At 56.9% G+C, this 69,600-nt stretch overlaps 2 protein-coding genes across 2 annotated transcripts; both read right to left on the bottom strand.

Moving 5' to 3' along the window:
• Positions 1–39,836: 39,836 nt before the first annotated feature.
• MCM5 (minichromosome maintenance complex component 5) lies at positions 39,837–59,977 on the bottom strand. Its single transcript, XM_036100201.2, has 17 exons — positions 59,841–59,977; positions 59,500–59,674; positions 57,724–57,850; positions 57,513–57,641; positions 54,515–54,687; positions 52,243–52,398; positions 50,347–50,513; positions 49,837–50,008; positions 48,746–48,857; positions 47,295–47,438; positions 46,863–46,928; positions 46,446–46,622; positions 45,672–45,784; positions 44,342–44,470; positions 43,192–43,334; positions 41,178–41,305; positions 39,837–40,227 (listed from the first exon to the last, which is right to left on the bottom strand). Exons 2-17 carry the CDS (start codon positions 59,664–59,666, stop codon positions 40,126–40,128), a joined length of 2,205 nt encoding a protein of 734 aa, XP_035956094.2. The 5' UTR covers positions 59,667–59,674; positions 59,841–59,977; the 3' UTR covers positions 39,837–40,125.
• Positions 59,978–62,249: 2,272 nt separating this feature from the next.
• On the bottom strand, positions 62,250–68,910 carry HMOX1 (heme oxygenase 1). Its single transcript, XM_036100205.2, has 5 exons — positions 68,755–68,910; positions 67,427–67,547; positions 64,962–65,453; positions 64,158–64,257; positions 62,250–62,982 (listed from the first exon to the last, which is right to left on the bottom strand). The coding sequence occupies exons 1-5, from the start codon at positions 68,877–68,879 to the stop codon at positions 62,852–62,854; spliced, it is 969 nt and encodes a 322-aa protein (XP_035956098.1). The 5' UTR covers positions 68,880–68,910; the 3' UTR covers positions 62,250–62,851.
• Between the last annotated feature and the right edge of the window lie 690 nt (positions 68,911–69,600).

The raw sequence follows: 69,600 nt of genomic DNA, 5'->3' as shown, positions 1-69,600 counted from the left end.
ACCCCAGGTGACCCCGGGTACTGGTAGCACTGTGTATTCAGCAGGAGCTCCTTAAACACTGCATAGACACCAAGCAGGAAACAGCCCCTGACTCAATGCATGGCTTCGAGCAAGATGGGTCCCCTGGGGGCCTCGGTTCCCTCCTCTGTCCCGCGAGGGGCCACTGGGTGGTGGCTAAGGGGCCCTCCAGCTCTGACAGCCCACAGCTTTGTGATCCCAGAGGCCACCCAGCTAAATGCCATCTCAGCACAAAAACCTCCACCTTCCTGCCCACTCCCCATTCTACCTTTGGTTATGGTTGGTAATTTCCATAATAAAACATCAAATCATAACAAAAAATTAAAAATGCATCTTGCCCAGATACCCATGGAATGCCCAGAAAGTAGCCAGAGAAACCATTCCTGCTGCAGGGACAAATAACGTGACACCTCCTAGCGACTTTGAACCCGAGGGGGCTTAGGAGGGGTGTGCGTGCTGCCCTGGGGTTTCACAGCAGTGCGCAGAGTCTCGGCGGCCAGGCAACAGAAAAGCTAAGGGCACAGTTCCCTTCCACCTTTTGGCAAAATCATGCTCCATTGTCAAGTTCAGTCACTTGGGTATTTGTGAGAGTTTACAACCACCCTACATGATATGTCCTTAACCACTCTACACTAATGAATATGTCTTGAGTAGTTTGTTTCTTTTTTTTTTTTTTAAGATTTTATTCATTTATTTGACAGAGAGAGACAGCGAGAGAGGGAACACAAGCAGGGGGAGTGGGAGAGGGAGAAGCAGGCTTCCCGCCGAGCAGGGAGCCCAATGCGGGGCTCGATCCCGGGACCCTGGGACCATGACCTGAGCCGAAGGCAGACGCTTAATGACTGAGCCACCCAGGCGCCCCTTGATTAGTTTCTTTATCTTTGTGTTGTATGTATGGGTTTTCTCTTACTTTCGACTAAGTATGTCCACAGAATTACGCACTTACTATTTTTGAAGGGAAAAAAAGTAATTTGGGTCAAATAAATATTTTCATGAAGTTAAAAAAAAAATGCTCCCACCCCCTGGCTCTGGTCTCCTGCCACTGTCCCTCTCCTATCCTCTCTCTCTGCCCCTCCCTCTGGTGCTAACAGCAGAGCTGTCTTCCCAGAGCGCCCCGTTCCCTCAGGCCCCTCTGCCCCACTACACCCCAGACCTGCCCCCCATGCCCTCCACAAGGACTCAGCAGACACTGCTCCCTCTGCAAGAAGAATCATGCAGAGGACGGATGCAGGACTGGGAAGGCCAGAGTGTGGCTGGGAATGAAGGTGACAGGTCCATGTGAGGTCCAAACCGGCTCGGCACTTGCACTGGGACTGATGTGGGGACCAGGACCTTCCCATGCCCATGAGATCCCTCTAAGGCGACTGACAGTTCTGCCAACCCCATGCCCAGGCTCCGCATCCTAACCTAACATGGGAATTCAATGGAACCCAAGAACCTACAAGGCCAGCTGCCTCGGTTTTTTGGGGCTTGGGTTTTTTTTCCAATTTTTTTATTTATTTCATTAGGGGCGCCTTTGTGGCTCAGTCGTTTAAGCATCTGCCTTCAGCTCAAGTCATGATCCCAGAGTCCTGGGATCGAGCCCCATGTCGGGCTCCCTGCTCAGGGGGGAGTCTGCCTCTCCCTCTCCGTCTGCCCTGCTTGTGCTTTCTCTCTCTCTCAGTCTCTCTCTCAAATAAATAAATAAAATCTTAAAAATAAATAAATACAATTTAATTAACACATAGTGTATGATTAGTTTCAGAGGTAGAGTTTAGTGATTCATTATTTGCATATAACACCCAGTGCTCATCATATCACGTGCCCTCCTTAATGCCCTTCCCCCAGCCACCCCATCCCCCCACCCCCTCCCCTCCAGCGACGCCCAGTTTGTTCCCTGGAGTGAAGAGTCTTTTATGGTTTGTCTCCCTCTCTGTTTTCCTCTTATTTTATTTTTGCCTTGTTTGACAGAGGAAAGGAGGGGCCCTTGTTGGAAGCCACATGGCAGAGTCTGGGGATTCGATGTAATCGGACCAACCTCTCCCCTGCATAGAACCTTGCAGAGGCTCCCCCCGCCACCCCCACCAACGCCCCCGGCCCACAGGACAAGGTCAGATACCCCGGCCTTGGCACATAGGCTTTCAAGACCTCCTGCTGCCCCCACCCAGCCCCACTTCCCACTGGACTCCCAGCCTGGCTCCCTTCCCTCCATCCTTCCCCAGATGGATCTAACGCCCCCTCCCGATCACCCAGACCTCCTCTCTACCAGGTCCACTAGCCCAGGTGGTGGAGCCGGGATTGAAAGCGGGGCAGTCGGACTCCAGAGCCCACACTCCTCACCACTGCGGGCTCCTGGCCCAGCCCGGGAGGGAACAGCCAGCAGAGACCCCGTCCCTGATTGCAGACTGTGCGCTCCCTTCCACTTCCCCCACACCGCTGGGCAGAGGTGGTCTGCAGGTGGGGGTGGCGGTTGGCAGGGGAGCCAACTGCCCTTTGCCTTGCACTCTGCCACACTGGGTTCTTGAAAACATCGAAGAGAAGGAAAGCCCAGATCTGAGCTTGTGCTGGGTGGAAAGGAAGATTCTTCTGCTTCCCTCCTACCCCGTACCTTTCTTTTCTCGAGCCCGGGCAGGACCAAATGAGGAGCAAATATTGCCCTGTGCTCTCAGGTGGGGCGTGGGCTCTGTCCCGCCCCAGGGCTCGCACCCTGTCCAGTCCTTGCTCGCCCTTCCACCTGCCGGCCCACCGTCAGCCTCAGCATCACCAAGGGATGCTCGCAGCATGACAGGGACAGAGCAGCCCCACACAGAACATGCTTCATCCCCTGCCTCTGTCCCTTCTCGTCTACACGACCTTAGGCAAGAACTGGACATTCCCTCTGCCTCAGTGTCCCATCAGGGAGATGGGGACGATAGCAGTCCCTACCATGCGGTGCTGGGGTGGTTGTGCCAAGAGAAGAAGTCAGGACGTATGACGTGCTTGGAAGGGTGTCCGGCACATGCTGAGAACCCTGCAAGCACCGGTCCTTATCCGTGGGCTCCAGGCGCTGGGCCAGGCTCCATTCTCAGCTCAGCTAGCTGGGTGGTGGTGGGCAGCTGACCTGGCTGGCGACTTTATTCTAACTCTGCTGTTAAATGGGTACACTCCTCACTTTGCTTCACGGCACCGAACATGGCGGCCGGCACGGTGGGGGCCCTTCTCAGGATGATATTAGTGACAACGACGTGTTTGCCCTCAAGGAGCTTGCAGTAACGGGCCTCTCACGCAGTAGCCCAGCAGCCGCATTCCTGGGGCCGTGTGCAGGAGCCGCCAACCCGCCTAGCAGCTCAGAGGGATTGCGTGTGCAGGGGTATGCAGGGAGAGGGCACGGCACAGAGGAAGGACATCCCCCTTCTGGAGAGTCTGTCCCCCACGGGCCTCCTCACCCTCTCCCAGATTCCATCAGTGCAGCTTAGGGAATTGGCCAGAGGGAGCAGCTCTGCTTCACTAGGGAAATAAAGAAGCGACTGGTGACCTGATCATCTCCAAGGAGAGACCATTAGGGAGACATTCCTAGGCAAGGGGGAGGGAAAAAAGAAAAAAAGAAAAAAGAAAAAAAAACTGGGCCATGAATCTGGAGATCTAGGACTAGCTGCTGTGTGGCCTTGGACAAGTCACCTGACCTCTCTGGACGTCAGTTTCATCTTGTGTTGTGTGTAGTTTGAGGGGAGAGGGAGATGCTGATCGATCAGCACTTACCCAGCTGGCCTGGGAAACCAAGCCTTGTGGTCTGGGATGGTTGTCCTGGGTCCCCACACAGGTCACTTCCCAGAGTTCTCCCTGTCCCCTGGGACTTGCTGCATGGGAATGCCAAGCCCAGCTTTCTTCAAAGCCACTTCCAAGCTGCCTAACACCCCCCCACCCCATCCCCCACCCTGTCCAACAACCCCAAGGCAAAGGCAAGGGCTGACGGAGTCCCATTCGGTGGGAAGCAAGGATCGAAGTTCGTGGCGCACCTGTTATGCGCTGTGTGCGCGCCAGGTTCTTGACAAGTATTAAGTCCTTCACCCTCACAATAACCCGATGGGGAAAGTTAATATTTTCATTTTACAAATAAGGAAACTGAGGCTCAGAGAGGTTAAGTCACTTGCCCAAATCAGTAAGTGGGTAAGTGGCTGATCCAAGATTCCAAGTCAGTCTGACATCAGCTCTTCTCAACTCTGAAATGGGGAGCAAGAAGGACACGTGGCGTTGGAGAGCGTGGAGGCCATCGTAAGCAGGGGCTAATGCCATGAGCGCCGTCCTCACCCCCAGAATTGGCAAAGAGGTCCCCTTCCTCCTGGTTCTGAGAACCACCTTTGTAACTGCTCAGTCATGGAGGAACCAACCATGCATCCAGCACCTACCATGTGCCGGCTCTAAGACGGGCATAAACACCATGCCCACACACAGTCCCTGCCCTTTCAGGGCTCATGGTCCAGAGCGGGAGACAGAGGCAGGTCAGAAGTACGCTGAGTGTCATGACAGAGGGGCCTGGGGGGCTATGGGAGCCTAAAGGAGGGACCCTAGCCTAACCAGAAATCAGGGAAATCCTCCTGGAGGAGGGTACATGTAAAGTGGCTCTTCAGTGGGCTCAGACAGAGGAAGGTCTCTCTTGTTCACTGCCATCTCCCTGGGATCGAGGACAATGCCCGGCAAAAGTGAACTCTCAAGAAAGAACGGCTGAAATGATTTGTTGAACTGCAAGCTCCACGACAAAAGACTGACACCTCCAAGAATAATGTCAGGAAGGATCTGGAAAAGAAATTGATAGGGTTGGGGGTGCTGAAGGTGCACGGGGATGGGCGGGCAGTGGGAGAGGACGAGCTCGGTCTTCAAAACCTGGGAGGCGGGGCGCCTGGGTGGCTCAGTTGGTAAAGCGACTGCCTTCGGCTCAGGTCATGATCCTGGAGTCCCGGGATCGAGTCCTGTATCGGGCTCCCTGCTCGGCAGGGAGTCTGCTTCTCCCTCTGACCCTCCCCTCTCTCATGCTTTCTCTCTGTCAAATAAATAAATAAAATCTTTAAAAAAAAAAAAAAAAAACCTGGGAGGCACTCACCGGGAAGAGAAAACCAACGGGACCTGGACACCCCGAGGGGCAAAGCCAGGAATCATTGGAGGAGGCCCATTTGGCTCAGTTTAAGCAAGAGCATTTCAGCAGTTCAGCAGCTGGGAAGGCTGGGAGCCAGCTCGTGAAGTGGGGTCCCCTGTTAGAGGACTCGAGTTGAGGCTGGATGACCATCTATTAAGGATGCTGGAAAAATAAATCAGTCAGAGGGCTGGGTGGGAAGTGGTGTTAGCTGAGTTTTAAGGTCCCATCTGTGGCCGAGTCTGGGATTTGCCTGCCCAACAAATGACTTACTTTGGCCTTGCTAACAGAACTCCCATGCAGGATGGAACATCACAATGCCCAAAACAGGGGCCAAAAAGGATTGTTCTAGGCCACTTATGACTCTCCCATTCCCCTTTGCCAAACCCTTTCCCAACTTGCTTTGCAGTAGCAGTAACCTTATGACCCGCTTCTAGCTGACAGTATGCAAGAGCAGGTCTGCTGAGCATCTTCTAGAAAAGATCTTGTGTCCTCCCCACACCCCACCCAGCCACTTCTGGCTAGCCCCTTTCACCCTTCCTTATGGGGATGTTGGTGTGAGGACATGATCCCTGGCAGCTCTTCTGAGACCATGGGGCGACAAAGCACAGGCTAAAAAGCAAGCACTCAGGATAGCAAAGTTTAGCAATTCTAAGATACATCATATTTTCACATTGTGACATCTTTGAAATCAAGATGTATCTTATAATAATCATTGGATGTCAAAGTATAATTGGCTTTTTTTTTTAATCCACAGAGGTGCAGCATAGCCTGGGGACTTGCCCAATACCACATAAATAATAACAGATGTGGAACCAAGATTCCAATCCAGATATTTTCCATCTTAGCATCTAAAACATGGTCTGGGAGGAGGGAGGGGAGGGAACATAAAAAGACTAAGCCCCCACTTACAGATGAGAGAAATGAAGCCCAGAGAGGTTAAACAGTTTTCCCAATGCCACAGAGCCTGTCAGTGGTAAAGTGAGTTCCAGCCCCAGTGTCCAGCGCATTCCCCAAATGCCTTGACCTGAAGTATCCGATGCAAAGACACGACTCCAGCAGCGTTTATTCAGGGCCCACGACCAACCAAGTCAGGCCGGCCTGGTTAGGGCTCTTCAAAGCACAAAGTGACTCCAGCTGCCTCCTCACCACCTGACTCCTTCATTAACAAATGGCGTCCATGGGCACCCCCGTCCCTGCCGGGGCCTTCTGCTAAGAGCCGAGCTGATGGGAGGGGCGGTCCTCGGCGCGGTCCCGGGGCAGGTGCCACATAGCCACCTCTGGACAACGCTGTCCCATGGCTCCTCTGGCGCGGGCCCCGCTGGACGCACCACACTTGGTCTGCCTCGGTGCCGTGACTATAGGAAGTCACCTCACCCCTCCGCGCCTGGGGTCTCCGGAGTTTAGGGGACGATGGTAGCGCCACCCCCACAGGCTGCCGTGAGCCTCTGATGCGTGAACACGCACACAGCTCCAGAGGGTTACCCCGTGTGCCCTGACTGCACAAAGGAGGGAAGGTACAGGCCAAAACAACGTGATCCAACTGCAGCAGAATCCCAGGGAATGGATGGGTGGATGGATGGGTGGATAGGTAGATGGATAGGTGGATAGATGGATGGAAAGTGGATGAGTGGATGGGTAAATGGATGGATGGATGGATGGATGGATGGATGGATCAATAGGTGGATGGATGGATGGATGGATGGATGGATGGATGGATCAATAGGTGGATGGATGGATGGATGGATGGATCAATAGGTGGATGGATGGATGGATGGATGGATGGATGGATGGATCAATAGGTGGATGGATGGATGGATGGATGGATGGATGGATGGATGGATCAATAGGTGGATGGATGGATGGATGGATGGATGGATGGACAAGTGGATGAGTGGATAGGTGTATGGATGGGTGGGTGGATGGACTGGTGGATGGGTGGATGAATGGGTATGTGGGTGGGTGGATGGGTGGATGGATGAATGGACAGATGGGTGAATGGATGAGTGGACGGGTAGATGGGACAAAAGCCTAGTAGAGGCTGGCGCTGGGGCTCAGGGAAACTACTTGTCTCCTCTCCTGCTGCTCAGGGTTGAGAGACTGCGGTCCCTTCAGGGATCAGTGAGTCAGTCCCCGAGCTCCCCAGGCAAGGAGAGAGCAGACTAAAGAACAAGATCTGACAGAGGATTAAGGTGACAGGAGCCAGCGGGCAGGGGGTGAAGGGTCAGGGCAGAGCAGCCAGAATGAAGGTCTGTGAAAGCAGAGAAAGCTGTTTCTCAGGTGGAGGAGAAACAGGGGAGGGAGGGGGCAGCAAAACCAAAGTTGGTGGTGGAGGGAAGAACTTGATCAAAGGAAAAGCAATTAGGCCAGTGCGCTCCCTGAGTCCCTGTCAGCATGTGACTCCCAGAGCCCTTCCTCTCCATCAGCCAGCTTAGTCTCACTGCATCCCGCATCCTGGCAGCCGCTTTGTTCCTAGCCTTCTATTAGCTGTGCCCGGGGAAGGAAGACGGTGCAGGGGCACCCCTCCCCAGCCAGGATCCTGCTCCCCATCCCCAGCAGGAGGACCTTCAAGGGCCGGGTGGCCCCTCTGAGTGTCACCTCCCTCACCTGTAAAACAGGGACAGCAAGGATGCCACCTGGCGGGGAGGTCATGAAAAGGAAGCTAGAGCAGGTGTGAGAGGGTCTGGTACCCAGGCAGGGCCGCCACCTTCCCTTCCGCCCTCTTCCCGCCCCAGATGGACTACGAGGTGCCCAGTGAGTCGAGGGGCAGGCGGAGCTGTGTTTCTCCATCGTGCCTGCTCAGGAGTGAGCCGGTTGGCATCTTGGACCAGTGCTGGGCCTGCCCCCAGAGACGGGTCTCCTGGAGGTGGGGTCCCCGGGACATGTTGGCGTGCAGCCGGAGCGGAGCAGCTCGGATCTAAGTGGATGCATGGCAGTTAGGCGGGGACTCGGACAGAGCCCCCAGAACCGGTCACAGTGGGCAGTGCTGTTGGGGAGGGCAACCCCGTGGCCAGGGGCCCGAGGGGGCCCGAGGGGGTGGTGTGGGAAGGCAGAGGACGTTCCTCTCATACCCCTGGGCGCTATGGGTTCTGTTCCATGGGCCCACATTATCTATTGAAAGAGAGAATACTAAGAAGCAAATGGAATTAAACCGAGCGCCACCCTCCCCCGAGACCGGCAGGAAGTCCTTAGTGACACAGCATCTTCTGCTTCTCCTGCCCGTGGATTCCACAAGGACAAGGTCACCGGGTCCCCGGGACACGGAGGTGGCTCCGGCCACTAGACAACTTCCGTGGGCTGAATTGTGTCCCCCCCAGAATTCATCTGTTGAAGTCCTAACCCCAGCACCTTGGAAATGTGATTGTATTTGGAGATGGGGCCTTGAGAGAAGAAAGTCGGGTGAAAATGAGGTCTTTGGCGGCGGGGAGAGGGCCTGGTCCAATAGGACGGGTGTCCCTCTAGGAAGAGGGGATGTGGCCACAGACAGGCACAGGCTCCCGCACAGAGAGAAGGCCACGTGAGGACACAGGGAGAAAACAGCCCTCTACCAGCCGGGAGATGGGCCTCTGAATAAGCGCACCCCGCCCACATCTTGATTTCAGACCTCCAGCCTCCAGAGCTGAGAGCCGAGGCATCTCTGACCAGGGAGCCGTCCAGCCTGTGATGCTTCATTAGGGCGCCCGGCGGATGACCACGGCGGTCCCCTCCACCAGCACCTTCCATCCCCGCCACCAAATGTGGCCACACAAGCACCAGCTCTGGCCCAGACAGCCCCCAGCCCCGGCCTCCGCCTTCCCAGCCCCTCACCCTGGGTGGTGCCCCAGGCCTGAAGGGAACCACAGCCCCTCTGACCCTCTGCCTGTCCTGGAGGGGGGCCTCCCCTTAACCCTGAAAGCATCAGGCCCCCCACAGCCCCCACAGCCCCCACACCCCCACTGGCCTAGGCCTTTGGGGCTGCCTTCTGTGACAACCTCGCTTTGTCAGCCCCGGAGAGCAAAGAAGCTGCCACGCTGCCTTCCAAATACAAAGGCCAAGGGGCGCCTGGGGGGCTCAGGCGTTAAGCATCTCCCTTTGGGTTCAGGTCATGATCCCAGGGTCCTGGGTTTGAATCTCGCATCGGCTCCTTGCTCAGCGGGGAGCCTGCTTCTCCCTCTCCCTCTGCCCCTCCCCCTGCTCGTGCGCGCGCTCTCTCTCTCTCTGCACTCTCTCTCTCAAAATAAATAAATAAAATCTTTAAAAAAAAAAAAACAAAGGCCTGGCCAGTACCCTTCCTTCCGTCCTAAGGCATCCGCAAGGGTTACACACCCTGCAAGCAGCTTCCTCAGCCGTCTTGCCCTTCCTCCCCTCCCCCCCTTACCTCCTGTAGCCTCAGGACTCTTGCAAATGGCAGGACCTCACTCTAACCTCATTAAGAGAATTGGTTGACCCCTGGGACTAAAAAGCCCCTAAACTTCAGGTGTCAGCACTCTGGGGGCTGAGAGTCGGAAGGAGCCCCGCTGAGGGCGAGGGCTGCTGAGACCATGACCAAGGGAGCTTGGGAGTGGCGGTAAGGAGCAACACCCCCCCAGGGTCCCGGGACAGGCGCTGTCACCTGCATCTTCCGTGACCCGCCCTGTGCGCCCTCCGGCACCCTGCACCCCCACCCCAGCGCCCACACTCAGTGACTCTCTGGGCGCAGAGAGCACAATGCAGATGTCAAGGCACCTGAAGATGCCTGTGCCACGTGAGCAGGGGGACTGTCACTGAGCAGGGAAGGGGCAGAGTAGCTGCCGCAGTGCTTGCAGGACTGTGCCCACAAGCCCCTGCCCAGAAGGACTCTCATGCCCACGGTCTCTGTTTCCAGAAGGAAACGGAGGTTTGGACAAGTAAAGCTCAGCCTGCCCTATGCGCACAGCTAGGAAGGAGCAGAACGGTGCATCCAACCCGCAAAGCCCTTGCTCTCTCCCTTTACAGCACAAGGCCTCCGTGTCCTCCAGCGGTCCCCTCCTCTAACCCCTCTTGGCTTCTTGGTTTCCCGCCCCCTCACCTAGGTGGCCTCCTGTCCCCACCTCCCTCCACATTGCTCCAACCTTGACTCATCTGCAGAGGCACTTCTCCCACCAAAAGCTTGCATTGTGTTTCTGTTCTGACCTTGCTCTCAAGAACCTGCCATGGCTCCCATTACTTCTAAGAATCGACTCAGAAATCCCCATGGGGGCACCTGGGTGGCTCAGATGGTTAAGCGTCTGCCTTCGGCTCAGGTCATGATCCCAGGGTCCTGGAATCGAGCCCCACATCGGACTCCTGGCTCAGCGAGGAGCCTGCTTCTCCCTCTGCCTCTCTCCCTGCTCATGCTTTCTCTCTCTCTCTCTCTGTATCTCTGTGTCTCAAATGAAGAATTAAAAAAAAAAAATCTTAAAAAAAAAAAAAAAGAAATCCCCAGCCAGGCGCAAAATGCCTCTCAAGCATCCGGCTCTTCTCGCCTGTGGTATCTGATCTCTCCTTCCTCCCCTCACAGACCCGCAGCTCCAGATGGGCGGATCGGCCATCCCCTCCTCTGAGAAACCTTCTCAGTGGCTCTCTCCGTGCAACAGGCCAAATGACGGCTCCCCAGAGAAGTCCTAACCCCTGGAACCAGCAAATATACATTGCTCCATGACAAAGGGAAATTAAGGTTGCTCATCAGCTGACTTTAAAATAGGGAGACTATCCTGGATTATCTGGGGGGGCCCAGCGTACTCACAGGGAAGAAGGAGGCCAAAAAGGTCTTGACTGCTCTGCTGGTTCTTCAGACAGGAGGGGCCGGGAGCCAAGGAAGGCAGGAGGCTGCAAAGGGCAGGAAAACAGACTGTCCTCAGAGCCTCGGAGGGAACACGGGACCAGCCCTGCCCCACATCATCCGCAGGAGACTTGTGATCCGCAGAATCGTACGTCCATAAATGTGTATTGCTGAAGCCACTAAGTGAGTGGTGATATGTTATGGCAGTCATAGGAAAGTAACGCACCCAGACAGAGAAAACCACACCAGGGGCCAAAATCACCCGGTTCCTGGGCCCTTCCGTGAGCCTGAACGTCCTCCCCCCACAACAAAAGTAGCAGAAGCCACCCTCACAGGCTCATCATGCAGGCCGAGGGACGCTGGTGTGAGTCCCCTGCCTCTCGCCACCAGGGAGGGAGCATGATCATCAGTCTGAACACTGATAATAGTCCTCTTCCCACGTTTCATCTTCTCCAGATGAAATATTCCAACTGCCAACTGGATTCCGCGTGTTCCTAATCATTTCATAAGTAGGGTCCGGCTCCACACACAAGTAGTCAGCAGCATCCCGGGTATGGGGCTGTCTTCATCACGGCCCTTTAAAAAAAACCATTCTTTTCATTGGCCACAATAGCAACGGTTATCCCAGGAGCTGGGAGGCTGCCCGATTCATGAATCGCTTGGTAAAGCCAATTGGACCTTCAAATTAAGAAAAAAATGTCTCTGATTTTTCCAGTGGTTCTCCAGCAGGGTTGATTTTGTCCCCAAGGGACATTTGTAAAGATCTGGAGACATTTTTGGTTATCGTAACTGGAAGGAGCTACTGGCCCCTAGCGGGTAGAGGCCAGGGATGCTGCCGAACGCGCTACCATGCACGGGATGGTAGCCCCATGACAGAGAATTATCCCACCTCAAATGCCAGTAGGGCTGAGCCTGAGAAAGCCCATCACTCAGATGCTCCCCACGTCCTAGGCCAGTTCTAGATATTTAGTATCAGGAGCTCTCAACCTTGCAATGACTTTGCAAGGTAACATTAACATCCAGAAGACAAAATCCAGGCTCAGAACGGTTAGGGAACTTGTCCTAAATCACACAGCTTGAAAGGCCTTGCCAGGACTCCTCATGAGACTCCCCTGGGTGCTCTCAGAGCCAGGGAGGGCCCTTCTGACGTGTCTGCCTCCCGCAGATTATGGGGGGAGGCTATGTGGGGGCACGCGCCACTGGGCTCAGCACCTACAGGAACCTAAGGGAACCCCTTGCAGATGAAGGCCCTGGCACCAGGCTTTCCCCATCAGATCAGAGCTCACACCTTGCCAATGGGTGCCCTCCACTTTAAGGACAAAAATATTGCATAAAAAAGTTTGGCTTTTCAAAGATATCACCAAAAAAGCACTCCGTATTTTATAAAGCATGTCATTCAGCTAGGGGGTTCGTCAGTGAGTCAAGTTTTACTGAGCTCCATGTCCCAGTCTCTGAACATGCTTTCACAGCCCTTTGGACTGTGCAATGGGGGCCATCATGGTCTCCCCTTGGGGTCATTGTGAGTTAGATTTGTATGCTTGACACACATATGCCATAAATGTTAGCTCCAGCCTCATGACCTGTGACCAGGAGCAGGGACCAGTCAGCGCGGATGTGGGACCCTCCTCGCCTTCCCCCACCCACCCCGGGATCCCTGAGGGTCCAGTCAGCTTCCCTGCCCTCCCTGGTGTGAGAAGAATCATAAAGGAGAAACTCGTTTGGATCAACGTGTTAAAATCCAAGCAGAGAGATGCTGATGGGTGGTTTGGGCTCGAAGTCTGGGGGAGTTCGGATGGGAGTGGGGAGCGGGGATGGGGAGAAGCAGCTCCAGTTTGTATGGAGAATACTGGGGAATGGGGACTCCTAAATTTTGCTATGAATTAGGAATAAACTTCTCCTTGACCCCAATCCTCCTGCCCACCTTGGGGAAAGGCCAAAGTAAAGACTTAAATTTCCTTTTATTACACTCTGGTGGCTCGTCGGTGATTCTCTGCATGTGTCCCCAAGGCAAGACTGGACCATGTGGAGCACAGCGACCTGTGGGGCACATGATGTTCACCCCACTGTCTAGATGGGGAAACCGAGGTTGAGAGAAGGGATGTGCTCGCCGCCCCCAAGTCACAGAACGAGACAAGGGCACCATGGGAGCTCAATCTTTGGCCTCCTGATTCTAATTCTCCAGGCTCCCAAAGGAGTATCTGAACCCCCTTTTCATGTATGGATTGGTCAAAGGGGCCAGTTTCTCTGGTGCATCTACAATCGGATTTGGGTCACATGGAACCAGCAAGCTTGACACACTTAAGCTTGACACACTTTGCTTAGAACAAGAGCTCCAGGGCCTTGGTTTCCCTCAGCAGAGGGCTTGGAGCTGCCACTGGACACTCTCTCCTAGGAGACCAGAATCCTGGTACAAGGGGTATTACCGAGCCCCCTGCTCCCCGGATCTGCTGGCATGGCCTCGGCATGGTCCTCTCCCTCCCACATCCGAACCCCTGGAATGAGCCGCCGTCAGGAGAGGGTGGCTACCACCCCCCTCCGGAATATGAGAGGGGTGGGCAGATTGCCCACGCTGATAGAAGAACCCAGAGCCTCTGACGGGTGTCTCCTTCGGCACCCAACACCTGCTCATGAATTGTGCACGGTTCCTGGGGCTCACTGTCCTGCGGGCAGCCACTGTCTGTCCAGCCTCTCTCTGTTGCGTGCCCCAACCTGGTTTCAAAGAAAGAACATCCATTCAAGTGTGACCCACAGACCCGAGTTCAAGTTACATCTCTACCATGACTAAGCTCTGCTGCTCTGGCCAAGCTGTTCACCTTCTCTGAGCTCCAAAGGAGGCCCTTCAGGTCCTTGTGAGGACTGAGCGGGTGGGGAAGGGGCCTTGCACAGGCAGTGGAAGAGACCCCTCGGCTCCCGAGGCCCCCCACGCCCTGCTCTAGGCCGAGGCGGTAAAGGGGGTGGGGAGGGAGAGGCTCAGGGGACCCTCTTTTCTTCAGTGACATCTGCTTGTTTAAAGGAGGAGGGTAACGACATTCCCCAGGACACCCTCCAGGTGTAAATATTTACCCATCAAGAGTGGTAGGAAGGCCTGGAGGGAGGTGAGGTCACCCCGGCCACCCCCACCCCCCACCCCCCGCAACCCGGACGGTGCAAAGGGAGGCAGGAGAGGCAGTGAAGGAAAGCGAACAGGAGGGGAGAAATCACACATAAACATTTGCCGAGAGAGAACGAATCCCCGAGTGGCAGACCCATTTGAAAACGTCTTATTTGCACAAGAGCTGGCCATGCCGGCACCACGGGCCCAGCGGGCGGTGAGAGTTACTCTTTAACGCAAACACACAGGACTAAGCACAAACTGGGAGGCGAGTCGGAGGTGGGCTTCTCTCGCAGGCACTTCCTTCTCACCTTCTGCACGACTCAGGGAGGAGGGCGGTGGGGTCCGGGACGGGCGTGGTCAGGCCAGGGGCTCTGCGGGTGCAAAGGCCTGGAGGACTGAGCTGAGGGGCGTGGGAGGGCCAGGGAGAGGGGCCGCGGTGCTGGGCCACCTGTAGCCAAAGGGACTGTGGTGGGGCAGGGGCAGGGTGAGATGTGCCCCCCAAGGGCCCCCGTGAGTCAGACAGGTGCCGGGCTCACCGTGATGGGAGTCCCCGTGGTCCTTCTGCAAGGCTTGAAGCCTGGATTGGGGCCGGAGGGAGGGGCTGAGGGCAGACCCCGGCTCAGCCAGCCCCTCCCGATGGCCCTGCCCCTGAAAGGGGACCCCCGAGAGGGCTCAGACCCGGAGGAAGCCAACAGCCCGATTCCCTGCAAGCAGCCTCGCTCCTTCTCCCTAGAGAGAGATGCTCATTCTTCCATCCCGTTCCGAAACTACTGTTCACCAGTGCCCAGAGCCCTCCTGGCTTCTGCAGGGGGACAAAGGACAGACTGGTTAACAAAAGAGGGGGGTGCAGAGTGAGTCGGTGACAAAAAGCGCAGCCCAACATGGAGATGAACGAGGACACAAAAGCTCTGGGCCAGGAGGCTGCCCTGCGTGAAGTCACTTGGGGCTTAGCACGCGGTCCAGAAGCCTGGAGACAGTAGATGGGCCTGGAACAATGGGCCCTTCAGTCCCTAAAGCGCGCAGCTTGGCGTTGGCAAGGGAGCCGAGTCTGACTTGCTGAAAGTAATCTCCCCACACGGAGACCCACGAGGAAGTTTGACTTAAATATTCGGTTGCCGTGGCAACCTTCTCCACTGGTCCTCCCCATGTCATTCTCCATCGCAGCAAACCGTGGCTGGAACTTTTTGCTTCAACTGGAAACTTACGGTTGCCAAGGCAACCCCCTTAAAGCACCCCGAGGATGCAGGTGGGCTGTGGGGGGGGGGGGACCTGTCTCTGGGGGGCCCAAGACGGCTGCCCCCGGCTGCCCGGTGGGCAGAGGAGGGGTCCGGGGCAATGGGGCGGTGAGGTGAATAAGTTTGGGGTAGAATACGGTGGGGAAGGGGGTTCCAGAAAAAAGAGGACAAGGGGCCTCCACGAAGGCACTCATTCATTCCCTCCTTCACCTGTTTGTAAGTCATTCATTCATTCATTCGCTCACCTACACACTCTACCATGCGAGCCTCTGTTCTGTTGTCTGGCTTTTTTGTTTCCCGCAGGCTTGGGTGGATGGAGGGATGGGCAGGACCCTACACACACACACACACACACTCAGCCCACATGGAAAAGCAGGAACAGAAAGAGCACTGGCTTTGGAGTCAGACAGACATGGATGTTCATTCCGATTCCTGACTCTCCTCATTGATCCGTGAGAACGTCAGACTCGAACCAGCTTCGGAAGGTACGGGAGCAGCAAACAACCAGAGGCCCCGTAACAACGCGCTGACACAGGCCTCCTCCTCCCGAGCAGCGGGTGGACACCGGTCATGCCCCGGCTCGGACCCAGCTGCAGCTCGGTGCGGGGAAGCCGGGGGGCCAGTGCAGAAGCTGGGACTGGGCCAGGCTGGGAAGGTCCTCACCTGCTCCCTCCCCTGAGGTGCCTCCAAGAAGAAAGCAGGGGTGGGAAGGAAGGGGAGGGAAGCAGGTGACATTCCAGGAGGCCTCCCTGCCTGGGCTTCTAGGCACCGCATCCCGCATCCCGTATCCCAGCAACCCCATGAGGCCGTTTTCTTTCCCTCTGTTTGGCAGATTAGGAAACTGAGGCTCAGAGAGGTGGAGTGAGGTCACCCAGAGAGTAAGCAAGTTGATCCAGAATTCACCCGTGGGCCGCGTTCCTTCCAAAACCCCTCAGAAAATCCTCACCCTGTCCTAGGAGGCGGATTCCATTATCCTGCTGGCTGACGCAGAACTCGGAGCTAAGTGAGGTTAGGCAGCTCGCCTGACATCACAGAGCTCCTCCGTGCTGCTCCCCAACCCCCTCAGCCCAAACGCCCGGACCTGGGGCCACGGTCTGTGCCCTGCAGTCCACCACAAAGTCACCCCTGGGAAGGGGGATGGGAGGGGAACCAGCAGAAATCCATTATTTCTGCTCTACCCTCAACCTCCAACATCTGCTTCTCTAGGACCTGGGTGTGGCCACTGGTCAGGGTGCAGGATTGGGGGCGGGGGTGGGGGACCCACCGAGGTCCTGTGGCCACATGGAGGATGGACAACAGGCTGGGAGACGAGGCAGGCAGCTGGGACAGGACAGCTCCGTTTCCTGTTCCTTCCCTAGAGTCGTCAATACCAGACGCCCCTTAAAAGTGTGAGGACTGGGCGCCTGGGTGGCTCAGTTGGTTAAGCGACTGCCTTCGGCTCAGGTCATGATCCTGGAGTCCCGGGATCGAGTCCCACATCGGGCTCCCTGCTCGGCGGGGAGTCTGCTTCTCCCTCTGACCCTCTCATGCTCTCTCTATCTCATTCTGTCTCTCAAATAAATAAACAATAAAATCTTTAAAAAAAAAAAAAAGTGTGAGGACTGTAGATGGGGGGAGGGGGGCAGGAGGAGGTGACCCTGGGAGGTGGGGAGTTGTGTCTCCCCTACTTCCAGGGGAGGAGGAAACCGAAGTTCAGAAACCTTAAGTGATGCATCCAAGGCTCACAATGACCAAAGGACATGCAGATCTGAGCCCCAGGCCAGACCTGTGGACCCATGTCCGGGGCTCCTCTGGCTGCCGAGGGGCCACTTCTGTTTCTGAGCCTTCTCCTCCTCTCCCCACATGCGGCTGGGCAGCCCCTCGCTGCAGGCCTACAGCCGCACGTCCTGCCGCCAGCTCTTCCTTCTCCCTCCACCTCCCGGGGAACTTGGTCCCTGCTCTCCCTCCCACCCAGAACATTCTTCCCCCAGAGGCCCGCTCACACTCCGTGCCAGACTTTGCTTTAACGTTCCCTCCCCAGAGAGGCTTCCTCTGACCATCTTATCTGAAACAGGCACCCTCTGTACTTAAAATAATTAGCTTTGGAGCGGGGGTGGAGGGTGGGGGGGTGGGGGCCGGGCAAATGCGACAAGACAGCCATGCTGGGAGATGGGCACCTCGGGGTTCATTGCTCAGTTGTCTCTATCTTTTTATATGTTTGAAATTTCCCATAATAAAGTTTTTTAAATAATAAACTATATAAGTTGTATTTTTTTATCTTTAAGGAGGCTCCACACCAGTGTGGAGCCCAATGTGGGGCTTGAACTCACGACCCTGAGATCAAGACCTAAGCTGAGATCAAGAGTTAGATGCTGGGCGCCTGGGTGGCTCAGTTGGTTAAGTGACTGCCTTCGGCTCAGGTCATGATCCTGGAGTCCCTGGATCGAGTCCCGCATCGGGCTTCCTGCTCGGCAGGGAGCCTGCTTCTCCCTCTGACCCTCCCCCCTCTCATGTGCTCTCTCTCTCTCTCTCATTCTCTCTGTCTCAAATAAGTAAATAGAATCTTTAAAAAAAAAAGAGTTAGATGCTTAACCCACTAAGCCACCCAGGTGCCCCAAATAATGAATTATAGAATCAACATTCCTGGGGAGCCTGAGTGGCTCAGTAGGTTAAGCGTCCAACTCTTGATTTCGGGTCAGGTCATGATCTCAGGGGGGTGAGACTGAGTCCTGCATCAGGCTCTGCGCTCAGTCTGCTCATCCCTCTCCCTGTGCCCCTCCCCCCACTCGTGAACTCTCCCTCTCAAATAATTAAACTTTTAAAGAAAGAGAGAGAAATCAACATTCCTTCCGCCTGTCTCTATCCCGTCACCTGGTTTATCTTCCTTCCTAGTACTTAACTCCAGCTGGCATCACACGATGCACCATTGGGCCACCGTGGGCCCTACCTCGGGAGGAGCATGGGGACAGAGGACTGCTGTATTCCAGTGCGGCTCGGGCAGAGGGCCTGAGGGGGGCACTCAGCATGGACCAGAGTGCGGGGGGCTTGGTGGGCAAGCAGAGGAGCCTGGGCCTTGTGCGGAGGATGAAGATGGAGAGCACACACCACACCTGTGTCCCACCCGCCTCACCTGCCTCCTGACTCTTCCAACGACACAGTGATTCATCTCCACTTCTGAGGTTTTACACGTATTCCCTCTGCCAGAAAGCTCTTCCCTGGCTCTCCTCCTCCTTCGGGTTTAAGCATGAGTGTGGGCTGTGCAGAGAGACTGACCCCGAGCAGCCCTCGGGAGCAGACACTCGGGGATTATCCGCACCAGCACCCCGTTTCCTGCAGAGCGAGTGGTAGGAGGCTTTGCTGCTTCCAGTTGTCCAGCCAGCCCCGCACGCGCACCTTCCCTCTGTGGCTTTGCAGGGTGTCCCTCTAGAGGCAGGGTGTATTTTCCCAGCACGCTGACGGTGGACTTGACCACGAGACAAGCTTCGGCCGATGGGATGTGGGCAGAAGTGAGAGTGTCCCACTTCTGGGGCTGCGGAAGCACGACAGCTTTCTTTTTGCCCCCTGGTCCCCTGCCATCTCCATGGGACACACACGTCCCCAGAAGTCCAAGGATGAGTGGCCTATTGAGCAGCCCAGCCAGATCCACGGATCCCCAGCCGATCTGCAGACTTGTGAGGGAGAACGAATGATTGTTGTGGAAGCCCCTGAGTTTGGGCTTGTTAGGTGGCATAATGGTGACCACCGATGACTGGTCTGCAGAACTTAACATGCTCTCATTTATCTGCCTGTGTAGTCGCCATGGTCTGGGCGCATGCTAGCCCGCAGGCTCCCTGAGGCCAGGGCCCTCCCCGTCTACTGTAGTCAGTACCCAGTACGGGACAGGGTCTGACGGCTGGAGAACATCGAATATGCACATCGAGCCAGGGAATGAATGGATACAGTGTCTTAAAGGGTCGGAAGCAGGGGAGTGGTGGGAGCAGACCAGTGGGGTCTGTGGCGGGGGGGGCATTTGCAGGAGATCCAGCGAGGAAGGTGGCGCCATGGTCCAGAAGGAGACACAGGTGGCCAGGACTCTGGAAAGAACAGAGAAGCCGACAGATTTGGGATGAGTAACCCCAAAGCTGAGGCCGATTCAGCCCGTCCTACAGGCCAGGCTCTCCCTGCACACCCCTTCGTTAAATCCTCAAACCACCATACGGGGTGGGTACTGTGATCATCCCCGTTTTCAAGAAGAAGAAACCGAGGCACAGAGAGGGTCATAACCCTCCCAGGTCACACAACGAGTAAGCCGCGGCTGCCAAACGAGGCAGCCCAGCCCTGGGGTCCTCACGCTGACCCCCTCCCCACACCCTTGTGTTCCAGTCTCACATTTCAGAGCAACATCGGGGGGTCCGGAGACACGAGTGGCATGAGGGGGGCAGAGAAATTCACCCCCAGCACGTGTGGGAGGAGGGGATGCCTCACCACCAGGAGATACCAGGGAAAGCGTTTTGCTTTTTGCCATTTAATTCAAGTGGTCATGCCTTGGATTGTGTATTGGGACCCCTTTCCCCTGGGGACTGGGGGGAGGCGGGATCTGTGAACACGGAGAGGGGAGCTCCACCAGACCATACACTTTCCCTGTTCCCTCTCCCTTGCTCGCCCCACCCCGGGGAAGACTAGGTGGATGGTTCCTCCCAGAGTTAATGACCCCTGTGTGGACCACCCACACCGTTCGGCCAGGGTTAGAGACAAAGCAGTGAGAGAATTCCTAGTGACAGAACCTCAGGCATTGGTGAGAGGCCTGCAGAGCAAACCCAGGAGGAGGGAGTCTCTGTACAGGCCCCCAAAACTCCTCTGGGTTGGGAACCCCCAAGCTGGTGGGCGGAGGTGTGGATGGGAACCCTCCCATCTGCCTGCTCTTTGCAGTTTACAAAGCACTTTCCCACACGGCGGTCTCGCAGGACAGGACGGAGGCTTGCTGACTTCCCAGCGCACACACCTGGAAGGACCAGAGCTGGGTGGGACGCCGGGCTAACGGCCACCCCCTCCTTGCTCTGCACCCCCGGGTGATGCGGCCGTCTGTCCAGGCGTTGGAGGCGTGGACCGGGCTGACGTCACGAGGGTGTGGGATCGGCCCACGCAGGGGCCTGGGGACTCACCGGGTGGGAAGTCAGTGCCCCACGGAGTTGTCCCCGTGGAGGGAGCCAGAATCCTTAGAACAAACCTCATGCGTGGAAAGACTCTCGGAAAGAATGTGGCTGACAGTGATGCTCAGCGAACTGAGGTGAAGAAGGGGAGGGCTTAGGTCATGCCGTGCCCCAGAGCTGCTCAGACTGGGACCGGAGGAGAAGTCAGTCTGGAAAATTCCGTGGGCAGAGCCCAGAGAAGCCTCCAGCTCCTGACTTCTTCCTCCTCCCTCAGACCAGCAGCCACTCCCCCCTCGGACCCTCTTCTGCACACGCTGTCGGGCCCGGGGGTTCTGGGTGCTAGGGGTCCAGCAACAGGAGTGAGGGACAAGGTCTCCCGCACGGCTGGTGGGAGAGGCAGAACGGGGGTCAGGAGGGAGGGCTTTCCTCTGGCCCCACGCGGGATTCCTGGCTTTCTCGGCGGGGAATCCAGGGGCTAGAATGTTCCAGCCACGATCTTGTTTCCATGGTCCCCCTCCTCTCCCACAACAGCCTGGCTTTCCCCAGCCTAGACTCTCTTCCTTTTGCTCCAGATGTTGCTCCCTGTTAAACTCCGATCTGCCCACCGAAGGCGAACACACAGGCCTCGTCCATCAGGGACGCCTAGTTTATCCTTGGTTTTATTTGTTCCTGTGCAGAGCCTGCCACCAGCCCCACTCCCCCCCAAAAAAAAGTCACCGTGGAGGCGTTTGCTGAGTGGTCACGGATGAATTCAATCATTCGGCAGATATCCCGGGGAACGGCTGCTGCCGGGCCACCGGGACATGAACACGAGCCAGACACCCCGTTACAGATCCGACGGTGGCCATACAAGGCGATGAAGAACCACCTGTTGTGTGGTCACTCCAATTTTCCAAGTAGCAGGGATCCTTACAAGTATCTGCCAAACTGGGGGCGCCTGGGTGGCGCAGTGGTTTGAGCGGCTGACTCTTGGTTTCGGCTCAGGTCATGCTCTCAGGGGCATGAGACCGAGCCCCGCAACGGGCTCCGGCTCAGCATGAGTCTTCTTCACATTCTCTCTCTCCCTCTCCCTCTTCCACCCCGTCCCCACTCTCTCTTTCTCTCAAATAAATAAATAAATCTTAAAAAAAAAAAAAAAGTGGGGCGCCTGGGTGGCTCAGTCGGTAAGCGGCTGCCTTCAGCTCGGGTCATGGTCCCAGGGTCCTGGGATCGAGCCCCATATCAGGCTCCCTGCTGGCGGGAAGCCTGCTTCTCCTTCTCCCACTCCCCCTGCTTGTATTCCCTCTCTCACTGTGTCTTTCTCTGTCAAATAAATAAAATCTTTAAAAAAAAAAAAAAAAAGTATCTGCCAAACTGGACTGGACCAAATGCCAAAAACACGTCCAACACACAGTCAAATGCATCGACGTCAGTATTCCACTGTCCTCTGGTGGCCCAGAAGGTGCGCCAGGCCCGTGAGTCACAGCAGGGTCTCAGCACTGGTCACTCTCTCTTCTTCCCATTTCTCAGCTGAGACGACCTAGGCCGAGGAAGGTCACGCAGCTGGGCACGGCCGGGATGAAAACTCAGATCGTGTGGGGTGAATGTCGATGTTCTTCCAGCGGCCTGGGCGCTCCCCGGCCTGGGCTTCTCGGCCTGCTGGAGAAGAGCCATGTGCAGCCGGACGGAAGGAGGCTAGCACAGAGACGTGGGGAGCACCACAGCCTTCTTGGGGCCCTCCTTGCTGACTCGCCCTTACATCTCAGTGGCCAGGAGTGGGTGCCCTGGTCGGCCTAGCTGCAAGGGAGTCCGGGAGGTGGGTGTGTCCCCTGGCCTGCCCCCAACGTCCCCGGGTCCTTGCAAAAGAAAGAAGAGGGATGGACGTGGGTGGGCAACTTTGCTGGGCTGGCCTCATTTTTTATGACGGGGATGAGGACCACTATCGTGAGTATCATTATCAGTCTGGCCATTCCCTGCCTGTCGCCAGCCCAGCCTCCAGCACCGACCCCAGGGCACGGGACACACACGTGCACACAGACCCGCAGGGAGGGACCCCTGAGCCCCCGCCGCAGCCCCTCAAGGCACAGGTCACAGAGGCTTCTTGCCAGGCTGGAGACCACAGGAGCCACGGGCCCAGCACATGTCCCCACAGGGCTCCCGGTGTCCCCACAGGGCTCCTGGTGTCCCCACAGGGCTTCTGGTGTCCCCACAGGGCTCCTGGTGTCCCCACAGGGCTTCTGGTGTCCCCACAGGGCTCCTGGTGTCCCCACAGGGCTCCCGGTGTCCCCACAGGGCTCCTGGTGTCCCCACAGGGCTCCTGGTGCCCCACAGGGCTCACGGCCCCACCCTCCACTGGCGCGGCCCCAGCAGGGACAGCTATTTTGAGAGTAGCTGGCTAGCAGGTGTCACCTCATGATGGAACAGTTCTCACTTGAGCCAGACAGACCCTGGCTGGTGGCCTCTGCTCTCTGCCTCCCCGCCTCCACTTGGCAGCTTCCCCTCCCAAGCTCATGCCCCCCTTTCCCCTCTGCCACCCATAACCCCCTCCCCAACCTTCTCCTCCCCATCTCTTTCCCTCTCCCTCCCCTCCCTCCCTCCCTCTCCTTCTCTTCCCTCTCTCCCTCTCTTTCTGTCTCCCTTTCCCCCATCTCCCTGTCTCCCTCTCTCTCCCTCTTTCCCTCTTTTTCCCTCTCTCTCCCCCCTCCCCATCTCTCCCTCTCCTCCCCGCCATCTCCTGCTTCTATGACATCCAGCCAGCATTCCCTGAGTCCCCAGCAATGAGCACAGCACCGATACTGACTCACGTTGGTCCTTCACTGCTGGCCTGGTAACAGCAGAGCGGGGATTCACGGCCCGGTGTTCTGGCTCCCGCACCACATGTCTGTGGCCTGGCGCTCTCCCGGAGGGCCTGCGCGGGGCTCGAGGGACGAGGGACGTGGGCCCGAAGAGAGAGCAGTGGCCGCTCTTGAGCTCACTGTCCAGCGGGGGAGCAGCGAGGGCTCAGTTGCCTGGATGGACACGGGCACCCCATCTGGCCTCACTGTGCTGGTGGCTGGGGAGCTCACTAACCAGGCTGGAGGGACCTTGAAACGTCACCCAAGGGGTAGAGCTTGGACTTTGTGCTCAGGCAGTGGGGAGCCATGGGGGCTCCTGCACAGCTTGATCGGGTTTAGGTTGAATCGGATTGCTGAGGGACTGGACAGTAGTGGGGAGGCTGGAAGGACAGAGGGAGGACGCTTGCTGGTCAGGGTGCTGTTGTGATACGCTGGCCGGCCAACCAGAGGGGCCTCCAGACACGTGCAAGGGGCCCGGCGTGTGGCTTTGGGTCTGCTTTGGACAGTCCTGGCCATGCCCATGGGTCCCCCTCCCCGCCTTCACACCACGCCCCATTCCCACCCCCACGCCTTTGCACCCACCACTTCCCTGGCCTCGACACCCTTGCTACTCCTCTCCAGTGAGCGTTCCCAGACTTCCATTTCAGTTCAAGGGCACCTATTCCAGGGGGCCCTCCCTGATGAGCCTCTAAAGCCATAGTGGCCTCGGGAGCTATCTTACCCAGCCCCTGCCCTGCTCTCTTCCATCCCTCTACACCTCTGCTTACACGGTCCCACTGCTGGAGAGCCCACCGCCTGAGTTCAGATCTCACCCCCTCCGCTTCCTGGCACGTGACTTTCCCTCTCTGTGCCTCGATGTCCTCATCTGTGAACTGAGGACTGTGGCGCCACCTACTTGGCAGGGTTGTTATGGGAAATAAACAGATATGCCCGGAGCTCACTTGACACAGGGCCTGTGGGTTCGTGGTAAGCAGCCAGCGGGCAGCACCCAGGGCTGTCCTATCTCCCAAACCGAGGGCTCAGGGGTGCGGGGCATCCTCCCGGCTCCCCGCAGTGCCAGCCCTGCCCCCGGGGCCACCAGCACACATCCAGCCCATCCTCCACATGGCGCTGGGAATATCGGAAGGCAGGGATCAGTCCCCTGAGTTTTCCTGCCTCCTGACCAAACAGCCCAGTCCCTCCCCCCACCCCTCCCACAGTGAGGGTTCCAGGCCCTTCTGCACAGCCCTTTCCCCAGCACATTCCTAGGCAGGGCTTTCTCAGATCCAAGGTCCCCTCGTCGGTGCTCCCTGGGCCCCTGCTTTGCGCTGGGGCCATCCCTGCTTCCAGAGCTGCTCTTGCCTTCCTCGGAGCCTCTGGAAGCAGGAGTCCTGCTCCTGCCACCTGGGACAAGATCAAGTTCAAGTGCAGTTGTTTGCTGATTGAAATTATATACTTTCCTTTTGTATAATTCTTGAACGATGGTTCTTGAATTGGGTTTTGTGGCCTGGCTTTATGCCTCCAACTGGACCTTCAGGTTGCCAAGGGCAGGGTCCACCTTTCCTTCCATCAGATCCCCCATAGCACCTAGCATGCCAAAAATACTCCAGTCGGTTAATGGGTCACAGGCCCCCAGAAACTCAGAGCTTCAAGGGGTCTCAGGGATCAGCCAGCTCGATGCTCCCATTTCACAGATGGGGGAGCTGAGGTCCAGAGAGGTCACATGGCTGGTTCACAGCCATTTCCAGTGTGACTCCCCAAGGGCCCTCATGCTTCTCACAGCCCCAGAAGGGCCTGTTTATCTCACTCAGGCTTCTGTCTCCAAGCCAAATCCCCCTTTCTCACGACTTTTTTCACTGACATCCTTTATCAAAGACTCTGAACGACCGGGTGTGAGCCAAAGAACCAGGACCCCAGACTGCGTCCCCAGGCCAATCACAACCGCATGAGGATGAAGTCTGCGGGCGGTCAGGCCTGGAGGGAAACGTGCAACATTGTCGGTGGGCAACCTACGAAGACGGGCGTTTTTTCCTCCTTCCTTTTCATTTTAACATTTCCACGTGGCTCTGAAATCAAGGCATAAGGAAGGACAGTGCCACCAACGTCCCCACACAGCCCCCTCCCACAGTTCGGCTGTATGGCTACAGCAATCCTGGAAAGTTCTGTTTTCCCCGCTTCTCAAAATGAGAAAGGTGGGGTGCCAAGAGATTTAGAGAAATTGAGTGCCCAGTTCACGTAGGTACTGAGTGGTAGCGGCTGAATGGCTGAACATGAACGTGAGACCAAGTCTAGCATTCTCCCCCTAAAGAGGGAGGGGGTGGAGAGTCAAGGAAGGTGGGACTGGGGGAGGGAGGAGAGAGGAAGGAGGGGAGGGAGAAGAGGGGGGAGTAGGGGGAGGGAGGAGGGGGGGAGGGAGGGAAGGCATAAATAACCTACAGAAGCTACATTCACTGGTTTGTTCTGGGCACACACAGTGCTTAGTACTTGGTGGATGGATGGATGGATGGATGGATGGACGGACATCAGGCAAGCAGCAGTTCCAGGACTAACAGCACGGTCACTTCTGTACACTCTCTCGGCTTCTGACTGAGAGGTGAGGGTGCTAGACAATGGTCTGAGCCTGGGCCCCTCTGTGGAGGATCTTAAACCTTCCCCTTCCTTGCCCTCACCCTTGGAGCAGGCAACAGGAAGACAGGAAAGGGAGAAAGAACAGATGGGGAATTACCGTGAACTTGCTGTGTGTTTCTCCCTCTGGCCTCAGTTTCCCTAATGACAGAGTGAGGGGATAGGACTAGGTCAGCAGTTTCCCACCTGGCTGATACCAGAATTCCCTGGGAAGCTTGTGGAAATGCAGGTTTCCAGGTCCCCGGTCTAGTGAACCAGCATCTACTTTAACAGGCTGCCCAGGTGACCTCACAATAGGCCAGATTCAGGGATGAGGGACTAAATGGACTCTGTGGTCCCAGTTGGGACACCCTCTGACCCATAGCCTTTCCTGTAAGCTCCCTCTTTATCTTCCCATCCTCCCTTTCTGATAGTCAGGGTCCTTTCAATTACACTGTCAAAAGCAACCCACAGCAGCTGAGGGGAATTTATCTGCTGACATACTGAAAATTCAGAAGTGGATCTGCCTTCAGGCCCAGCTGGATCCAGGAACTCAAACATCCTCCAGGCTCATCACCTCATCTTTCAGACGTTCTTGTTTCCTCAGCATGTTGGTTTTCTTTTCTGGTAGGTTCTGTCTCTGCATGGCATGGCAATGGCTCCTGACCACTCCTACCTCATTCACGCCAGCCCAGGAGCCAGTAGAAAGCAAGAGACCCTCTGTCTTTGGTGTCCAGGTATCAAATCTCATGGAAGACTCTGATTGGCTCTGCCTGAGTCAGGTGCCCACCATGAGCCAATCTCTCTGCCAGGGGGATGGGGCTTTCTGATTGGCCAGCCAGGGTCACGTGACCCAAGCAAGTCCATGGGGCAGAAAACCTGTGTCTCTGCTGGGCTCCCCATTTCCTAGGCACAAGGCCCTGGTCAAAGCCCAGCCACAGAGACTTTGTGGGAGGGGGCGAGATAGCCCAGCGTCCTCCGGGAGTCGACCTGCGTGAACAGGTGTCAGGTGACACACTCACTCAAAACGGTTGTCCCTCAGCAATCACCTGTCTGGGGGTCGGGGCCTGTGGCAGCGTTCAGGAAACTTCCAGCAGATCCACGCTGACCACCTTTATACATCCTCGAAAGGAGGTGGTCCTAGTGACACATGGCTCAGTGCCGAGTCTTGGGGCGCCTCCCTGTCTGGCTGTGGAATGTGCCCTTGGTGCTTGCAGGACCCTCTCCAGCGGGGCAGAGCTTAGACTGCTAGGTCCCGGAGAGCAGAGTCTTCCCTGCACCCCACAACCCGCAGGGAAGTTCCCCAGATCTTTATGAAGATTGCGGGAAGGGGGGTACAGTGCTGGGACCCAGACAGTCCTGTGCTTCTGCCCCGCTGGGTTGGGAGGGGGACAGGAGAGGGGGCAGGGGCCACAGTCGGTCAGGGCTGGCTCTGCGTGAGGGGGAGAAAGGGGTCGTGCAGGCATGGGGGAAAGAGCAAGCCTTTCCTGGGACAGGGTGGAAGGCCAGGCGCTTCCAGAGAGAACGTGAAGCTCTCCGTGCAAACCCTCCCCCACCACTGCCCTCCCACCATTCAATATATTCCCCTGCCCCAGGTAGGAGAGAGGGGTTTTGTGGAAACTGAGGAAGGGGATGGATTCCACCCCCGAGCTGGCGTCACACAGGGCAGAGGACCCATGGGAGATGGAGGAGCACCAGGAAGAGGAGCAGGAACCTGAGGCTGGAGGACCGCAGGGCTCTTTGGGAGCCGAGGCTGGTGGCACTGGTATCAGGATTTGCAAGGGCAGGGGCCCAGTCGACATCCGGCCCACGGCCCAGGTAGGTGCTCCATACTCTCCTTCCGATCTGCAAAGCTGAGCCCAAACACAAGCCCCTCCTCACTCTGCAGGAGGTAGTAGAGACAGAACTGGAACCCAGACCTCAGGCTCTAGGCCGGGTGGAGTCCGGGGAGGGAGGCTGGCAGATGGCAGAAGGAGCAGGAAGGGCTGAGGTGGAGAGGCCCGCTCCCTCTGCCTGCCCCTTCCGGCCCGGTGCCAGGGGACAGGCTCACAGAACAGGAGGGGCTGGGGATACAGCTCGCTGCTGCGTGGACCCAGTTCTAATCGAAGCCCAGTTCACCGGGCGTCTGTCACCATGGCAATGGGAAAGTTGCTCAGCAGAGGCAGAATCAAGCACTCCGGCCTGTCACCATCACGAGGAGGTGCCTCCTGGGGCCAGGCCCAGGGGTAGGCACTTTCCAACACGCCGTCCCACTGAGGCCCACCACTGCCATGGGCATTCTGCCTATGAGAGGCACGCCACTGGTCTGCTGGCTCCAGGTCCCACAGTGGATAGGAATCGGGAGGGCTGGATCTGAACCCCCATCTCCCGCTGGGACGTCTCCCAGCCTGCCAGGCACCTCATCCCTTCTGAGCCTCCGTCCCCCCTCCCCACCCAAAGCACTGTCAGGGGTAGATGGGGGTAGTTCTGCATCCTCCGCGGTGGAGGGCTGGCGGACAGGCGTGATGACCCATGAGCAGGGCTCTGGGACTCCTGTGACAATCTCCCACCCTCTGGGCTTAATTACCGCCCTGTCTCTTGTGGGATTCGCTAATGGTGCTTCCCCTTGGCGGGTCATGTCGGACAGACGTGGCGGCTCACACACTGTGCTCCAGGCCTTCTCAGCCCCTCTTCAAGAGACGGGCCCCATCCCCCAGCTGCCGTGGTAGGAAATGTCCCCATCATTCACTCCCCATCTCTCAAGACAAGGACTGACCCAGCTGAGCCAATCGGAGCGCTCCCCGGGGGACTGATGTACGTACGGCCACCAGGAGGAGGATGCTGAGAGGAGACCTCCTGGGACCCCTTTGTCCCAGATGTTCTGGAGAAGGTGTATCAGTTGGGCTTCAGTGACCGACAACAGAATCTATTCTTTTTTTTTTTTTTTTTTTAAAGCACTCTAAGCAGCGGAGCGTCCAGGAGCAACTTCCGAACCGTGCCACCCAGGGGCCGCGGCTCCTGCTCCAGCAGAGAGCTGGGGAATCGGGAGGTCACCGCTCAGCGGCCAGCTCCAGAGCCCCGATCCACACGGCGACACGGGCGCTCGGTGCCGTCTCTCTCCCCGTGAACCCCGGTTCCGAATTCTCGCCCGCGTGGGGGACTGATGTGGCCCACGGGTGGCCAGCTGCAGGCGAGTCCAGGGAACAGAGCGGCCGGGCTCCCCGGCTTCCACAGCCCAGGAGGCAAGCTACGTGCAGGGTGTGGCCAGTGAGGCACGAGCCACAGTCGGACCCTCACTGTCCTCACCGTCGTCCCGGACGATGCTGTCACAATGTCCCACGCCGCCCTGCGTCTGTTCTGCTATCATTCGGGGACATGGAGACCTGTCCCAAATACATCTCCGAGCAGTTATGAAGGTCAAGGTGAGAGAATAGTGAGAAAGACCTGTGCACCTGTGGCCTTAACCAAGTGGAAAAGGAACCCAGAGGTGAAATGCCTTCCCCCAGGTCAGGCCTTCAGGCAATAAAATGTGGGAGACTAGGACATAAGCCTGGGACTTCCTCCGTGGGCCTCAGGGGAGGGGGGGGAGCCGGTGGGGCAGTGGCCCCAGGAGGAGGTGGTGGTGGGTTGTAATAAGTTATCTGTGGCTGGAGAGCACATTTCCCCAAACCTCAGTGGCTTCAAACAACAGACATCCACGATCTCAGTTCTATGCGTTCTCTGGCCCGGGCTCTGTTGTGAGGTTGCCGGTGGGGACTCGGCCAGGGCTGTGGTCTGATGTGAAGCCTCACCTGGGGGGGTTCCCTCCCAAGCTCACTGTCACGACCGCTGGTCGGCTGCAGGTCCTGGCTGGCTGTGGGCCAGAGGCCGGCAACTCACAACACGGCTTTCGAGCAAGCAAAAAGGGGCAGAGAAAGGGAGCCCCCAGGACACAGGCCCCCAAATCTCAGAAGGGACATCCCATCACTTCTGCTGTATTCTAGTTACTAGGCTCAGGTCACGCGATCAGCCCGCACTCAAGGGGAGAGTCTCCCCCAGGAGGTGGGGTCATTCGTGCCCTCGGAGTGACCACCCACCACCGGCTCCCGCCCCCAGGCTCTGAGAAGAGGGGTGGGCTGGGCCAGGAGGGGCGGCTGTCCCCCAGCTCCTTTGCACCCAATGCACCCAGCCCTGGGTCCTGCAGATGGAGAGCCTGCGATGAAGCCGCCCTTGGCCACTGCCCCTTCCCCAGCGAGGCCAGCCCCCTGGAGGGGAGGGAGGATGGAGGAGTGAGGGCTCCACACCTCAGCAGTGGCAGCGGCATGGCCTCCCCTGAGGTCAGACCTCCCCAGCAAAACAGGAGGCTCCAAGGCCCCAAAAGGCAGCATGATGTCATGCAGGAGCACCGAACTAAGAGCAAAGAGGTCTGGGTTGCGGCCCTGGGCAAGCCCCGACTGGCTGTGTGTCTGTGAGCAAGCCACACGCCTCTCTGAGCCTCAGTCCTCCAGCTGGAACACAGAACGGTGGGCCGATACTGCCAAGGTCCTCCCGGGCTCCGACGGTCAAAGTTCGCCTCCACGCAAAGGGGATCTCGGTTGGATGGAGGCAACCTAAGGGCTTGGCCTGGGCCTCTACCACCTGCCCCTGAGGCACCTGCCCCCAGCAGCCCCTCCCCTCCCTTCTCCCCTCTCTCCCCCTGCCCAGCACCTGAATCCCGGGTCTCCCTGCTGACCTGCCATCTCTGTGCTCCTGCAGCCCAGCCAGCCCCCAACCCCCAGCCCCCAGCCCTGCCCCACAGAGAGCCAAAGAGGCCGGACTGGGCTTGAGGATGAGGCTGAGCCGATGGCGAGAGCCAGGGACTAGACAGTGGCCACAAGCCATTCACCTGTCACCAGGTGTTGGCACTGGAGGCTGGCCTCTTGTCTTCCTCCCCAAGGAAAGTGAAGAAAGATGCTTCCAGACGCGGAGCGGCTGCTCTCGGTCCCCCCACCCCCCGCACCCCAGCTCTGCTGTGGAGGAGCAGGTTCCTCATAGGGGGCTGTGAATGAGGCTGTCAAAGCCGCGTCTGGCTCGCAGGCTGGGGGCTTACGTCACTGACGGCTGGCACCCCTACCCGACTCCACCTCAAGGCCCAAGGCCACCTGCTGCCCCCACACCAGGCCCCGTGGAGTCCCTCCTCCTGGAAGGTGTCACAGCACCAGTGTCCTCACACGAGGTCCTTCGCACTGCCCGGACATTCTTCTCCGGGCCTTTCTGCTCCGAGGCAGGAGCACCAGTGTCCTCACACGAGGTCCTTTGCGCCGCCTGGACATTCTTCTCTGGGCCTTTCTGCTCCGAGGCAGGAAGAAACAAGCTTTGTTCTCCGTATTCCTGGTGTCTAGGAAACGTAGTGGATGCCCAGGAAATGTAGTTGAATGAACTAAAAAAAAAATCACTAATAATAATAGAAACACATAGCACGTACCATGTGCCAAGGACTCGCCCAGGAACTCTGCATACACTAATGCCTTCCAACCTCATCCCAACCCTACACTGAGGTCCTATGCACATCTCCCCAACACGGGTGGCTGAGCGAATGGCACTCTTTCAGGAGAAGGCACTGACCCAGGAGAGCCGACATCACGGGGCGTGAAGCCTGAGAGGGTGTAGGGGAGCGATAACCAGTTCCCTAGCTCCTCCATCTCTTGATGATCACACCTCCCCAGGGAGGTAGAAAGAGCAAAAATCCTGCCACCATCCCCGTTTCCCTGATCTGTAGCAGTCAGGATAGGAAAGATGAGGCCATGTAACAACCTCCGAATCTTGGTGGCTTAACGCAGCAAACGTTTCTTTTGCACTCACGTAACACAACAATCTGGGGGAGGGCAGGGCTCTGCTCCCCCGTGTCCCCACGGAGGAACCTGCCTGCAATTTCCCCAGCCGCTGCTCAGGACGAAAGGAGCTGGAACAATCGGGCAACAGCCCTGCAAGATTCCTACCCACAATTGATCCTTCTAACACTAAGATTCTGTGATTTTCAGAGGCTGTTGGCAAAGATCCGCGGGTCAGATGTCCCCAAGTTTGGATCCAGGCTTTCCCCGTTGCTGTGTGACTTAACCCTGCAGTGCCTCAGTTTCACACCTGTGATCAGAGCCGATTCCCGCTTCAGGCGTCCCCCAGGGTCTGGTACTCGCAAGGCCTCTAACCCAAGCGAGTGGTGAATATCCAGAGCCTACTGGATTCTCCAGGCTGAGTCTGAGCCAGGGAGTTTCCAGATTCCCAGGGTCAGGCCGGGAGGTCCCTGGGAAGCCACCGACCAGAGCCTGCAGCCGGTCCCCGCGGGGAGGGAGGTGGCAGTCGGCTGCTGCCGTGGCTGGCGCTCTGGCTCCCCCTCGTGGACACTCTCCCCTTTGCGCGCCCAGAAGAACAGGGGCTCACTTTTATTTTTAAAATCTCCTGATTGCTGCGCCCCAGAATGCCCTGAGTCCTTGGAAAACCAGGACAGTTGGTCACCCTAAAATAGGGGAAATACAGATCCATCTTGGGGACTTGTGGCCAGAGTTGGAGAACACATATGAAAAGCCATCAGCTCGGGACCCACCACAGGGCCCGCACTCTACAAGTGGAAGGGGCACTTACCCTTACAGAGTGAGCCTGAGTCTGAAACCCAAGGCCCCCCCCTTCCTGGCTGTGTGCCCCAAGATCAGTTTCTTTATATCCCTGGGTGTCTGTTTGTTTCCCCTGGTTTCAAAAGGGGCTAATAATCATGCCGACCGAAAATGGTGTGGGGAGGGCAAGGTGAAATAATGCAGGTAGAGCACGTCACTCAGAGGGCACCGTGCCCGCTCGGCAGCTGTGCCTGTGGTTGGTAACGGGGTCACTAAGGCGAGGGGAGAGCTGCTCCATGTTTACCAGGGGCTGTACCCCACCGGGGCCCAGAGCAGCCAGTGGGTCTCTTACTTGGTCCTGAGCCTTGGTTCTTTTTTTTACCTACCCACAACTGACCTAGGAGGTGGGGCCTGGCTGTGAGCAGCCTCCCCCTTGGTACCTTCACTCCCAGCCCACCCACCCCTCCCCCAGGAGGCATTTTCCTTGAGAGCAAGCTGAGGTTCAGGCCTTCCGGGGAGCAGCAGCTCCGGACCCCTCCAGTTTGAGGTTCTCCTGGGCCCAGGGGCCTCACACCTTGTCTATGCCCCAAACAAGGCTGGAAGTCAGGACAGAATCTTCCCCAGAGCACAGGGGCCTGTTTGAGAACAGACCCCAGCAAAGGTCCCGGGTGGGGGGTGGGGGGTCTTCAGACATTACGGAAGGTAGAAACCCCAGACTCTCATCCCTCTTCCAGGCTGCTCATTTGTTCCTTGTCAGAGTCCTTTCTCTCATCTCACCACTACCATTCATTCGCTGTGTGACCTTGGGATGGTACCCAAGCCCTCTGTGCTGTTTCCTCATCCCTGACATGAGGGTAATAAACCCCTAACTCAGGGTCTTCTGGAAGGAGGAAATCACAGAATGTACTCGTGCCTCGCACACAGTAGTGCTCAGCAAGGGTGGCCCATTACCATCCATCCATCCATCCGTCTGTTCAGCACTGTGCTGCGGAATTCGACTCAACCTGCCCATGACCTGCCAGGGGGCAGCCCAGGGCAAAGGAAAGCCCCAGAAGGCCCTGGCACCCCGCATGAAATCTGTTCCCAGCAAGCCCTTCATCCTGGTCTCTAAAGCCCTCCTCCCCGAGTCATTGTGCTGTCATAGCGACAGGGGACTTGGCTCTCCCTTGAACACAATGCCACACGGCTCCCTCTGTCTGCAATGCCTTCCCTTCTTCCCCTATCCCTCGTGAAGGAAGGCTGGGGGACTACCCAGGAGGCACCAGGCTGGCCCTGTCCCACCGTGGCATACATGAGAACACACTGCATTTTCCTCCCCCACTCACATCCCCTTTGTGGTGGGCACAGTGGTGTCCCCCCACCTGAGAATCCTGTTGGAGCCTTAACCACCAGGATCTCAGAATGTCACTAAGAGAGGATTGTGTTAAAATGAGGTTGTTGGGACAGACCCTGACCCAGTATAATTGATGTCCTTTTAAGAAGAGATCGGGACATACACAGAACAATGAGGACACGGTGCCAGGTGTGAGGACATGGAGCGAGGTCGGCCATACATAAGCCAAGGAGAGAGGCCTCAGGGGAAACCAACCCTGCCAACGCCCAGATCTGGGACCTCCAGCTTCCGGAGCCGGGAGGACATGAAAGTCTGCTGTTCGAGCCCCCCAATCTTAAGTACTCTCTTATGGCAGCCCGTGCAGAGGGGACCCTCCACCCCCTAAATCCAAACGGCATATTACAGGCTCATCCAAACTGGCCTTTTGCTGAATTGTGGTAGAAGCTTACCAGTCTACTACTCCCAGCCAATTCCAACTGCCCGTTGAAACAGCTGTAATGACTCCAAAAATGGGGGGGGGGGGGGCGGGAATCATAAATCGCCTCTTGCAAAGAATTCGGTTTCCAAATACCTTTGCCCACCGACACTTTGTGCCAGGGTGTTATCAATGCTCAGTCGAATAGCTGATCCCCTGGTCCTGGGGCCTGCCACAATCCCCCCTCCTCCCCGGCCCTGCTTCCTTGATTCATCAACAGGAACGGGCACCCAGAGTTCGAGCCCACTTTGAAACGCTGATGTTTAGGACTTCAGCACGAGCACTCACTTGGAACACTATGTACCCAGCACAGGCCTGTGTGCTTTGTAAACATTAACCCATGTCACCCTCACATCCCTCCTTATGAGGTGGGCCCTATGATCCCCATTTTCCAGGGGAGGGGATGAAGACACAGAGAGGTGGAGGGAGCAGCCCCGGGTCCTGAGCTGGAGAGTGGCCGGCTGGGGTTTGAACCGAGCCATCTGGCTCTGAGACGATGCTCTTAACCTTAACCACCGTGCTTGATTGCCTCATATTTTAAGTGTGAAGTGCTTATTTTTGAGCTGCACATTGCCAAAAGTTGTAGTCGACATCATCACAAGGCACCCTTTGGTCTCACCATACTGCTGCAAAACAAACGTCTACCTCTGCTCATCTAGACTTGAAGCTTCTACATCGGTCGCTGTCAAATAAATCTACAACATTTATACTCGTGCTCAAATATATATGAAAAATAGTTGTTACGACACCCAAAAATATAAAAGCTGCTTCTTTCATGAGCTGACATTTGGAATGCTCATCTTCTGCATTTTTTAAATGCAGGGTTTTTTGTGGTTTTGTTTCTTCCACACAAGAGAACGGGCTTTGGGCTGCTCCCCACAAGCCCTTGTCTGAAATAAACCACTTCAAGTGTTGGCCATCTTTGTTTCCAATGAATAAAAACCCAAACTGGCAACATCCTCACGACACTTCCTCATACTGGGTTTTTAAATACATCGGTTCCGTAAGACTTCTGACCTGGGGGCGCAAAGGCACGGGCCTAGTGAAGGTGCCCTTCAGTTACCTCGGGTCCCCCGAGCCGGGCTGCTTGGCCTCCTGTCGGAGCCCCCCGCCCACTGTGGATAGAAACTCAATCACACGCGCCTGAGGACAATGAAAACGTGTAAGTGTCCAAACCAACAGGGAGAAGAGCTGAGGAGCAAGTTCATCTGGTCTCCCCTCACAGAGATGGGGGACAGGGTAGCCCCCTTAGTGGGAAGAGGAGGTACGAGGACCACAGAAGCCAGGGGTGGGGTAGGGGGCAGGGGCGCCCAGAGAGGCCCGGAGTCACCTGGGCAGGAAAGGTGAACAGCGAGCATGCAGGGGGAGACAAGCTCGGCCTTCCTAGGAGCGGCTCTGTGCCCGGGGCTGAAGGGGCTGACCCGACATCTACCGTCTCCACTAACCCTTGAGCCCTCCCGGGGACGGCGGGGGGGGAACTATTGGCACCCCCTTTCCACGATGAGAAAAGGGAGGCCAAACAGGGAGATGAAGCCGCTTGCCCCGCAGAGGCCCGTGTCCACAGAGCAGCGTGCAGCGGGCCGCGGGAAGGCCCACCCCCACAGCAGCTGGGAGCTGAACCCCCACCAGGCCTAGGAGCCTTCTCCTCGGAGCTCACGAAGACCAGCCCCGGCCCGCCCTGACTCCCAGCCTGGATGCTCCTTCCTGGGCAGCTGTGCAGCCTCCCACTGCCACAGTAAAAGCCACAGAAGAGGCCGGGCTGCCCCCGTCTTGCTCCTCGCTCGGTCTTTGTGGAGGTTCAGGGGGCTCCCCACAGGCCTGAGTGTTCTCAGGGCACCAGGCCCTGCAGCTCCCTCCGCGCGCACCCGCCTGAGCACAGCGGCCACCTGAGTCACAGCCAAGCCAGCGCCCCCTCTGGTCCCTCCACACAGGGCCTGCCAACAGGGCCAGCTACCCAGGGGATGGGGACTCTGCCAGGGCGGTCTTCCCACTGGACCAGCACCTCCTCCCAGGCCAGACCCGTGTCTATGCCAGCACCCCGCTCAGCCTGGGCACAGCGCCTGCCCGGTGAGGGCGTGGTGCAGGCGGCAGAGTGGCACGGGGGTTCAGAGCACTACCGGGGTTGAACCCGGCCCCTGCCCTCCACACACTGTGACACGTGCCTCTCTGAGCCTCAGTGTCCCCATCTGTAAAATGGAGGTGACCACAGGACCCACATCCACGACTGCTAGAGGGTTAAGTGCATCCCAGCTGACAAACGTGGGTTGACAGAGCCACCATTTTGCAGTCTCCGCAGGTGGGGCACCAACCATCACAGGTAAGACCCCAGGTGAACACACTCCCTGGGGAAAGATCCCTCTCCACCTCCCAGAAACGCACACCCCGGCTGCAGGGGTAGAGCTGACTCTCCTTCCGGCAGCCCCCAGAGGAATGGAAAGCCAGGGTCTCCACCTGCACAAGATGAAAGGTGCAGAGGGTCCGGAAGCGCGCACAATGCTCTCAGGAAGACGGGCACCCCGACAAGGCAACAAAGAGCTGCTCGAAAGTTCTCCCAAATTACCAAAGAAGAAAGGCCTTTGAGCATGAGCGCATCAGAGGAAAACTGACTGAGCTTCTCTCGTCTCTGCATTTCCTGGCACTGGGGAGTCGGAAAGAGCTTGAAGCAGCTGCAAACGGCCACGCACACACACTCTCGTGACAACAGTGACCGTACTCGGGCATCCGGGTTTCCTGCCTGCGTTTGGAGGAAGATCACACAATCTCACGCCGAGGTCGTGGCTGGCTTCGTTTTTACATGGTGGTTATTTATAAACACTTTGCTCATAATTTATTAGAATAAAATGTTTAATACACTTGTCGGGATGCTCATGTTTTGCTTGAGGTTCTGTATTTCTAAATGCACCTTAAATATCAAGTATTTTATTTCACTGACTTTCCTTTAATTTTATGAATTCTACCCTCATATTGGTATATCATATTAGGCAAAATAGGGACACCTGGGTGACTCAGTCAGTTAAGCCTCTGCCTTTGGCTAGGGTCATGGTCCCAGGGTCCTGGGATAGAGCCCTGCGTTGTCGGGCTCCCTGCTCAGGGGGGCCTGCTTCTCCCTCTCCCTTTGCCCCTCCCCCCACTTGTTCTCACTTGCTCTGCTCTCTCTCTCAAATAAAAATTAAAAATTAAAAAAAAAAAATTAGACAAAACCATGACAAAAAACTAATACTATGGATTTTCTCCAATACATTACTAGTGCTTTCTACCACTTGAACCTCGTGACCTATGGTGCTGAATGCCACGACTTCCGGCTTACTGATGATAAACTCAGGTGCCCACAGATCAATGGGACAGAGCCCAGAAATAGACCCATGCACATACGATCGATTAATTTACAACCCGGGACATGAAAATATACACTGGAGACAGGACAATCTCTCCAGTAAGTGGTGCTGAAAAGCTGGAGAGCCACATGAAGAAAAGAGAAACTGGACCACTACCTCACACCGTACACAAAAACTCAAAATGAATTAGAGACGAATGTAAGACCTGAAACCATAAAACTCCTAGAAGCTGGGGCGCCTGGGTGGCTCAGATGGTTAAGCGTCTGCCTTCGGCTCAGGTCATCATCTCAGGGTCCTGGGATCGAGTCCCGCCTCGGGTTCCCTGCTCAGTGCAGAGCCTGCTTCTCCCTCTCCCTCTGCCACTCCCTCTGCTTGTGCTCTTCTGTCTATCTCTCTGTCAAATAAATAAATAAAATCTTAAAAAAATAAAATAAAAAAACAAAACTCCTAGAAGAAAACGGGGAAAGCTCCTTGACATAGGTCTGGGCAATGACTTTTTGAATCTGACACCAAAGGCAAACAAGGAAAACAAACAAGTGAAGGGACGACCTCAAAATAAAAAGCTTCTGCACAGAGAAGGGAAGCATCAACAAAATGAAAGCCAGCCCACGGAAGGGAACAAAGTATTCACAAACCACATACTAACAAGGGGCTAATATCCAAAATAAATGAACTCATTTAACTGAGCCGCAAGACAACAATACAATTAAAATATGAGCAGAGGATCAGAAGAAACATTTCTCCAGAGGCCTACAGTCAGCCGACAGACACATGAGAAGATGCTCACCACCACTCACCACCAGGGAAATGCAAATCAAAACTACCACGAGCCACCATCCGTCAGAACGGCTAGTATCAAAGACAAGAACAGGTGTCGGCGGGGACAGGGAGAAAAGGGAGCCTCGTGCAGTGTTGGTGGGTGTAAGCTGGTGCAGCCACTGTGGAAAACAGCATGGAGGGGCCTCGATTAACTAAAAATACAACTACCATGTGATCCGGCAACCCCACTTCTAGGTATCATGGTATTTCCGCATAGAAAATGAAAACACTAATTTGAAAAGAAACAAGGCACTAACAAGTTCACTGCAACATTATTTGTAACAGCCAAGACACAGAATCCACCTAAGCATCCCTGACCGATAAATGGATAAAGAAACTGAGGAACACAGACACACAGACACACACACACAAATATTATCCAGTTATAGAAAAGGAAATCCTGCCATTTACAACTCGGATAAAACTGGAGGACACCATGTGAACTGAAATACGTCAGAAGGCGTCAGTCGGTCAGCCAGACCTCTGGCTCAGGTCATGATCCCAGGGTCCTGGGGGTCCTGGGATAGAGTCCCGAGTCAGCCTCCCTGCTCAGTGGGGAGTCTGCTTCTCTCTCTTGCTCTGACCTTCCCCCACTGTTTGTGCTCTCACTCATTCTCTCAAATGAATAAAAAATCTTTAAAAAAATGAAATACATCAGAGAAAAAAATATTGTATGATCTCACTTACACATGGAATCTTAAAAAAAAGAGAGAGAAAAACCTCTCAACAGACACAGACATCGCATGGGTGGTTGCCAGAGGTGGGGGTGGGGAGTGGGCAAAATGGGTGAAGGGGGTCAAAAGGTGCACACTTGCTATAAAATACGTCAGCCGTGGGGATGAAACACCCCACGTGGTGACTTTGGTTCATAATACTGTACTGAACATTGGAAAGTTGCTAAGAGAGATTTAAAAGTTCCCATCACAAGAGAAAAAAAACAACTGTGGTGACCGATGTTAACCAGACCAAAAAAAAAAAGGAAATGGCAAAACAAATTAAGGCATATCCTCAGGCCCAGAGAAGTCTAGTGCCAGAACCAAGGCCACAGAGCTGTGGGTAGCCCAACGGGAAGAAAACCGGTCCACAGAATCCCAGAACCTTCACTCTTAGTGACTTTGCTCTAAGGCCTAGGGGGAATGCATGTCCCCAAATCCCAAAGGCCACTGGAGTCTCACCACACTGCCCCGTCCCTTCCTGGGCACTTTGCTGCCACTCACCCTAAACACAACCCTGCAAAGCAGGGGCGGCATCCCTTCACGGATCAGGAAACTGAGGCACAGGAAGGTTTGGTGACTCAGCCAGTCGGAGGCAAATCCACGCCCCCCCCCCCCCAAACCGCTGAAGCACAGTGGGGGCCGCCAACCCTCCGCGCTCTCCAGGGCACGTGCACACGGGCTGGGTCCGCTGGTAACGTCGCCACTGCCGGAGGCCAGAAACTGGCCGCACCGGCCCCACGGACCAGTTCAAGCACGCGGAGCCCAGAACGTAAAGGCCTCACCCAAGAGCCCGAGTGGCAGATGCAGGTCAGAAAGCCCATTCAGGCCGGCTGCGAGGCTGGTCCTTCGCCCACACCTGCTCTGTGGGGACGGCAAGACGGGGGCAGCCACAGGCTCCCCAGCACAGAGCCCACAGCGTGCACACACACCACGGCTTTATTAGTTCCACAGTCTTCCAAAGCACATCTCCTGGCCCTGCACCAGAAGCAGATGCCCAGAGGCAGCGAGGCAGGCAGAAAGCGCCTTCCTGGGGGGCAGCTGGGGCCCCCTGAACTGGGGGAGGGGGGGGGGGAGCACAGGGGGCAGTTCAAGACACCGGTGGCGAGGCAGAGGACAGCGATGTCCCGGGGGGGGGGGAGGGAGGCTCCCCGGGGGGGTGGGGGGTGACGTGCAGGAGGCCTGGGCAAGTCCGTGGGGCCACGGGGGCTCACTTGAGGCGGTAGAGGACCTTGCGCTGCATACGATGCTGGATCTCGCCCCGTCGTAGCATGAGCTGCAGGACCTTGTGGACGGCGTGCTCCGGGTATTTCTATGGACACAAGGCCAGATGCGGGAGCGTGCCTCCCGAGGGGACCCCAGAACACCCCGCTGGCTCACCCTCTGGGCTCTCCTATCCTCCCTGCTCCCAGAGAACATTCTGGTTTAGAAAAGGCCTTCATACCCGTCTCCGTCCTTCCTAAGAAGAGCTCCCACGTCCTTAGCACCTACAACATGCCAGGCACTGTTCTGTTCATCAACTCACTCCCTCCCCGTGCGGCTAGTCTGCTGATTACTCCCGTGTTACAGGGGAGGAGCTGAGGCGCAGAGAGGCGAAGTCACTTGCTCAAAGTCACACAGCAATTAAGTGGCAGAGCTGGGACTTCAACGGAGTCCACCTGACTCCAGAACCCAAGCTCCTGACACCCTACACTTCTCTAAGCCTCGGTCTGCTCGCCTACAGAATGGGCGTAGTCCCACCTACTGCCCGAAAGTGCTCTAAAGACTGAAGCAAGATGACGTACATGAAGAGGAGCTGAAACCAGAAACTGGTGGACTGTTCCTGTGGTTTTAAAGACCACAAGTTCTCCACAGCATCTAGAAAGCCCCACTCCTCTCTCTCTGGGGTCAAGAGCATTGTCCTCCAGGAGCTGGACAGCTCACCCTCCTGGCTCTGCCCCCGCCCCCAGCCCCATAAAAGCCAGGCAGTGGGGGAAGGGATCGATGGGAAGGGCTGGGGGAGCCTGACTGTGGTTCTACCAGAACGCCAGCCCCCTGTCCTCTCCCCTAATGGGACAGATAAGTGCCCCCTCCCCAGATTGAAGCAGTCCCTAGGGGACGAATGACAGGAACAGGTCCAGGACAAGAAACAGCTGCCCTGTCCCCATCCCAGGCCTGTCTGTTGAGCCACAGGACACGGCTGCTGGGTAGGTGGGAAGCAAGCTACGGAAGTAAGCAGGAGACCCCCACCGGCCCTGTTTCCAGGCCCCAGGGAAGGCCTACCTGCTTGGTGAAGTCCTGGATGATGCTGTGCTCGGACACCTGGGAGCCGATGGCAAAGCGGCGCTTAAGCTGCTTCTCGATGCGGCTCAGCAGCTCCTGGTCCTCCTGGCTGGTAAAGCCCTCCACCCCTGTGGGCAGAGAGAGACAGCTGGGTGGGAACGGGGTGCCACGGATCTCAGTCTGCCCGTGGTGGGGCAGAGGCCTGGAGAGACAAGGCCCCTGAGCCAAGAAAGAGGACTCAGAAGAAAAACTTAAAAAAAAAAAAAAGAAGAAGAAGAAGAAACAGCTCAAAGAAGGCGAACATGTGGGGGACAGCACAGGCCTGAGCAGATGGCTCAGCAGAGCCCTGAAGCCAGGGGACGAGGCACAGCTGTGCGAAAGGATGCTCTAGGCAGAGGGAAAGGCAGGTGCAAAGGCGGGGAGGTAGAAACCTGACTTCGTTCAAAACCCAGTCCAGGGGCTCGGGACGTGGCCAGACCAGGGGTCAGGGGTCAGCTCCTGGGGACCCCTAGGCCATGGCACGGGTTTTGCTTTGATTCTGGGGGAGCAGCCAGTAGAGGGCTCTGAGGAGGGACAGGAGCTGACTTGTGGGAACACGTCTCTGGCCGGTCAGGCAGCAGGGACGAAGTTCCAGGAGAAGCAGATCTCAGACAGCTGAAGCCCCCTGTGACACAGGAGGGAGGCACGGCGCCCCAGGGAGCCCGGGCCAGCGGGAGGCTCCTGACTTCCAACTACTGATGCGGGGTGACCAAGGCCTACAGATAGATGCCTTGGGGTTTCAGCTAAGGAGAGCGTGGGGCATAGTCAGCGAAGCCACTGGGACGGACTTCAAGGCTCCAGGTTGAAAGGGGTCTGCAAGGCAAACTCCTACACAGCCTACAAGGCCCAACTCAAATTCCACTGTCCCAAATCACACCTGACCTCCATGCATCAGCATCCCAGAGAGCTCTCCGTTGGCAAATGTCTCACAGGACAGAAATCCCCTCCTGGGCAGAGACAGTCTTCGCCAAGGGGAGGGTGGGAGTGATCCCTCTCACCACCCAAGGTACCAGCCACACTGGCCCTCGAACCTGCCAAGACTGCCCCCTCCTTGGAGGCATGGCACTGAGCCTTCCCTCTACCTAGAGGGTTCTCTACATCCCCCACCCCCCCACACACACACAGAGCCTTATGTCCTCATTTCACACCACTGCCTCTATGTCCCCTCCGCAGTGAGGCCGTCCTGACCAACCCCCGGATGCGGAGGCACCCAATCCTCCTCCAACACACCTGGCCTGCCAGAATCCCCCCCAACTTTTGACTGCCTGAACCTGATCAATCTGCCTTTGCTCTCTCTCCCCCCACTCAGAATGAGAGGCCCACAAGGCAGGGACTTGGAGATCTATTCCCTCTTACACCCCAACACCTGGAACAGCATCTGGCAAATACCACCCCCCAGCGGGTGAAGGAATGGATCTATCCCAGGAGAGCCTGGCACACAGTCAGTGCTCCAGAAAAATCTGTTGGAAGGCTGAGCCTGAAGCAGGCAGTGGGACTGACAGCAGTGTGACCGACACTGGCCTACGGTTGGAGAGATCTGCATTCTAGCTAAGCAAACGGCCATGCTGGCACCACGAAAAGGCCTCTGAGTGTCCATCTTATTTCTAAGTGCCCAGCTGGCTTCTGGAAGGCAGCTGGAAGTCAAATGAGGGAAAGAGCTTCGGAAGCGCTCAAAATGGTTATGAGGTCACAAGCAGAGTGCTAGCGTTCTCAGACAATGACAAAATTACAATCCTTAACGATTAACGGGGTCCAGACGGTTGTGTTCAAGGGTCTGGAAGAGAAGCTGCTGCTTCTCATCTGGGAGGAAAATGGCTGGGGGCAGAACGGGGAAGGGCGGCTGACCGCCAAGAGGAAGCTCAGAGACGCTGGGCAACCGCACAGGAGCAACCAATGCTCCAGGCCCCCAGGATGCCGCCCGGCCCCCCGGGACCCCGAGCCGGGACCCTCGGCCCGTGCCCCCGCGTCTGCTCACCTGACAGAGTGCCGGACATGGCAGCGTCCAGCGTGGACACCTGGAAGAGCCGCAGAGCCTCCTCCACATCGGCCTCCGTGGCGAAGGGCTGCAGCTTCATCTTGCTGAGGGCCTCCGCGATGCGCACGACGGCCTCCAGCTGCCTGCACGGGAGCGACGGGGTGGCCTCAGCTCACTCCCCGCCCCCGACCTGCGCGACTGTCAGGGAGGTGCCTGCCCAACGTAGGAAGGCCACGGGGAGACTGCCTGCGGTTCCCATGACCCGTCTCCCTTTCCTCCTCAGCAATGGAACCGATTTTGACTCCAGCACGTGGCACCCAGCTATAACACATTTCCCAGCCTCTCCTACATCTAGGTGCGTCTATGTGACTAAGGTGCGGCCGAGAAGTTCTAAGTTCAAACGTTTTGTGGGGATTTCAGGAAACGTCCTGAAAAGATAGGCCCTTCTTCTCCTTCCTCTCCTGTCACCTGGAATACAGAGGTGAGGGCTGACGTTCCAGCAGCCATCTTGGACTATGAGGACGAGCCCAAGTTGCCAATGACTCTGAGGAGCCATCACACCAGTCCTGGACCACCCACCCTCAAACATTTTTACATAAGAGAGAAATAAACTTCCAATTTGTTTACTCTTCTTTATTTGGGTTTTCCATTACATACAGCCAAATTCACTCCTAACTCATCAGCGCTGGCAGCAGGATGCAGCCCAGGTAGGTCCAAGCTCCTAATCACTATACTCTACTGTATAAACTCACAAGAAGTGGAGTTTAAGAACTATGAAAACAGGTCCAGAGAAGGAAAGCAATTTCCCTACTGTCACACAACAGGCCAGAGTCTAGGAGCCAGGCCTCGTAACTCCCATGACTGGACCCTTCCCTCACCCTCAGGCTTCCCTGCAATGAGGGAAGCCAGACAAAAGTCACAAAACAGGGTTCCAGGTTTTCTCAACCTTAAAACAAGCCAAGACGTACATGTAGTCAGAGAGGCCACTGTTTATATAAACTCCCAAAAGCCTCCCTGGCCAACGGCCCATACTACAGGCCTACACTGTGGTCAGCAAGGGACCCTGGCCCAGGGCTTGCTAGGCACACCCTGCTTTGTAAACTGAGGCCCATCCAGCCCGCCTGGGTCCAGCCCTCCTGCGCCTGCTCACCGCACGGTGATGGGGATGTTGGAGCGGCGGTCGATGTCCCGCTCATGCTGACGGGCTCCGCTCCGCATGATGATATACCGGTTCTTCAGTTTCTCTGCAGCCTCTGCCGACAGCCGGGGGCCACACTTCCTGCAGGACGGTGGGGGGCAGCTGTCATGAGGCCAGGAAGGAATCTGGGGGCACCCACCGTGTCCCCCAGCCAAGTGATAGTCACTCATTAAGGGGAATGTTGAGATCACCTAATCCCACCCTCATCCTGAGGATGAGAAGACAGAGGCCGGAAGGAGGAAGTCAACTCCCCAAGGCCGCCCAGGACCTGGCATCAAGGTGGGGCGAGACACAGCTGGGGGCAAGCCCCTGAGGACGGAGCCCCAAAGATTCAGAACCAGGACGAGGACCCAGGACTGCTGGGCAGCGCACTGCTCGGGACCCCAAAGGAGGGGATGAGTTCAGGACCCACCTGAATACAGCGCCTCACTTCCCGCTGGGGGGGGGGGTTCTCGAAGATTCCCTGCCCTCAGTTTCCACCTCCAACAAGAGACAGCTGAGGGCATGTGCAGGCTCTCGGCGCCGGGGCTAACAGCGCGGCCTCTGGGGCCGGGTCCCTGGGTTCAAATCCTGGCTCTGCTCCCTCCCACTTAGGACCTTGGACGAGTCACTTAACCTTTCTTTCCCTCCACTTCTCTGCCTCAGCCCCACCTGTAGAATGGCTCACTACAGCACCCTCAAAGGCTTCGGGACAGGGCGAAAGCTCAGTTACACGTGAAACACTCAGAGGAATGCCTGGCACAGAACGGTGACCATACGCATGGTTACTGTTATCGGCAATCTGCGAGTGAAACAAGACTAAGTCGCACACACACACACAAAAAAGACTAGAAGTCACAGCTGCCATTTCCTGAATGTTTCCTCAGTGCAGGGCTCTGCCAAGCTCTCAGTCATCTGTGCAGTCCTCAGGAAAACCCCAGGCCACACCAGTCCAGGGAAAGCGAGGCTCAGAGGTCACCCGACTTGCCCCAGGTCACACAGTGGGGGCGGACGTTACCCAGAGCCCACAGCCACACTGTCCGCACTGCAGTGCCTCCCTGCATGGGAGAGTCCCGGGGGTCTGCAAGACCTTCTAGTTCCTACACCCTTGTTTTAGCAATGGGGAAACGGAGCCCAAGAGCCACAGAGCAACCTACGCAAGGTCACAAAGGAGCAGAGCTGAAACTGTAAGAAGGGCCTCATCTCAGGCACCCTGTGTGAGAGGCAGGCCCAGGCTTCAGGGTTCTCTCCCCCAGGAGAGCTGGGCCACCCCACTCCCGCAGGGCCCACGTCCAGGACTCACGCTCGGCAGTAGGCAATGAACTTCTTCAGCTTGGCCAGGTCGACCTCACCCTCCACGGCCTGGGTCTGGGTCAGTGCACTCACATGCAGAGTGATGACGTGTTTGGCCAGCATCTGGGGGGGCAGAGGGGACACTGGGTCAGCCCGCAGGCCCTCCTGAGCATAGGTCCCAACACAGAAGTTGCACAGGCAGGGAGGGAGGGTGAGAACTCATGGAAAGGAGGAGGCCCCTTTCCTTGTGAGCTATGAGCTGATTAGACAAAATCCCACAGCTGCCAGGGCCTTATCTGCCGCCATAAGGAGATCAGCTGCCTGAGAATAGGTCTCCAGCAAGGGAGGCAGAGCAGAGGGACAGAAACAGAGAGCTCTGGGGACATCGAGCCCCGGATCCAGGTGGGCCTCACACCGCTAGGCTTGCCCATTACATAAGCTATTCTGTTCCTTCCAGAGACGTTCTGACCGGAGCTGGGGTTCTATCACTTGCAAAGGTCAACTCCCCTGTTTCGTATACAAGGCGCCTGAGGCCCAGGGAGAGAATGATTTACCCAACTGCACAGCACAGCCCCGGCAGGAGGCAGGACTCTGGACCCCTAGTCCAGCGTTCCCTGCAGGCCGCAGCCGCCCCCCCCCCACCCCGCCCTGGGCTGCCGGCTTACAGGCAAGTCTGACAGGCAGGACTTTGGGCCAAGCCCCTTGTTTACCCTCCCCCAGAACTGTGGGCCTGGCTCCCGCAGCCCCAGCCAGCTCCAGACGCCCCAGCCAGCTCCAGACGCACCACGTCCCTCTCTTCATTGTGCTCGTCCTTGACGATGAAGATCATGTCAAAGCGGGACAAGATGGTGGGCATAAAGTCGATGTTGTCCTCCCCCTTCGTCTCATCCCAGCGACCGAACACCGAGTTGGCGGCAGCCAGGACGGAGCAGCGGGAGTTGAGGGTGGTGGTGATCCCAGCCTGAGAGGCAGAGAGAGGGGAGCAGACAAGAGAGCTGAGACCCTGGGCACGCGTGTCTCCCATGTACACACGAGGCTCTCCCATGCATACGCTCACACAGGCCGGCTGCTGCAGCCAGCAGAGACCGGGGCAAACGGGGCCCAGCCCGGGGTGCTCAAAGCAGCCTGAGGCTGGGGCCCGGTCGCGGCCCCAGGCCAGCACCCTCCACGTGGCCGGGCCAGGCAGACGGCAGCCGCGCACCTTGGCTATGGAGATGGTCTGCTGCTCCATGGCCTCGTGGATCGCCACTCGGTCGTCTTCCCGCATCTGTGTGGGGCACAAACGTCTGTGAGGCCCGGGCAAGGGGGCGGGAGAGCTGGGCAGCCGGAGCCCTACAGCAGCGACCAGTCCCAAGTCCCGACTCTATGCCTGGCCCACGGCAGGGATCAGGTGGCCTCTCACCCTGGTGACAACGAGCCAGGTGGGCTTGGCTCTCCTCTCCCCTCTCTCCAGATAGGGAAACTGAGGCTCAGAGAGGTTCAACTACTTCCCTCTAACGACAGGCCCAGGACCGAACACCAGTCTCCAAGTCAGAGGTAGTTTCTGCTATCCCAGCCCAGGAGGCCACGCCTCCGGCCCCATGACCACAAGGTGCCACCCACCTTTTGGCCACCACCTCACCGTCAGACCCACCTTGTCAAACTCGTCAATACAGACTACCCCCCCATCAGCCAGGACCATGGCTCCGCCTTCCATGATGAAGTTCCGGGATGAGGGATCCCTCATCACTGAGGCTGTCAGGCCGGCCGCACTGCTGCCTTTCCCAGAGGTGTACACCTAGGGGATGGGGGGGGTGGCATCAGGACATCACCCAGCTCCAGTGAGTCAAGGGCCCAGACTGATGTGGCTTGCCCAAGGTCACGCATCAAAGCTGGCTGCCGAGCCCAGAATAGAACCTGTGCTCCTCCCTTCGGGTGGGAAGGCCGCCCTGGGCACCGGTCTAGCCTGGAGGTTCTCCCCCAGGGGGCGTCCACATCCACGGTCAGCTGAAGCACAGCCCTATGAAGCAGCGCTCAGGGGCCCGCTCTCAGATGAGCAAACTGCGGCCCAGAGGAGAGGAATGCCATACTTCCAGGAGGCCTGAGGGCCAGGATGGGGACTCCTGACTCCTAAGAAGCGTCCCCCTCCCCAGTCCCTTGTCGTCTTTGTACAGACCCGCGCACCACAAGCCGCCACCCTGGCAAATCCAGTGTGAGGTGGGCTTAGAGTGTAAAACACACACGCCTTCAACAGCGCTTCAAGAAAGACAATGTAAAGCATGCCATGGTGTTCTATTAACCTATGGGCTAAAACAGTAACACTTCAGATAAAATATTATAATTAATTTCGTCTGCTCCTTTTAGTTTTTAACCAGGGCGGCCAGAAAACGGGACACCACCCCCATGGCCCATATAGTAGCACCCGTGGGTCTCTATCACGCGGCTATGGCATGAACACCTGGCACTTCTGATCCCCCAGACCACACCTCCCCCCACACAGCCCTGTCCTGCTGGGCCATCTTCACCCCACTCTGAGCCCCCAGGCCCACCGATCACTGCACAGAGGACCCCACCAACCACACACTCGGGGTCAAATCCCTGTGCTTGCACTTACTCGCTGTGGGACCCTGGGCAAGACTGAGCTATTCTGTACCCCAGTTTCCTCCTTTATTTAAAGGGGTCACAGCACCCACCGCACAGTGAGCGGAACGTTAGGCCAGTAAACCAAAGCAATGCACTGCAAGCAGTGCCTGGCCCTTGATCTTCAGGTGCTGACCGATGTCATGATTTAGCAGGTGGATAAACGGAGTCTCAGGGAGATGAGGCAACCCGCTCAAGGCCGGCAGCCAGCTAGCTACTGGCCAGGCTGAGACCCAAAGCCCACGCCGCCTCTCGGGCCGCACTCCACCCACCGCCCCAAACCACCCCATACCTGTTGGTCCCCTTCCTCCTCTCTGTGCCGTCCTGACCCACAGCCAAGAGGAACGAGGAAGAGACTCTGGTGAGCCGGCCCACCACGGAAAGCCCAGGGACCAGGTGGCCTGGGCTGCAGCCTGCCCTCCTAAGGGGGCAGCCGAGCGGAGCGGCATGTCCCCAGGCACTCACCCCTATGGGGGAACACTTCTCCACAAACTTTAGCAGCTGGGACTTGGCCGTGCCCGGGTCCCCCAGCATCAGCAGGTTGATGTCTCCTCGGCGGGTGAGTCCATCGGGGAGCCTGGGGGAGGACAGGCAGGTGGGCCAGGCTGGGACTCAGGCCGGTCACGGGGAGGGCTGGCAGTGGGCCCCACAACCCGCATCACAAGCCTCGGTGCCACAGGCAGGCGGGGGCTCTGGGCTGAGACCCTCGTTCACAGCTGTGTCCCCAGCCGCACCCACGGTAACGATGGAGGAGAGAACTTGCCTCCAGGCCAGGGACAGCCAAAAACATGGCACTCACGGCCGGGGCACACACGCTAAGGGTCTGATCAGATAGCCCTCGTGGCTGGAAAGGAAAGGGGGGGGCCCCAGCAGCCCGTGCACAGCACAGTGCGACCGGCACCAGACGGGCAGGATCCTGGCCCCACTGATGTGCCTCTCAGCAAGTCCCTTTCGCTCTCCATGCCTCAACTTCCTCACCTCCAAAGTGGGCTTGGTCAGAGCTTCCTCTGAGGGTGACTGTGAGGGCTGGCTGGGTGTCGGACACACGAAAGCGCTTGCAAGAAGGCCGGGTGCACAGTGAGGCCCAGTATGTGGTAGCTACTAGTAACGTTATCTTCCCTAGCTCTACTACTTTCTCGTTTCAACACAACATGGGCTGTCCTGCGAGGGCCAGGTTCTCACCTGCCCTGTTCCCATGGAAACTTGGGTCCAGAGAGGGAGTGTCTCTCGCCCAAGGTCACACAGGAAAAAGTGGCAGAGATTTAATCTCTGGTCTCCAGTCTCCAAGCCCAGAGCTCTCCCCACTGCAGCTGCTGGCCCCTCTCCCCCAGTCCACCCCTAGTTCGGGTGAGGGGATCCCTCCGGGTAGGAGAGCATGGATTAGCCACTAGCCGGCTGACAGCAAGCCTCGGAGTAGGGGAAAGGGCCTGGAAGTAGCAGGCAAGGCTGAGGGTCCCAGGAAAATGAGAAGAACATTCAAGTCCTGACCATCGGCGGCCATCCTCCTATAGGCCAAGTCACCCCCCACCCCAGATCTGGTGGGACTGGAACCCCACCTCTTTCGGGAACCCCCAAACAGCAGGCAGGCGATGGCCTTCTTCATGTCTGTGCCCCCAAAGATGGATGGAGCGATGCTTTTGGAGATGACCTCGTAGACATTGGGGAGGGCGGCCAGGCGTCGGAACTCCTCCTCCTCCTGAGGGGTCACGGCCCCGGCAAAGCTGCGGCCTGGGTGGGCCAGGGAGGGAGGGCACGTGAGTGCTGTGTGAGGCAGACCCTGGCCAGCCAGGTCAGGGCTCCCTGCAAGGCAGGGCCTCAGAGCCCAGACGGCATAAGCCTGAGGAGACAGAGCCCAGGTCTCCCTGCCAGGAGTGGGCCTGTGCTCGCCATCCAGGGAGTGAGGGGAAGGGGGGTGTGAGGAGCTGGAGGGCCAGATCGTAGAGGCCCTCAGGGACCACTGGGAAGGGTGGGGACAGGGAGACCAGGAGGCCTGACCATAATCCCGGAGAGAGACGGCAGGGGCTCAGCCCAGGGTACAGCACAGCTGGGCCCCAAAGCCAACTCACCAGAGCCATCTGTGTCCACCTGGATGCCCAGGACACGGATGTAGGAGCTCCGGATGCCCACACCCACCCTGTCACGGCCCCTGCTGGAGGTCAGGCCAAACTTCTTGATGGAGTAGATGCCCATGACGGTGACTCTATTCCCAGGGACAACCCTGTCACACAGATACCTGAAGAGACAGGGAGGAGAGAGAAACAAAGTGAGAGCCTGGCAGGGGGGACAGCGAATCCCTGACCCTCTCACCCACACTGTCACACTCACAGTCCACCTTAGCATTTGTACTCCAGATCTCTCCATCCCTCAGGGCCCCCCTCCAAGCATGCATGGCTCAGCTGCCTACAGGATGGTGCTTAGCACCCTTGCTCATGGTGGTGGCCTGACCCTTCCCTGCCCTCAAGGGCTCTTTTGTTTTGCCGGTTGGGGCCCCAAGAGAGGCTTGGTGCTAGCCCACCCCAGCCTCCAGAAGCCCCATCCCCATATACGCTGCCAGACTCGCCACGGGGCTCCCCTTGGCCAACTCGGGGGAAGCCTTCCTCCTCGGGCCCCCTGGCCTCTCTGCAAGGCCCCCCCCCCACCATTTCTGCCTCTTCGGGGCTCCACGAGCTCGGGTACATCCTGCCTCTGGACGTCCACGTCCTCTTTTCAAAACTAAGACACTGCAACAAGGAGTCTCCAAGTCGCTCCAGTGAGAACCAGTGTGGCGCGGAAGGGACACTGGTGCACGCATCTGCACTCTGCCATTTAGAAGTTGCATGACCTCAAAGAAGTCACCGTACCTCTCTGAGCTTGAGGGAAGGGGAGGGGGCAGTGACAGAGTAACCGGACCTGCTCATATAGTGGGATCAAGTGAGGAAACAGACCACACGTGCTTTACATGCCAGAGTCACATCCCACAAAGGAGCGTCACTGTCACAGTTTCAGCCCTGAGATGATCCTAGGGCACCCCTTCCCATGCACCACTTTGTTTTTCTTATTTTGGAGACAGGAAGAGAGTTATCTTCAGCAGACTCCATGCCCAGTGCAGAGCCCGACATGGGGCTCGATCTCACGACCCTGAGGTCATGACCTGAGCCGAAATCAGGAGTTGGTCACTTAAATGACTGAGCCTCCTCCCAGGAGCGCCTTCCCATACACCATCTCTTACGTCTGGACTAGACTGCCTGGAGAATAACCTAACGAACATCAAGTACTTAATTCGTGTTAAGGACCGGTACGAAACACGTGCATTTTCCAATTAACATCTCCCAGCAGCCTAACTAGAGATTAAGGATGGTCATCACGTCCGTTTTACTGCTGAGGAAACCGAGCCTTCGCCAGCTCATGTAACTTGCTCCTGTCCGGCTCCTCCACGTTTCCACCGTCACTGACAAAGCTAACAAAAGCTCTGGACCCATTCCTCAGGAAAACACGCAGCACAGAACACCTGCAAGCACATCCAACTCGGCACCCCGGTCACATCTCCAAGCCTTCCTCCCAGGTGGCCATGAGAGGACCAGACCCCAGCCGAGCACCTCTCCTCCTTCCCAACCGGTCAGCAAAATCCAAGGAACGATGTTATCAGAAAGCCCCGGGCACAGGCGGGGCGGGGGCATCAGACAAGCAGAGGCTCTCCGAGCTGCAGCTGTAGGGACTCTCCGGGCAGGGCCCGGGCTCCAAGCTCACAAAGCCATCTGCCTCTCAGAGTTCCAGGGGGCTCTGGAACTGCACAGCGGGGGCCACGTGCCTTGCTGATTTCGGGAAGACGGAGTGAGCGGAAACGTCCGGGAAGTACCGGTGTTCCAGTGAACAAGTGTTGCCGACTGAGCCGTCCTCTCCTCCCACCGTGCTCACCGAGCCTCGGCCAGGGCCACCCGCCCCCGCGGATGCCCAGCCCCAGCCCCGGCCCCTGCCCGCTTCACCTGTCACAGTAGAGCTGCATGTGTCTGGGCATCTCGCCGTGAGGCACCGCATCAGGCAGCTCCTGCAGCTTGAGAGTCTGGAAGTCCACACACTTGCACTTGTCAGGCATGATAAAATATGGGTCCAGTGGGCATTTGGGGCGCCCGGCTTGATCCCTGTATGGGGGTGGGGGGAGAAAGGGTCACCAGAGCTCCCCTGAGAACCCAAAGCCCAGGGAGTCCATCCCAGGAGGCAGCGACAAGATCCGGCCAGCAGCAAGTTGAGGGTCTCTGGGATAAGCTGAACAAGGCCCTTAAAAGGAGGGCAGCTCTGTGGGGGACCACGAACCACATCAGGAGTGGGGAGGTCTGCTCCAGGCCTGGCTCCTCCATTAATTTATGGGACACAGACAAGTCACACACTCAACCCCCATGAGGTCTCAGTGTCCCCACAGGGAGAGGGGCCAAATCACCAATGACCTCACGAAACCCCCACTCAAATCCCAGGATCTCGTGATAAGGGTCTGAGCACCTACAGATCATTCTCAGGGTCTAGGCCTCTTTTTACCTCCATGTAATGAAGTCATGGTTCAACTACCATAGCAGTGTTACTGCAGAGCACTCACTCTGTGCCAGACCTTGTTCTACAGGCCAGGGACCCAGTAGGAACAGAAATCCCTGCTCTTACAGAGCTCACATTCTAGTCAGGGGCCGGGGAGACTGAAAAAACCAGCCAAAAAATGGCTGAGTGACAGAATGACAGCAGTGCCCCATGCTGTCGGGTGGGTGGGGAAGAGTGACAGGGTATGCGTGCACCAAGTGTAAGATGGAGGAATCTCGGGGCGCCTGGGTGGCTCAGTTGGTTGGGCGACGGCCTTCGGCTCGGGTCATGATCCTGGAGTCCCTGGATCGAGTCCCGCATCGGGCTCCCTGCTCGGCAGGGAGTCTGCTTCTCCCTCTGGCCCTCCCCCCTCTCATGTGCTTGCTCTCTCTCATTCTCTCTCTCTCAAATAAATAAATAAATAAATCTAAAAAAAAAAAAAAAAAAAAAAGATGGAGGAATCTCTGGGACGTGACATAAGAGAAAGCTGACGGAAGTGAGACCGAGGACTGCAGAGGTCAGAGGGCAGAGGAAAGAGCACGTTCAAAGGCTCTGTGCCAGAAGTGTGCTCAGTGATCCTAGGAAGAGGAGGGAGGCAGTGAGGCTGGGCCTAAAGAGAGGGAGGAGGACCACGGAGGGCCGTGCATGCCAGGACAGCGCCTGACTTTGGATGACATGGAAATGACTGGGTCACCTGCAGGACAAAGAGTCCTCTCCACCAGCTGCGGGGTGGAGAAGAGACTGGGGGACAACCACTCCAAGTGAGGGAGAACAGCAGCATGGAGCAAGGCAGATGTGCCCAGGTGGTGAGAAAGGGCCTGATTCTCTACGTGCAATCTTAGGAGCAGAGCCAAAAGGACTTCTCAGTTGTCTAGATGCAAGTAGGAAGAAACACTCTGAGACCAAGGATTTGGGCCTGAGCACCTGAAAAGATGGTGATTCCATCTGGGGTGCGGGGAGGGTCTGTGGAAGGGGAGATGTGGGGGTGGGATGGAGGTCAGGTCTGTGTGGGATGCGTTCAAATCTGCAATGTCCACTGGACACCTACATGGGGGTATCTGGCTGCCGGCCAGCAGCTGGATCCGACCTTGGAGCTCAGGGGAGACACATGTGTGAGTGTTCTCTGCATGTGGACCATCCTTAAAGCCCGAGATCACCCAGGGAGCGAGTGCAGAAAGAAAGCAGCGTAGCTAAGCCCCGGGGCACTGCAAAATTTAGGTCAGGAAGCTGAGGGGGACCACAGAGGCCAAGGAGCAGCCTGAGAGAGGGGGCGGGGCCTTCAGATCAAGGGTGGAGATCATTTCCTGTAAGGGGCCAGAGAGCAAACATTCGGTCTTAGGAGCCAAGAGGCCATATACTCCCCGCCTCTGCAGAGCAAACGTGGTCCACGGCAATGTGTAAATGCACAAGCTTGCCGTGTTCCTGGGCCGGCCACCCCAGCAAACCTCCAGACAGACTCATTCCGTTGGACTGCTTTTCCCTCCCAACCCTGGGTTCCCCACAAAGGTTGTCTGGGAGTCCCGGTGGGGACAGAACTCGCCAATGGAGGACACCAGCCCTGAGCCCCAGCGCACGGGCCTGTGCCACTCCCACAGGATACATGCCCTGCTGCAGGCCGGTCCTCCCCCTTCCCGTCTCCCCCCAGACGTCACCCCCCCACCCCAGCCGCTGGGCCCGGCAAGGCCCACTCACGTGTTGCACTTCCTAGGCAGGGCGTAGCCCTCCAGGCCCGGGTGCATGGCGATGTTGCTGAGCGTGTTGCGGCAGCTCCGGCACTGGATGGAGATGCGGGTGGCCTTGGCGCGGACCCCAGACGCCGAGATGATGATGCCAGGGATCTTCACCAGGTGCGACATCATGTCCGACTGCAACAGAGCCATCAAAAGCATGGTTGGTTAAAGGGAGACAGGGACAACGGAGATTATGATAAAAATCTCTTTTTCTGGGGTGCCCGGCTGGCTCAGTCTGAAGAGCATGTGACTCTTGATCTCAGGGTCTTGAGTTCAAGCCCCACAGTGGGCGTGGAGCCTACTTAATTTAAAAACAAAAACAAAAAAAAACCCCACACTTCTAGAAAATCTTTTTCTAGTGCATGCTGAAGTATTTAGGGACACAGTGGCACTTCTGTAATTTACTTAAAATTTAGCAAGGTCGCCTGGGAGGCTCAGTCGGTTAAGTGCTGACTTTGGCTCCGGTCACGATCTCTGGGTCCTGGGATCGAGCCCCACATCAGCCTCTGCACTCAACGGGGAGAGTCTGCTTCTCCCTCTCCCTCTGCCCCTTCCCTCATCTGTGGGCACGCACACTCTCTCTCTTATAAATAAATAAAATCTTGTAAAAAATGAAAAAAAGTACTTTACCAAAAGAAAAGAAAAAGAAATAGCAAATAAAGCAAAACGTTAACCATTAAGCCCAGGTGAAGGTATATGAGATGCATTACACTATTCTATTTCCATGTGTAATTTTCCATAAGACAAAACAAAACACAAGAAAAATTCCTTTCATCACTTTCTTCCCATTCCCAGCAGCTTCTCTGGGACAGACAGGCTATGGGTTCACGCAGCCTGGGACGTGGCGGGTGGAGAAGGAAGGAGGCTGGCCCCCTCTGCGGTACGTAAGGGCAGACGTGCCTGCCATGACCCAGGGACACAGAAACTGTTGGAGCTGCCACAGAGCATGATTTTTTAGAACACAAGCTACAAAGCTGCAGGTATCCTAGCACTCCAGAATCCCGAGCTGGAAAGGACGGGGTTGCCTCAGCCCCTCCAAGCCATCCCGACAAGTGATCCTTCTAGAGGGGGATCCTCCCAGATCACAGGAAACCCATCAGCTGAAACAGGCCGTTCACTGTGTCCTCCAACGAGTCTGAGAGTAGGAAGGTGTCCCTGGGGGGAGCTGAGGCTTGGCTCCCTAACCAAACAGCTGGCCCCCCAAAGCAGGTCCAATGCCACTTCCACAGAGAGGCAAACGCGTGACACTGAACTTGATTCCAAACATCGTCACGGAGCCCCTCCCTCATGCTGGAAAGACAGATAAAACTCACAAGCTCCAGAGCCCACCGCCCTGCTTCTGGAACCACCTGCCATCGTGCGAAACAAAGGCAGCTTGACAGGGGCCCCAAAAGAGCTGCAGGATGTGGGGACACAAGCAAAGACCACAGCATGCCCTCCGGGTGCAACACACGACGAGGAGGTGCCATTAGCTCAGTGGGTGACACTCGGGCCCCACTGTGGAGCGTGCCGAGCACAGGCATGCGCATCACTTGCCTGGATTCTAACAAGAGCCCCACGACAACCACTAACGTCCTGACCAGCATCACTTCCTGCTCACTGCTCTCCTGCTACTTTATCAATTCTCCACATGGCAGCCAGAGGGACTGTTTGCAAATGGAATCGGCCCATTCTACTTAAACATCTGCTGCTTTCCTACTCTGCTTCCTACAGAATCCAAGCTCCTTCCCATGGCTGGAGAGGCCCTGGCCCTCAGGCCTCTTCCCCCCGTTCCCCCAACCCTCACGCTCACTGGGGTCCGGTCACACTGGCTGCTTCTTATTCCATGAAGCATGCCACTGTCCGTACCTCAGTGCCTTTGCACCTGCTTCTCCCGAAGCCTGGAATGCTCTTCCCTTGGGCTGTCATGCAGCTGACGACGCATCACTCAGACTCACTCCAACATCACTTCATCGGAGGCCTCTTCTGACCACCATCTACCTCCCTCGGCCATTGTCACGTTTAGCTCGTTCTTCTCTTTTCTTCATGACTGTACATGGCTCCTGAAGCCATCACAATGTCCCTTACCTGGCTCTCCCCTCATAAGCTCTGTGAGAAGCAAGTCCCGTCTGTTTATAGTCAGGGTCTAGCCCAGCACCTGGGGCGTAGCAGCCTTTAGTATTTGTCGATTAAAACAAATCAACACCTGGGGCACCCCTGGGTGGCTCAGTCGATTGGACGGCTGACTCTTGCTTTCAGCTCAGGATCAGGTCATGATCAGGCCCCACTCCGAGCTGAGTGGGGAATCTAGTGTGCTTGTCTCTCTCCCTTGCTCCTCCCCCCCACGCTCACGCTCGCTTGCACTGGCTCTCAAATAAATAAATAAAACCTTTCAGAAAACAAACACCTGGATGACGGCTGGCTCTGCCAACCCCTCCCGCTTCCCAGTCACTCTTTAGCCATGCTGGCTGTCCTTCAACACAGCCTTGAACATAACCAAGCCCTCCTCGCCCCTCAGGCTTTGCAAGGGCTATCCTCCGCCTCCCTGGGGTGCTCTCCCAGTTGTCTGCCCGCTCAGGTGGTTCTCCACCAAGGAAGCCTTCTCTGTCTTTCCCAGAGGGCCACCCCCCGACCCCGATTTCTTCCACTGCACTTACGATCATCTACAACCATCATGGGTGACATTCACTGGTTTACTCAGGTCCCCCCACACACACACCTCCTGGGAGGATATAAAGTTCACAAGAACAGGAACTTGTTTAGTTCAACATCGTTTCTCCATGACCCGACTCAACGTCTTGCCCACAGGAGGAACTCACTTGTCCAGTGAGTTAATTTTACCGGGGAAGAAACGGGCTCAGAGAGGCTGAGTGAGCTGCTCAGGGTCACACAGCTGGCACTCAGGTCTGCCCGTGTCTGAAGCTCCTACACGCCATGCAGCAGCCACCGTCACCCTCTGGCCAGCCTCTAAGTGGACCCACCTTGAGGCTACGAATGCTGGACGGGCTGGCATCCGACTTGAGCATGACCTGAATGTCCTGGAGCACCTCCTCGCCCGTGGGCCGGGGCCGGGTCACCTCATCAGCCACCTCCTTGGCAGCTTCCTCTAGCTGGAGAAGAGGAAGGCGACAACTGTTGGTGACCAGAACAGGACCAGGAACCTGGGGGATTCAAGGATGGGGTCCCACTCACCAGCTGCAAGTGCTCGGCCGGTTGCTTGTACAAGTAGTCGGCCAGGTCCTCGTCGAAGCTGGCCAGGTCCTCCATCTCCACTTCGACCCAGTACTCCCCCAGATTGTAATGGCGCTTGAGCTCATCCCTGGTGTGGGCAGGTAGCAGGGTGGGGGCAGGGCAGGGAGCAGAGAAGAGGAAATCAACACTGGCTGAAGTGCACCTGCACCCCAAATTTGCCCACACCATCGCCACCACTACCCCCACTCCTCTTCCCAAACACACATCGAGTTCCAGGCGGCTCTGTGACATAACCCTACGGAGGCTCCCAGCTGCCCATAGAGGCATCCTCCAAAAACAGCTCCGTGGAAACAGTCCACAAGATGGCTGAAGGCGATTTCAACACGTAAAGACAGGGCTGTGTGCACAGGTCAGTTTGGGAGACTCCGTTCTTTCCCTGCAGGACCCCCTGGTGCCTTTTAGTTTCTCTCAGAGACTAACAAAGCACAAGACTCAAACTCGGAGACCACAGATAACAGTGTGTCTGTCTTATCAACCACCAGATAGACTTTTTACAGAGCATCCCATGGGACTATTGTCCCAAAACACACTTAGGGACCACTGACCTATGCTACGCAGAGGCCTCTCCTCAGACTCATCTTGGACCTTATCCCCTCCGAACCTTATGTGCCAGGGCCACACGAAATGGCCATCCCGGCCCAGAAAGCACCTTGCTATTAACAGGCCACCCATACCTCTCCACCCAGGCATGCAACTGCTCCTATCGGAAATGCCCTCCACACCTGAAACTCTTCTCTCAGCCGAGGGTCAACTTGGGCTCCTCTGGAAGCCCTCCCTCACTCCCCTTTTATGTTCCTCCTTTGAGACAACCGTCACCTTGTAATTTATCTCTTGACCTCTTGGCCTTGCCCCCACTGACTCAGGAGCTTCACTGACCTCTGAGCTTCTAAAGAGTGAGCAGTACGGAGTCTCTTCATCTCCGTATCTCAGTGCCTAGACACAATGCCTGGCCACATATGGTCAATGTCAGCTGGTACACGAATAAACGGGAGGCAGAACTGCTGACGTCCATTTACTGATGACACAGAGAGTCTGTTACTTGGAAGTCATTCAGCTCATAATTTGCCGCGCCCAAGCCTGGACCCACAAATTCACCTTTCTCTGCATTTTAAGGTGCTAGAGATAGAGGCTGGGCCTACGAGGATTTGGCATGATGCCACAGGTTAGACAATGACTAAGAGCGGGTTCAGTGGTTAGCCCAGCACCGGAACAGTGCCTGGCACAGGGCAGGTGCTGATCAACAGAAGTTGCAAGACTGGAACGAATGCGTAAGTGAAATAAATCCTGACAACCATCTTCACCTTTTGCACACGCAGAGAACTTGAGTTTAGGAGGCATCATAGAGACAGGACACAGGAAAACAACAAGAAGGAAGTGAAGAGCGAGTCCTGGGTAAAGAACCAAAGGGCCCAAGAACTTCTAGATGGTTATGAGGGGCCCACTCAACAGGTGGCCACGCAAAAGTTAACTTCAGGTATAAAATGTAAAATGTACAAAGCCAAATATCACACTGGCGCGGCCAGGATGCAGCTTCGGCTGGGACCCAAATCCTCAGAGCTAGGACAGGCTCCTTCACCTCTCTGCGCCCGTGTCCCCATCCGTGCTCTAGGACACGAGAAGGCTCTGAGCGCAGACGCGTGTTCGCACTGGGTGTGCTTGCTCCTCACCCGGGGGAGTGCCTGCCCACCTGCCCTCCGGGCCCGCCCCAGCCCGCACCTGTATTTGAAGGTGAAGCCGGTGCGGTCGGTGCCCACTCGGTACTGGCGCAGGAACTCCTTGAAGCGCCTCTGCAGCTGCGATTTGCGGGCCTGCCCCTCGTCGGCCGCGGTGTCCCCCCCGAAGCTGTCGCTGTAGAAGATGCCGGGGTCGTCGAAGCCCGACATGACTGCGCCTGGCGCGGGGACAAACAGCTGGAGCAGGCCGGGGGCTCGCTCCCAACGCGGGGCGGGGGGACCCCAGCCCTCCCAGAAGAGAGACCCTGCCCACCCTGCTGCGCCCTCAAGTGCGCACGCCTGCGCACTCCCCGGCCCCCACCCCTCCAGACCCGCCGGTCTCACCCCCCCGGTTCCCGCACTCCCGGGACCCAGGCACACAAGGACGTCCACACTCCGCCGCCGAGTTTCGCGGGAAAAACGAGACGCCGCGTTCCGACGCCGCAGCCGCTGCGCCCCGATTGGCTCGCCGGGGTCCCGCAGCCAGCGATTGGACCGCTCTGCGCCCGCGAGCACCGCCTCCCGGGCAGACCACCGGAGCGGATTGGCTGCGGGGCGCATGACGTCATGCCCCTGGCCTCCTTCCGGGCTCCATTTTGCAGGCCGGACAATTTGGCGCGAAACTTCTGACCCGGGAGGAAGCGGCGGCGCGGCGGGCGCAGAGATGGCGGCGGGGGAGCCTTCCGGCCCGGGCGGCGAGTGCGAGCGAGGGCTTTCCGTGTACACCCCTCGAGCCTTTTTACAAGTCTTCTGGGAAAATGGCCGCCTGCAGAGCCGGGGCCTGGAAGACCTGGGGGCTCCAGAAGTCGTCGTCGCTCCCGGCGGGAGCCCGCTGCCCCCTGCGCCCAGCCCTCCCTGTCACACACCCTCCTGACGTTGGAGATGAGTCAGAAATAAGTCCTCTCTGGGCCCGAAATCGCCCCATCCTTGCGACTCAAGGATGTTTTCTTAGACCCAAAGGGTGATACCTTTTTTCGTTGTAGATTTCTCATTACTTGGCAATGCTTAAAATTTGCGAAAATTCACGACCAGATACCCAACCTAGCTTGAAAAACAGAAAGATTTGGCAAAACTCAGCGTTCTCCAGCAGCAGCATCTCTCTTCCCTTCTTTTCCATTCCCACTCTCGAGGAGGAACAACCGGAAATTTTTTATCCCCTTTGCCACAGTCACGGAAACATTCACGCGGAGTATGTAAAATACGTGTATTTTTACAGTGTGTAAAACACAAATGAATCTGACACTTGCTTTTCTTATTAATACTTCATGGAGGTTCCTCTGAGGACAGAACAGACTTAACTCATTCTATTTTTTTATCTTTTTAGTATTCTCTACACCCAACGTGGGACTCGAACTCAGGATCCCGAAATTAAGAGTTGCATGCTTTGGGGACTGAGCCAGCCAGGCGCCCAACTCATCGTATTTAACAGCTGATTCTCCATAGTATGAACAGAATACAGACTATTGGGCCATTTTCCTATTAGTAGAATCAAGGTGGTTTGTTTCTCTGTCTCTCGCCTCCCTCCTTTCCTTTCTTTATCACTACAAGTAATGAACATTGACATCCCTCACAGAAAGCTGGGAAGTAGGCTTAGGGTGGAAGAGCTACAGCTATTTGAGTGCCTGCTCTTGGCAAACAGAATCTCATAAACTGTGGCTCCTGGGCCCGGTTGCACTTTGGAATCTCTCAGGGAACTTTTCACAAACAGGATCCCAGAGTCCTGCCCCAGGTCTCCAGACTCAGAACCTCTCAGGGTGGGGCCCAAGATCCCCCAGTGATTCTGACGCCACCAGCCATGCACTGGCATTTAGATACCCCTGGGCCCTCCACCGGCTGTGGGAGGTAGGTGTATTATTTTCATTTTGCCAGTGAACAAAAGGAGACGAGTGACTTACTTGTCCAAGGTTCCAGACTTGGTGACAAAGCCAGGACTGGGCACAAAGCTCTCCTGACTCCCAATCCTCAGGTACTAGTGGTGTTAAGGAAACACTTTCTCTTCTGCTTTCCCACCTTCAGGGCGGGGTTTTCACTTGCCCAGATTGGGAAGCTGCACTATTAATATTTCAGTGGCTTTCATGACTTAGGACAGGGTTTTAGAGCTGCCCAGATCTGGTTTACATCCTTCCTGCCCCCCAGAGTGGTAGCACCCCTCACGGGTTTGCTGTGAGCATTAAATGAGGGGACGTAGGGGAAGTGACTCACACGCACAGCACAAAAATCACTTAGCAAAAATCACAAACCCCCGATCACCCTCATTTCATAATAGGAGCTCATGTGGTCCAGTGTTGGCATTTTACCTGCATCTCATTTGCTTCTCAAGACAGGCAGGTGAGATGGGTCTCCCTGTATTCATGTTACAGGTGACAGAACTGAGCCCCAGAGAGGTTAACGACTAACCTCAAAGGCAGAGCTACAAAGCAGAGTGGCAGGGATTGGAACCCAGGGATCTCACTGGAGTCCCAAAGATTCACTGTATCCACTAAGTAAATTTTATCCCAGAATCGGCTCATTTGAGCCTAACAGGGCAATGCCATCCTCAGTAAAGCTGAGTCTTGCATCAAACAAGGTTCAACACAAAGATTCACACACCAGCTGCCCAAAGCTCACCCCCCACATCCTCAGAACGGAGACCAGCATCCGAAACCGGTCCCTTCCCCCCCCACTTCACCCGTTCTCCCCACCAGGCATTCAAGAGACAAACGGGGAAACGTACAGCTCCCCAAGGGTAACAGAGCCCAAGAAAAACACTTCCAGTTACTATCAGGCACTGAAGTTTATTATTTCACACAAAAGTTAGAGGCCAAGGCCACAGTGTTGTTAAACACCTCCCTCCCCACCCCACCCCCAAAATTCACCCCAACTCTGCTATAAAAACAGAATATAACAAAATACCACAGTTCAGGTGGAGCCAGGAACAAAGAGTGGCTCCGACAGAAACAAGACAAACACAAGACACAACACTGTTGCACATTTATATGAAACTCGCCACGGCCCACAGAGAAGGCAGTCATGGCATATCAAGGAGACCGTGGACCCAGGGCATCTGGAGGTTCAAGACAGCTGCCACTTCCGGCCATGTCTTCTGGGCTCTGCTGCAGGAACTGGGAGTGCTGAGGGGCCAGGCAGGATGCTCATCCCACTTTGGAAGTTCGTGTCAGTGAGCTGGATGTGCTTTTGGTTGGGGAAGATGATGTCACAGACTCCCTTTCCAAAGACAGGGATGCAGGGACAGGGTGGGGGGCACAGACAGCCCCCCATGCCTAAGATAAGGAAGCCAGCCAAGAGATATTCCCTCTCCAGAAAGCGGGCCCTCCACTGGACACAGCTCACAGCGTAAGGAGCCAGCGCCCTTGCATTCACATGACATAAAACCCCACAGCAACCGTTGCCACCAGAAAGCTGAGCGTAAGGACCCATCGGAGGAGCGGTGCCTGGGAGAGAAGGCTGAGCTGAGGCTTCCCTCTCGGAGTCTCCGTGGGAGTCGAGTCTGAAAGAGAGAGGGGTGCAATGTCACCAACAGGTGGACAGAGGTGGGGCGTATGGGAGGTCACAGAAAAACACAGCAAAAGGGCCTCAGCAGTCTCTAGTACAGTCCCTGCTCAATGCCAGGATTCTGCTAGCGCAGACAGGGAGCCCTCTGGCCACTGCTTGGATACCTCCAAAGACAGGGAGCTTACTACTTCTCCAAGCTGTCCACTTTTCCATTTTCAGCCAGCCCACATTGGGAGAACACACCCTCCAGGAGCACTCGAGGGGCCCACACTGTGTGAGGGTAAAGACCCCTCCCCCCTACCAGGTAGCTCATCCCATCCCATCAGGACTGGCCTCCTTCCCAAGTTCCCAAGCACAATTCCACCAACAGAGGGTTCCACGTGGTCCCAGCTCAGGTGGGGAAGCCACAGGGCAGGTGGGGGAGGGTGGCTCCAGGAGCAAAGTCTTCAGTAACCTGCCAAGCAGGCAGCTGGGCTTCACCTCTCTGTTCACCGCGACCCCCCCACCCCTGAGCCACAATCCCGCCCAACCGTGTGTCAGGCTCGGTGAGGGTATATTTCGTGGAGCACTTTGGTCTTTCTGGAAGTTTTCCAGATATTCTCTCAGCACATGTCCCTCTCCGAGGCACATGAGAGAGGGACTGACGTGCAAGAAGACCCAGGGGTTCCTTGTCTTCCCGGTGTCCCATGGCACGGTAACAGCTACAACCACTCCCAGCCACCCTGCCCCACATCAGGCGGTCTCTGCTCAGGAACCATGAAAGGGCCGAAAAAAAGCATCTAAATTAAGAGGCTCATGGGGCACCTGGATGGCTCAGTCGGTTAACATCCGACTCTTGATCTCAGCTCAGGTCACAACCTCAGGGTCGTGAGTTCAAGCCCCACGTTGGGCTCCGCCCACACACAAAAAGAGGCTCTGCCCATGACTCCTGAGGGTCCTCTGTGTGCACGTCTGTACTTGCAGCCAGTGAACTAGAACTTGTCGGCCGCCCTTGATTTTAGAGATGGCGAGACTGAGGGTGCACAGCTGGCCCTGAGCCACACTCCGAAAGATGGCCCCAGGCCCCTGTGCCCACGCTCTACTTCTACTTAAAATACTCAGAAGACAGACACAGACAGCTGGGCCCCGGGCTCGCCTCCCACAGAGCCCATCCCGGGGGGCAGGCCTCACCTTGCGCCCCGCTGCCAACCCGCCGGCGCAGCCCCGGGGCCTGCGAGGGGCTCTGGTCCTCGGCGTCCCGGCTCAGCAGCTCCTGCAGCTCCTCAAACAGCTACAAGACAGAAGACATGCGAGCCCGCCCCAGTGAGATGGCGCTGGGCCCTGGCCGAAGGTGGTATGTTACGTTGTGCTAGGAAATCTCGAGGACTTCACGAAATCGTTAAGAAAAATATTGAGCAGTCCCATTCCCGTCACCCAGCTTTTGAGAGAAAATGTGACAGGTGCATCTGCGTCGCCTGCTTGCTCCTCCCCTCGTGCTCGCAGGCCACCAGCATCCTGCCGTGAGGGCATCCTGTTCATGCCCTTCTCCCGTGTCCTGGCCACGTCTGCGCCGCCCGGGACCCCCCGCAGTGCCAACCTGGCCACACGCACACACGACGGCAATGCTGTGGCGGAGGGCTGTCGCAGAGGGCTACGGCAGCGCCCGTCACATCCCCAAAGGAATACAGCTGACACAACAGGGCCAGCCCTGTGGCAGCCCCTGCCATCGGGCCTCGATGGGTATGAACTCACTTGAGCCTCCCAACAACTCTAAGAGGCGGGGGCTGTTATAGCCCCATTTTACAGACGGGGCAACTGAGGCGAGAGCAGCCAGCTGGTCAGTGGCAGAACCGGAAGCCTGGCTTCACCACGACCCACAGCCCCTTCCACTGTGCAGAACCATCCCCAGAGCAGCCAGGGAGGGGGGGTGCGGAGAGGGTGCAGCGGCGGGGGGGGGGGGGGGACAGCGGCCGCCCCGGGCTGCCAGACCCTCACCTGAATGTTGAGCAGGAACGCAGTCTTGGCCTCCTCGAGGACTCGCTGCCTGACCTCGGGGGTCATCTCCAGAGAGTTCATGCGGGAGCGGTAGAGCTGCTTGAACTTCGTGGGGCTGGCGATGTTGGGGAAGGTGAAGAAGTCCACCCCCTCCCCGGAGCTGGGCAGGGCCAGGGCCTTCTGAGCGATCTTCTTGAGGACCTGGCCCCCCGACAGGTCGCCGAGGTAGCGGGTGTAGGCATGGGCCACCAGCAGCTCCGGCTGCCTGCGCCCCACGTCCTGGAGCCTCCGCACGTAGCGTCGCGTGGCCTGTGTGTAGGGGATGGCCTCCTGCCAGCGGGCTCCGTACCAGAAGGCCATGTCCCGCTCCAGGGTAGCCTTGCGGTGCAGCTCTTCTGGGAAGTAAAGGGGGGCGTAGACCGGGTTGTCCCGGTTGCGCTCGATCTCCTCCTCCAGGGCCACGTAGATGTGGTAAAGAGAGGCCATCACCAGCTGAAACGGTCAAACGAGCAGGTCAGGCTGCTGGCCTCGTGCAAGAACCCCACCCAGCCCCTTCGCGGCTGCCTTGGTAAGACCCTCGGGGACTCCCCAGGCTGGGCTCCCACCTGCTGCTGGCCACCCCCCCCCCTCCAGTGGAACCAAAAACACTTTCACTCCACTGGATGAATGCGCAGCCTAACTTATTCCTTATAAAACCCCAACAGAGGAGTTGCTATCCCCGCTTTACAGGAAAGGAAACTAGGCTTGGAGAGCGTAGGAGACGGTGAGACCTCACAGGAGCGAGAATGAAAACTCGAGTCAGGCCGAGTCGTTGCTAGGAGCCAGCCCAGCTCTGGAGCAAGGGAGGACCTGAATGAAAGCCTTCCCGGGAGCCTCCCAGCGCCTCTGGACTTTGACCTCCGATTCTCCTTCCCCGAGACCCACTCTGAACTCCAGCACCTCCAGAGGCTGGGCTGGGGGGACCCGCTCAGCACACCTTGGCTTGGGGATCTCCCATTACACATTAATGCTCTAGTCTGAGTTTGAAGGAGGACCAAGTTTAGATGTTCCGGTTGAGGTTTCCGACTTATTTCTGAGCCATGAACCTTCTCAGTGGGGCAGAAAGCCAGGCAGCCGGATACAAAACAGCCTGGGTTATCGAGCGTGCCGACCTGGTTCTAACCTCAGCTCCCTGGGCTGTGTGACCCTGGGTAAGCCACCTGCCCTCTCTGGGTCATGGAAGGTCCGAGCGACTGTCCCATCAAGCCCTGGTCCCCTCCCCTGCCAAAGGCGACAATGATGTCCTAAAGGGGGCTGATGTGAGAGTCAAGCAGGGTGACACAGCTCAAGTACTAGACAGAGGCTGGCACTTGGCCCTCAGTTCCAAGGCTGTGGTGATAAATGCCCCCTCCATCAGCATCCTCTATGTGAGCACTGGGTTCTCTCCCGGATCTTCGTGCCCACTTTGGACTCAGCGGCTTAGAGGCAAGATCCAAAGTCCCAGTGGCTGGGGATGGAATACCCCGGCAGTCACCTCCCCGGATCCTGCTGCCCGCAGCCACAGTCCAACAACTGGGTATATGCCATCTTCTTGAGAGAGGGAGGAGGAGGACGGGGAGAGGGAGCCAAGACTGGATGCGGTAGCCAAGGGCCTGACCCCCTAGCACTGTATGACACGTGTCACCGAAGCATCTCTCCGGTTGGAAGGGGGAGGGTGCAGGCCGCAAAAGAGAGGGGTGTCAGGGGTCGGGGGATAGAGCTCCCTACCCCACACCCTCTGTTCAACCTGAACAAGCCTCTCCTCGCACTGATGTCTGAACACCCAACACCTGCCCCATTGGGTGTTCGCCTTCTATTTGCGTGAATTCCTCAGCCGTGCTGGGAAACAGCAAAATCCATGCCTAGCAGAGAGCAGGTGCTTAAGAAGACCCTGCTGTGGAAATCCCACTTCACAGAGGAGATGCCCACAATCTTCCTGTGAGCAAGGGGTTGTGCTCGGCCTCGAACCCATGCCACCCCTTACCCTCAGAGGCACATCAGAATTAGGTCAGGGGCACTAGCTTTGAAGGGAAACCAGCCTCGGTGTGATTGCAGCCTTTCCCATTTACCTGCTGGCTGTGTGACCTCCCGCTAGCTACTTCACCTCTCTGAGCCTGCCCTTCCTCGTCTTCCTTACCCAGAGCTGAGGCACAGATTAGAAATGGAGTGAGTAAAATGCCCAGCACAGAACAGGGGTTCAGGTGATGACTCTGGTACCCTAGCCCCTCACGGCACTACACAGCACGCTGTCAATTTGCTACGTGACCTTGAGTAGGTCACCTGCCCTCTTTAAGCCTCAATGTCATCTGCAACATGATTCCCTTGGACATGCCCCTCTGGTCCCTCAGCATCCCTGGTCCCAACCCCCACTTAAACCACTGGCCTGAGCACCTCGGACACACACCCATCACACCCTCCAGCAGGGCTGGTCCCACCAGGCCACATACCTTAAAGCCTTTTTGGGTCACCTGGCCCTTCTGGAAGTTCTTCATGAACTCGGCATTCTCCGCCTGGACGTGCACCTCCTTGGTGGCCTCCTTCAGGGCCTCTGACAAATCCTGGGGCATGCTGCAGAGGGGAGGGAGGGAGGGAGGGTGAACAAGGATGGCTCTGAGCAGGGTTCCTCCCAACGCTGAGTTTCTGAGGATGCCACCTGCCCATCAGCAGGCCTTCGAGCGGTATCAGGCTTCTCTGCAGAAGTAAGTCCAGCCTGCCATCTGATACACAGGCAAGGTTCCCAACTACCTTAGGATGCAGCCCCATCAACACGCTCCAAGTCATACGACCAATTGGGAAATCCTGGTACCAGTTATTGTTTGGGGGGGCGGTTTGCAACACCCAGGGAGAAGTAGCCCAAGCAGTATGAACATTCATATTTTATATGAACATTCATATTTAATAAGAACATTCATATTTTATATCATAATTGCTTTGATTGACTTGAGACCCAAATTTAATTCATTTATTCTATTGACATTTCACACTCAAATCCCTTACAATGTTACGCTCATCATAAAAGCACTTGGGTTAAAAAATCTGCAAAACTCTGTTTTACTCAAAGAAAAAGTCCCTTTCTGGGAGTATTTCTGCCCCATGTCCGTCTCCACCTACCACAGAATTGTCTTTTCTCCTTTCTCTCCCGTACTCCTTCCAGAAACATCACCCTGGTTCTATACATGCTCATCAAACTCTTGGGAGAAGGGAAGGGGCCAGACTTGGAGGTGGACAGACTGTGGTTCAAATCCCAGCTTGGACACCTGCTAGCCAGGGGGCCTTGGGCTTCTTGCCTCCCTGAACTGTGCAGTGCTCATCTGTAAAATGGGGGACAGGACAGCCACGGTGGTGTCTGGTTCAGGTGCTGGACCGCTAGTGAGAGGAGGATGTGGCCACCAGGGGGCTCTGGCAAGAGAACCAGCCGCTGTCACCCAGGCTCCTCGGCAGCCCCAGGGATTCTAGATTAAGCAGAGAGCACCTCCAAGGACAGTAAAAAGTCCAAAAAAAGAAAAAAAAAGATACCATAGGGACACTCCCATCTGGTTACCCACCCTGTGCCAGGGAGTCAGACGTGTAAATCACCTTTCATCCCTCTAATCACCCCACCCGACGAGACCGAAACCGGGCTCCTCCTTATTCCAAAGCCCAAGGGACTCAGCGAAGAGGCTTCCCGGCTCTGTCTCGGAGAGGGACTGCAGACCACAGCTAGGCGGCACGACAGGGGCCGCCCTCCCGGGAGAGACCGATCCCCCGCGCCCCGCGCCCCGCGCCCGGCGCTTGCCTGTCGGGCTGCGGGCGCTCCATCGGGCCGGCGCTCGGTGCGGGCTCCGCTGCGGGCTCCGACGTCTCCGGACGCGCAGAAGGACGTGCAAGACTGGCTGTGCCGAGCGCGGCCGCGCCGTCCATTTATCCCAGCGGCGGGTCACGTGGTGGCGGTCAGCAGCTGATCCCCACATTCGGCCCGACGTTGCAACACCCGCGCCGCGCCCGCCCCAGGCCAGCGGGGGCGGAGGGGGAGCGGTCATATGACCCAAGGAAAACAAAGCAATTTAAAACAGGACGCTTAAAAAAAAAAACAAAAAAAAAAACACCTCTTGTGGAAATCTGAGCGGCTGTGTGATTTCGTCCCTTCCAGAGGCCCCCATGGCAGGACGGGACTTGCGCACCCTGGGATTCTGAAAGGTCCAGAAAGCTGGGAGGCTAGTGGGCAACGGCCGGGACTTACCAGCCCCAGACCCTGCCTGCTGTCCCCTCCTCCCCGTGCTGGGAGCCTGCTCTCCCTAGACGTCACCTCTCCCCAGGGGATCCTGCACTGACAGCCTGCGTCCTCATTCTCACTTTATATGTACATTTAGGACCTTTTTTTTTTTTTTGAGCACCTACTAAGTGTTAGAGACTGTATTGTGTTTATGGTTCCTCCCTACAACTATTCTCTAGGGTAGATCACCACCATTTTACAGACGGGGAAACTGAGGCAGGGGGCGATGAAGTGGCGTTCCCGGGGTCACACATAAAGCAGGAAACTGGGACCCAAACCTGGGAGTGAGTCGAAGTCTGCCCTCCTCCTCCAAGCTGTCTTAGCACTTGGTGCACACGCAACATGAGAGCCGTGCCCAGCGCACAAACT

The sequence above is a fragment of the Halichoerus grypus genome, chromosome 6 (genome assembly GCF_964656455.1).
Source record: "Halichoerus grypus chromosome 6, mHalGry1.hap1.1, whole genome shotgun sequence".
In the NCBI taxonomy this organism is placed as follows: domain Eukaryota; kingdom Metazoa; phylum Chordata; class Mammalia; order Carnivora; family Phocidae; genus Halichoerus; species Halichoerus grypus.
The sequence above is the reverse complement of the archived record's forward strand: the minus strand, read 5'-3'. Positions and strand labels throughout refer to the sequence as shown.

Coding starts and splice junctions, on each gene's coding strand:
- MCM5 (XM_036100201.2), bottom strand. CDS start 59,666: ATGTCGGGCTTCGACGACCCCGGCATCTTCTACAGCGACAGCTTCGGG. Junction 57,642..57,723: donor CGGCCGAGCACTTGCAGCTG/GTGAGTGGGACC, acceptor CCTCTTCTCCAG/CTAGAGGAAGCTGCCAAGGA. Junction 54,688..57,512: donor CCAGCATTCGTAGCCTCAAG/GTGGGTCCACTT, acceptor GCTCTGTTGCAG/TCGGACATGATGTCGCACCT.
- HMOX1 (XM_036100205.2), bottom strand. CDS start 68,879: ATGGACGGCGCGGCCGCGCTCGGCACAGCCAGTCTTGCACGTCCTTCT. Junction 65,454..67,426: donor TGACCCAAAAAGGCTTTAAG/GTATGTGGCCTG, acceptor TGACCGTTTCAG/CTGGTGATGGCCTCTCTTTA. Junction 62,983..64,157: donor GGTTGGCAGCGGGGCGCAAG/GTGAGGCCTGCC, acceptor TCTCTCTTTCAG/ACTCGACTCCCACGGAGACT.